The 72,089-nt window shown below is 32.0% G+C and overlaps 9 protein-coding genes across 11 annotated transcripts in view; 4 read left to right on the top strand and 5 right to left on the bottom strand.

Moving 5' to 3' along the window:
- LOC107638414 (uncharacterized) overlaps positions 1 to 5,511 on the bottom strand; it is an 8,768-nt gene extending 3,257 nt beyond the window's left edge. Inside the window, exons 1-10 of the mRNA XM_016341666.3 lie at positions 4,877 to 5,511; positions 4,028 to 4,553; positions 3,599 to 3,859; positions 3,241 to 3,332; positions 2,570 to 2,779; positions 2,086 to 2,484; positions 902 to 1,080; positions 727 to 820; positions 566 to 622; positions 71 to 211 (exon numbers count right to left, since the gene is read on the bottom strand). Of these exons, the coding sequence (XP_016197152.1) occupies positions 71 to 211; positions 566 to 622; positions 727 to 820; positions 902 to 1,080; positions 2,086 to 2,484; positions 2,570 to 2,779; positions 3,241 to 3,332; positions 3,599 to 3,859; positions 4,028 to 4,553; positions 4,877 to 5,377 (2,460 nt within the window). The 5' untranslated portion in view covers positions 5,378 to 5,511. The remainder of the gene's footprint in view (positions 1 to 70; positions 212 to 565; positions 623 to 726; positions 821 to 901; positions 1,081 to 2,085; positions 2,485 to 2,569; positions 2,780 to 3,240; positions 3,333 to 3,598; positions 3,860 to 4,027; positions 4,554 to 4,876) is intronic.
- Positions 5,512 to 7,219: 1,708 nt separating this feature from the next.
- On the bottom strand, positions 7,220 to 8,050 carry LOC107637505 (pectinesterase inhibitor 3). Its single transcript, XM_016340913.3, has one exon. The coding sequence runs from the start codon at positions 8,003 to 8,005 to the stop codon at positions 7,412 to 7,414; it is 594 nt and encodes a 197-aa protein (XP_016196399.1). The 5' UTR covers positions 8,006 to 8,050; the 3' UTR covers positions 7,220 to 7,411.
- A 5,838-nt stretch (positions 8,051 to 13,888) lies between these two features.
- Positions 13,889 to 14,800, bottom strand: LOC107638416 (uncharacterized). Its single transcript, XM_016341669.3, has one exon. The coding sequence runs from the start codon at positions 14,568 to 14,570 to the stop codon at positions 14,076 to 14,078; it is 495 nt and encodes a 164-aa protein (XP_016197155.1). The 5' UTR covers positions 14,571 to 14,800; the 3' UTR covers positions 13,889 to 14,075.
- Positions 14,801 to 26,516: 11,716 nt separating this feature from the next.
- On the top strand, positions 26,517 to 30,071 carry LOC107635839 (putative flavin-containing monooxygenase 1). 2 transcript variants are annotated; one of them, XM_088483319.1, is made up of 4 exons: positions 26,517 to 27,006; positions 27,392 to 27,632; positions 28,839 to 29,008; positions 29,081 to 30,071. In XM_088483319.1, exons 1-4 carry the CDS (start codon positions 26,572 to 26,574, stop codon positions 29,780 to 29,782), a joined length of 1,548 nt encoding a protein of 515 aa, XP_088339445.1. In that variant the 5' UTR covers positions 26,517 to 26,571; the 3' UTR covers positions 29,783 to 30,071. The 2 variants fall into 2 exon arrangements, with proteins under 2 accessions (XP_088339445.1, XP_016194887.1); XM_016339401.3 differs by having other exon boundaries at positions 26,518 to 27,006; positions 28,830 to 29,008.
- Positions 29,996 to 30,961, bottom strand: LOC107638417 (peroxiredoxin Q, chloroplastic). Its single transcript, XM_016341670.3, has 2 exons — positions 30,652 to 30,961; positions 29,996 to 30,578 (listed from the first exon to the last, which is right to left on the bottom strand). Exons 1-2 carry the CDS (start codon positions 30,847 to 30,849, stop codon positions 30,135 to 30,137), a joined length of 642 nt encoding a protein of 213 aa, XP_016197156.1. The 5' UTR covers positions 30,850 to 30,961; the 3' UTR covers positions 29,996 to 30,134.
- Positions 30,962 to 31,977: 1,016 nt separating this feature from the next.
- LOC107638419 (uncharacterized) lies at positions 31,978 to 33,411 on the top strand. The gene is made up of 2 exons (XM_016341672.3): positions 31,978 to 32,208; positions 32,414 to 33,411. Exons 1-2 carry the CDS (start codon positions 32,081 to 32,083, stop codon positions 32,538 to 32,540), a joined length of 255 nt encoding a protein of 84 aa, XP_016197158.1. The 5' UTR covers positions 31,978 to 32,080; the 3' UTR covers positions 32,541 to 33,411.
- A 6,855-nt stretch (positions 33,412 to 40,266) lies between these two features.
- Positions 40,267 to 41,046, bottom strand: LOC107638418 (auxin-responsive protein SAUR76). The gene has a single exon (XM_088483318.1). It carries the CDS (start codon positions 40,971 to 40,973, stop codon positions 40,593 to 40,595), a length of 381 nt encoding a protein of 126 aa, XP_088339444.1. The 5' UTR covers positions 40,974 to 41,046; the 3' UTR covers positions 40,267 to 40,592.
- Positions 41,047 to 46,140: 5,094 nt separating this feature from the next.
- Positions 46,141 to 47,853, top strand: LOC148566423 (uncharacterized). The gene has a single exon (XM_088485695.1). It carries the CDS (start codon positions 46,141 to 46,143, stop codon positions 47,851 to 47,853), a length of 1,713 nt encoding a protein of 570 aa, XP_088341821.1.
- An 18,742-nt stretch (positions 47,854 to 66,595) lies between these two features.
- Positions 66,596 to 72,089, top strand: part of LOC107638420 (alpha/beta-Hydrolases superfamily protein) — a 10,732-nt gene continuing 5,238 nt past the window's right edge. The window contains exons 1-6 of one of the 2 annotated variants that reach the window (XM_016341673.3): positions 66,596 to 67,563; positions 67,800 to 68,076; positions 68,238 to 68,423; positions 68,566 to 68,718; positions 68,888 to 69,352; positions 69,986 to 72,089. The exon at positions 69,986 to 72,089 is cut by the window's right edge and continues 257 nt beyond it. In XM_016341673.3, coding sequence (XP_016197159.1) covers positions 66,788 to 67,563; positions 67,800 to 68,076; positions 68,238 to 68,423; positions 68,566 to 68,718; positions 68,888 to 69,352; positions 69,986 to 72,089 — 3,961 coding nt within the window. In that variant the 5' untranslated portion in view covers positions 66,596 to 66,787. The remainder of the gene's footprint in view (positions 67,564 to 67,799; positions 68,077 to 68,237; positions 68,424 to 68,565; positions 68,719 to 68,887; positions 69,353 to 69,985) is intronic. The other variant, XM_021120269.2, reaches the window with a different exon arrangement.

Below are 72,089 nucleotides of genomic sequence, written 5' to 3'. Positions count from 1 at the left end.
TTATCAGATGTATCATTACAAAAATAACTCAAGGTAACAAAGAAAGAAGCAAAAGCACATTTTTTAATACCTCAGACTTTGAAGCATGAATTATTAAGAAGTAAAGGCAATCAAGCCTGTAACGTTTGGCAGAAAAATGGCATGAATGAAGAATTTCAACCATCAGCTCAAAAAGTTCCTTCAACTTTGAAGAAACAAAACTATCTGAGCTCTGTCAAGAAAAACAAATCAGAATGTTTAAGCCAAAATAGTAAACACTGTCAAAGAAAATATATTCACAACATGAAATATAGTTCAGCAGTAAAAACACCAATTAAAGGTAGTTTGTAGTGATCCAAGAAAGAAAACATATAGTGGTGAAAGATTTAGAATAACTCCAACTTAACGATTGGACAGGTAACCAATCTTTCAACAATATTATGCATCCCCATCAAATAACAGCACAAATTGAAGCATTGTAGCTACAGCTCATACAGCATCAATACTTTTTCAGGAATATGCTTTAACCACATCAACCCAGACTTTTGGTTAACCAGAAAACCAAGTCAAATGTTGTATAGACTACCTTGAGAATGATTGAAAGTGCTTTGTATGCCTTCTTCTGCATGACACCTTCGGCATCCTGCAATTAATTAAAACTATAATACTTCTAACTTCAAATGTGAAAGGGGGTTGGGGGAACTACTATAATAGAACTAAGTTAAATACACTTTTACTTGGTCAGACCTTTAAGGCTGGCTTTATTACATCATATAATGCATCAATCCCTTCAGCCGTTAAACCAGGCAACAGGGAAACTGCAAAATCAACGTACTGTGCCCTGGGATAGAAAGAAATATGTTACAACTTTACGAAGTAAATCCATATATACACAATTCACGAAATAGATGACTGTGGATACTTGATAACTAATGAAGAAATTTCTTTTGACGCTTCATCAATCTGCATAGAACTGAAATTCTGGGAATTGTCTACTCTGCCAGCATCTTTAAGGCGTTTTCCCATCTCTCTCATTCTGCGGATGAGTAAATTCCCCACAACCGTGTTATCTGCTATGGAAGCAATATCACCAATAGTACGCTGCAAATGGACCAAAACCATCTCTATAAACTTGTTGCACCAGCCAAATGTAACAAATAAATTATCCATTCAATTCAAAGACAATGAAGAATCTAAAGACAAGTCCAGTTAGCATAATCACTAAATGGATACAGCATACCATGAAATATTGATATACCAAACAAATTGTCTATAGAAAGACTAAACAATTAAATAACAGTATGCAAAAAACATGCTTCATTTTCACACTGGTGGAGGGAGATCCTTTGCCACTGACATAAGATGGGTTTGGTAAAGTTTTTGCTTTGAAGTTGCTTATTTTTCTTGTTTTTTCAAATATGGCTTTTCAAAAGTTGCAGCAAATATATTTGGTAAAACAAAATAGAAGTATTCTTCAATAAGTACAAGCTATAATAATAGTGCTTGGTAAAATTGCTTTAAAATTTAAAATGACTTTAATAGACACAAATATAATAAAAAGTTAGAATGTGTCCAGATATTCATTAACGGATAAGGTTATATTGGACTTTTTAATTTTGAAAGGAACAAGCAAGCTTTGAAAAATATTTTCATAGATGCTTTCAAAAGCACCCTAATTTTTTTAAATTGATAGCACAAGCACATGAACTTGCTGTTTTTACTAAACATACAGTGTTAACTAATGCTTTTGAATAGTCCAAATATTTCTCCAATAAACATACAGTCTCTATCACTCCTATCAAAGTGATTGTACAGAAAAACATAAATGCCGCAACCAAGTTACACAAATAAGGATTCCCTATAAGCATTACATGGCAAACAAAGTATCGGAATATTCTAGAACAAATAAATTATGATAATGATGAATATCACATGTAGCGAACAAAGTAGAGGGAACTATCACAGACCCACCACATAAACAGAATGTCTAACATCTAATTATAAATTATCTTCTATGTTGCGATACACTAGTCATTTAGGGATGCATAATTACTGCACCACTGCTGAACACTAAAGAGACAATTTCCAATTTACAAAGTTTAGTACCTGCAAACAACCACCGTCATCTTTTGAGGGCTTCAGGAATACATCTGCCAGAGCAACTAGTAAGTGCTTTGCAGATGACTTCAGCACGTTCAAATTGTCCTTGGCAACCTGTTGAGAATAACAGACAAGACCTTGTTTGTCCATATCTTGCCCATCAAAATCTGTGTTATTTGCTTCCTCAGCATTCTTATTTTGCTGAATCAGAAGCTGCAAGCTATTGCATATTATTCCACGAACGTCAGGTTCCTCTTTTATCTCTCTGCATAAATGTCCTTGTAGATTCACGAAACATTCAGCAGTGTCCACAGGATAGTTACAAAATGAAGGCAGCAAGGACCACAAAGAGTAAGCAAGAGCATCTGCATTCCTTGATGAAACATTGAAACCTTGCTTCTCAAGCTGCAAAACAGAGAAAGTAAGTAACGAAAATCTCTGCAGGAGGCTAATACTGCAACTCATAAATAAATAATAAATTGTTTCCCACCTTTCGAGCCTTCTCCCTTATACGTTCAATCATAGGTAAGATTTCATCTTTAAAATAATTTAAACGGGCACCAATAATATACTGTTTCAGGATTGGAAACAGCCAGATATTTGCATCTGACAAGTCCTCAGCTTCCAAATTCAGAGGTATAAAGGACAACAATCGTTCAGGTCCCATTGCAGCAAGAGCTGATCCAAAGCATTCATGCAGCTACAAGATGTAGAATGTACTATACATAAGTAATCAGTTGCCCAAAGAAAACTATAACATAAAAAATAGTTCCAGAATCTTGTCAACAACATACTAATGGGCAAATAGGCTAAGAAAGAAACTGAGTCAAAGGGTTTGCTCCCAATTCTCGAAAAATCATAATAAATATAAAAATCAACAGAAGTTTGCAGCACAGAGCAGCTATTCTGTTATTTGCTAAGCACGAATTCAGCAGCATTGACAGCACCAAATGTCCCTATCAAAACTAATTACCTTTGCAAATCGAAGATTTGTAACCTAGAAATAAAATGGTTGCTAAAACCAACCCAGTCACTTTAAAGTTTCAAACCTTCAATATTATAATAGAATACAAAATATGTACAACTTTTTCCTAGTCAACTCTAATGGAAAACCATTCAAACTAAGACAAAACAGAATGTTTCAATAGGAATATAACAGACCTGTTTCTTAAAGGGAAAATCTTCATCATGTAGCTTTTGCACATCTACTAGGTTTTTGAGTATTCCTCTCATAAAATAAGGAGAACTGTTTCCTGTATTGATGATAGCAAATTCCCGAATATAAGTAATTTGCAGTATATACATTTTAAATAACAAGATTACAAAAACCGACTCAAAAACAGAGGTGAAACAAATATAGGCAAATTAAACACGCCATCCATGATTTAGACAAATTAAACCATAAGCATAATTCTTATATTAGAAAGAATACTAGCTGGCCTCTCTTAGTCTAATCACCACCAAGCAAAAGGTTATCAGTGCAAAAAAGAAGAGTGAAATCTGACAGCAAACAAAGTACCTAATTTATTAAACATAGCTGAAACAACTTGTAATACTCTGTCCCGGACAGCAATATAGTGGTAATCAAGTAAGCTCTCAATAGTTGCACAGCATTTTTCAATAATGGTTGGTCCTGACTTCCTCGGTTCTCTGTCATTACTGCAAGAGATCTGATCCACTCCCTGCATAATCAACCTTGCATCAATACAAGAGTTAATCATGCTCTTAAAGGCATCAGTGGCTGCATATATTGCCTCTTCATGTTCAGATGCCAAAATATCTGCATATTCAAAGGAAAAAACAATACTTGAGGAAGTACCTTTGGAAACAGGTAAGCACATTTGAACACACATGCGTGCACAAACCATGAACATGTGCACATAGAGAGCATTAAGAAGCGCAACATAATTAAATCATTCAAAAAGGAAAAGGGGGTATGATATCTTACCTTTGAGAGCATTAAAGACAAGAGGGAGCTTAACCACACATATATCCCTGTTGCGCAAATAAATTTTATTCATTCCAGTAGCAAGCAAGCGAGCAGTAGATGTAAATGTCATTCCATCTCCGGAAGTCTCATTTGATGAGATAGAATGAGCCAACGAGCATAACAACTCAAGTAATGGGTCGGGCGGAACTTCTGATGTTGGGTAGAGACAAAGAAAACTCAAGCCATCTGTTATGCGCCTTGTGACTAGAGGTTGATGCAAATCCAAGAGTTTTTTGTAGTGCTGGAGAATGGTGGTCTTGTCATTCAGTGACAAGAAGGGAAGACTTTCTTTCAAGGCATCAAGAATATACAGAACCTGCTGGGCTCCAACAGTTCCTTCGCTGGCATTAGCATCTGCTCCACCAGCCAGCAGAATAGACCTTTGCAGAAGTTTTCTGACTCCCTCACTTGCGGAGGCCAAGAGAGAAGAATTTTGGAAGTTCAGCAAAACGTCACGAAGACACAAATGAGATTGCCTTCTAACCTGTTAAAAGATTTAGTTAGCACACACAAGATTCGAATATGCACCGTAGTTTAGCAAGCATTCAGTATCCTTATAATCAAGAACAGAGGCAGAAATCTTAAAGCGGAACAGAAGCTATATGCAAGACCCAACCATAGGTAATGTACCATTCTTATTAGAACAGGATCAACTAAGTATAAAAGTTGTAAGAACTTGGGGACATAGCACACAACAATATCCTCATCACTGTGAAAGCTTTATCATGGTATCCCTATCGCCCCCATATCCATTGATTTTCACAAACTGCAAATTCGGATTTTGTTTTTACAGAGAAGCTAATATACCTTAGGTTGTGAATCAGTAAGGAACCTCAACAACTCATTGAACAACCGAGACACATCCGACCAATCCACACTGTCCCTTCTAATCAACAAATGTGAAAGGCACTTTAATCCTGAAACCATGACAATTTCTGATGCCACCAACGACCGAAGAACTCGCTCCACCAGGCCCGACAAGAATTCCCTCTGCTTCTTCAGCACCGCAGCGGGCACTCTCGGAATGAGGAGGGATATAACGGTGAGGAGGGCACCGATGACGTGGCTGGGAGGATCGGGTTCCACTGATATGCGGTCCAGGGAGGAGCATGCAGCGCCAAAATAAGCGACAGGGGAGGAGGGGAGTTTTTGGTCCTTGAGCTCCTGAGACATGGCACCGACTACGGCGCAGAGATGCAAGTGGCTTTCCTTGGTGGAGCCGGATAAGCGAGAGAGGATTGAGTCGCAGAAATCATCGTTCGAACCTTCCCCGAAGATGGATGGTGCGTCCATCTCGAAGTCGTCCATGGAGGATGATGTAATCGGATTAATCACCGGAAAGTGCAGTAAAACCCTAGCTCCGGCAGCAGCAGAGGTTTAAGCACTCAACGAGAGATGCAAGTAAAGTGAGAGGTTAATAAATTAGAACCCCTTTTGGGCCGTACAACTTATTGCTATCCGTTATTGTTTTTTGCTCCTTCTTCTTAATGGCGGCTAACTAACGGTACGTTATGGATTCGCGGGAAACATTGGGCCTTTCGGCCCAGTCCAACAAAAATCCACAATGAAATGTTCAATTTTTTATTAACCTTCGGACCACAGACCTAAAAACGCTCCATATATATGTCCAAAAAAAAAAACGCTCTATATATATATATATATGATCTTGCAATACCAAACAACAAAAAAACTGATCTCCATCGATCATGTGAACTGGTGGTAGATACTAGATATCTTGATTTCGATTTAGAGAGAACAAAATTGATCCATAGTATATTTGGTTGAGAATATAAATTGGGTGAAAATTTTCAAAAGTAAATTTAATATAAAAAGTTTCATATGAGATGCATTTATACAAATTTTCATGGTGTATCTTGAAAATATTTGTTTTGATTTGTTTCAGAAAAACTTAATTTATCAAATACAAATAATCGATAATACAGAAAATTTTACATGAATGGTATATTGGAATTAATTTCATATATATCACAATGTTATTTGTTTATTCAATTATATCTTCCAAGTTGTGCATATCCTTCCGGATTACAAGGTAGCAGGTACTGGTATAAACTTATAATATAGTAGCAAAAACACATGTTCCAACTTGGGGCGGCACAGCACACATAAGAAGCTACTTGAATATTTCTTATGATATTTATTAGTCAACACTCAATAGGAGTCATCACGAGTCATGTGACTGAATTTATGCTTCTCATTTGATTTAATTTTTTGATACAGGCCTTTCCACAGGTTATTAATTTTAAGCAGATCAGCTAGAAAAAGACAAAATCCCAATAAAATATATTACTATGAAAACTACTGATCGAATTTATTTAAGCTAAGATTAGTACACTATGCGTGTAATATGAGCAATTAGTCACTACTGTAAAGTTATAGTATATATCAACTAATTCGTAAAAAAACTTGCAACACATATGCTTATTAGCCTCTAAAAAACTTAAGCAAAAGTGTTATTCTTTTAAATCTCCGAAAGATATATGTAATAATAGATGGTTAGCTTTTTTAAAAAGGAAAAGTACGTAGTAAATAAAATGTAACTAGATGATTGGGTTTTTGAAAGAGAGTGTGGCTTAATTAATTATACTGATAAATAAAAATATTATTTGTATACTAAAATTAATTATTATATATTTATATATAAATATATATTATTTAATTTAATTTTAATATATATTTTATACTAATAATTATTTTTAATAATTAATTTTAATATACATTTAATATTATTACTAATAAATTATTACTTTCCCTTAAAAAAATCCAATCATCTATCTTTATATTTTATTAATTTTCCTTTCAAAACCCCAACCATCTATTGTTATATATTTTACTATTGTTTCCTTTAAAAGTCTAACCATTTCTCGTTATATTTTACTACTTTTTCCTTCAAAAAGCCTAACCATCCATGCATCATTACAATACATGAATATATCACACACAAACACAACTTTCAAAACCTAAATTGATATATATTACATGAATTTTCAGGGACCAAATTATTGGTTGCCAAACCATACATACTATTAATTTGTCGATTTAAAAGCAATTAAGTTAAACGAAAAAATTAATAATACTGATAATTAATAATATAATTCTTGCGAAACGTTGATATATGTATAGAGAATGAAATACGGAAGTAAATTTACACTATATTATATAGGAAAAACCATCATTACAAAGTATAATTAACGGGAATAAGAAAAAAAAAAAAAGCTTAGACCTTGATTAGTAGAAAAACTTTTACGCACTAATCAATCGCAGTAGCTAATGGTCACAAGGATTGTACATGCATGCATGCGAAAAAAGAAATGTTGATGATCATCAGTTTCCTCCACCAACGCCATTATCATCACCACCGATTCGGGTGATGAGGTAAAGCGCGTTGCTGGTGAGCATTCCTACGCTGTTCACTCTCTGCTTCACGTCCAACCCAACCTTGCCGTCGCGGCCGCCAAATCCGCTGATGCAAGAGTAACAGTTGGTCAAGGAGGTGCTAGTCCATGTCCGCGCGTTACTCAGGTGCCACTGGAACGACGCCGTTCCCACCCGCATGTTCTTCAACTCGGTCAGCGTCCGAGTCAACTCATCCACGGAGTCGGCGATCTGAAGCACGCAGTCCTTGAGAGCGGCTCGGTCGGTGGAAGGCGGCGCCTGTTGCTGCATCTGAGACTGAAGAGTGGTAACATATGTGGAGAGTGAGCGAGAGCGAGCCAGGCTAACCCTAACAGCGGCTTGAGCCAGATCCATGGGGGTGGCGGAACCAGTGGCGTATGGAGATAGGGTTTTGATGCAGAGCGCGGGGTACCTTGCGTGGCTGCACGATGAACGGAGCAGATCTTGCGCCGTCGCCGAGAACGACGACACAAACAAGATGAGCACGAGGATAGATTGGTAATTTCCGTTATGTGTTTGCATATTCTTTCTTAGTGTTTGGTGTGTTGCGACGTTAATTGGAAGTGTGGATGGTGCTACATATATGCATGCAAAGGGCCTTTTATATAGCGCTACTACTAGGTACTTAAGTAGTAATTAATAATTAATTAATTAATTAATTAAAATTAGGATGCCGCTAGGGAGACAATGGATTATTTGTACAATGTGTACAATGGGCTATTAAGTTACAAAATGAACATCCCTCGTATTATCTAGAATAATCATCCGAGTACTAACAATAATAAACATCTTTCCAAAAGTTTAAACTGATTTTGGAGTTCACTAAGATTCAAACTCTTGACCTTTCGGATCTAGCACTCTAATACCATGCATGATACCACTCGTCCCAAAAGCTTCAACTGATGGAAAAAAATAACACTAATGATTATATCTCTAATACTCTCTAAATCTCCATTGTGCACATTATATAAATATTCCATTGGCTCCTCATATTTTCCCTTAAAATTATTTTATCATAAACACTGCTATTTGTATCGTATGCTTTCCAAACGAACTTAGTTTTCATATTCTTCCAGTTAACGATAAACCTTCACCGACATAAGTTACAAATGTGACAGTAAATACTATTATTAAGAAAGCGTGCTCTTTAATCTTTTTACTTATTGTCTTTCATTTTGTTGAAAAGGAAAAGGGTCTAGTATATATTAATTTTGAGTGCAATAATAATAAAGAAATTAAATAAATGCACTTGTGCCGGCTAGTGGCCAGACCCGTGGGGAGCGGAGAACACCGTGGTTCTTCGATTTTGATGCACCCATTATTCTTTACTACCAAGGAACACTAATGTATGTTAGGTATGCAACATGCAATATTATTTTATTCCAAATTAAAAAATCTCGAAAAATATTAATTTCAAAAATATGTTTGCTCTGGAGGTGAACATAGTTTGACACATAGCAACGAAGTTTTTCAATGGAAAAACTACCAAAAGTATCCATAAAGTTTATGAACGTTGACGAAAATATCCATAAACTAAAAAAATTAACATTGTACCCATGAAAGATGGATTTCGTACGACAAAAATATCAAAACCTTAATTTTTTATTAATTTTTTAATAAAATTCTCAAACTACTCCATTCTAATCCCATTCTATCATCACTCCCTCTCTTTCTCACTTCTTTCTCTCTCCTCACTTCTCCTCCTCTCAAAAACTCTCACAAAGTCACATAACTCTCCTCCTACTTCTTCACTGCCGTCTGCCACCCACCTACCTATCACCGCCAATCTCCTCCCCTCTCATTGCTTCCCCTCTCACTCTTAAGGTGACTATAACACCTTCATCGCGCGCCTGTGACCCAACCTAAGGAGAATGGCACCATGCCGCGCCTGTTCTAGCTAAGGAGAACGTTGTCGTGGCGCGCCTAACCCAGCCAAGGAGAACACTGTCGTCGCACACCTAAGAAGAGAAAGTGTTCGTGGTGGTGCTGCATGCAAAAAGAGAATTTAGTAAATTTATGACTAAACCAGTTGAGGTCCGATCTTCTACCACCACCACCACCATTGATTTTGGCCTGGTCTGTTGTAGGAGTAGTTTTGGACTCTATGGCAAGGATTTTAAAGGTGCAGGTTGGGTTATGGAAGGTTGAAAAAGTGAGTTGAGGTTGAGGATGAGGGTGGAGTAGTTTGAAAATTTTATTAAAAATTCAACAAAAAATTAGGGTTTGGATACTTTTGTCGTACGGAACTCATTTTTCATGGACATCATTAATTTCCTTAGTTTATGGGTACTTTTGTCAGCGTTCGTAAATTTTATAGATACTTTTGGTAGTTTTCCTTTTTCAATAAACAAGGTTATGAATAAAACCTTTAAAGTTGGAGAATTATTTAGTTCACAAGAAGCTATATAAGTATCATTATCATCAGTAATTAAAGCTTACTTTGCTATTTGAAAAAAAAAAAAAAGGAAATAATACAAACTTTGTATCGCTTAATACAGGGAATTGCCGACACTAAAATCTAAAGTTGCACACTTGCATAAGTCAATTAGCGACATGGAGGAACTATATGATGCATGAAAAATGGTGAAAGAAATAATAAATTGTAGGTCAAAGCTAAGCATCATTAATTAGAGTGCGCAATCCCCAATAAACGGCTACTTGGTAGTTACCAATTTGCATGCAAGATGTAGATGTAAGACAATCGTTTTAATTTGCACAAATCATAGATAGTAGTACTTTATTTATTTATAGTTTTCAAATCTAAGCTAAATCAAAGGGATTTAATTAAGGGATTTATTCACTCAAGTGCCGAATTTTTTTAGAAAAACTATAGATAAATAATTTCTAAATAACTGTAATAAATATAAAATATAGTTTAAAAATACTTTTTTTTTTGTTATCCACAGTATTTTCCAACTCAACAGGTTAATAACTAATCCATCATGAATTTGAGTTCCTTTTAAGGGTCTATCGTAAGCTAATGGATTACTACATGCACAAAGCGAAATTCAAACCCCTCAACACTTGCTTAAGCGGACGAGTGAGTTAACAATACTTGTCAACTTGTTTTTGACTAAATTCTTGTTAGTTACATAATATAATTATTTTTTTATAGTTAGTTCTTAATTACACGCAATTAAGTAACTAATAATACAAAAACGAATCACATGTACTCAATCTTGAGCTTTGATTGAAAGATCTTGCAAGTTGCAACCAAGATTTAATTACAGAATTAGTTAAGAGAGTTCCTTTGATAGGAAAGAATAATAAAAAGACCAAGACCTACCCAAGTCTAGAATATTAGAGAGGGAAGAGATTATATTTTTAAAAATGTTTGGAAAGACAAAAGTACTATATCTTTTAAAATTTCTCTTTCTTTTGGCCTTAATTAAATTGCAATTACGTATTTTTTTAAAAAATTATCTATTATTTAATTTAAAAAAATAATAAAAATCAAATAACTTCTTAAAAAAGTAGATATTTAAATTAAAAAATTGAAAATTTAAAAGACCAATTGCATTTCTCTTAAAACACTTAATAAATAGGAATGTATGATGTATCTCGATTTTTTTTTTTTGGTCTTGATGTAACTCGAATTTTTAGGATTATAATAACGAGGACCTCACCGGCCCAATTCCGTTAAGCACTTAACACCCACTAAGTATTTCCTCTTGTTTTTTTTTTTCATACTTTTTCCCTTTTGCTTTTAGGATCAAAATTCGTATGCCTTGTTTTTCTGGGCTTCTCGGGTCACCAATTTGCGTATGAAACTTTTGTTCTAGTCTAATCAGCAGATTATTCATTTGTTCTCTACAGAATTAAAGGACTAATATAGTCATTTAAATCGAACTTTATTAGACCATGCATTCCAACTTTTCATACCTAATTGAACTGAGATTAGACAGAGTCAGTTGTCGCTAATTGCACGCAACTAATAGCTGTTGTGCCAACAATATAATAGATAGGGAAGTGCTAGGTAAACAATGAAAATTTTGAACATGAATAATTACTAATTAAATAAAAATATACTACATCCTAATTTAATGTTACTAATTAAATTTATTATTTTAATCTTATTAATTTACATTGTTTACACATTATTCAAAAATCTTGTTGGTTACTTATATTTTTTCTAATAGATATGACTAGTTATTTTTTTTATTGGAATAATGATTAATGATTAATAATATAATAAGATTGTTGGTAAATGGCTTTCAACGTAAAGAAGAGTTAACCAGTGACTAATTAATTAAGTATCCTTAAAAAAGGATGAAAAGCTAAGAAAGATAATCATTTGACTAGCCTACATCATGATATATCTGATCATCATTATCCTAATTAAGCTTTTATTTATTTATTTTTTTTATTTGGGTGTAAAACTCCAATACAGTTGTAAATAAGGATTAAGAAGTTCCTTAGCTTCTTAGCATTAACTCTGACCATGTATTCTCGGTCTAAAACCAACATTGTTAATTTGTTACTCCAATTGAAAATGAAATTAATTTTGATGTACTGCGTAATTGCACGACTGTACTGTATTTTTTATATTATGAGTATATTAAAATTAAATTCATTAAAAATATAGCTGCCGGTTAAAAAAATTGTGTATTATTAATATCAATCTCTATGATTTCCGATAGCGAAATATACTTGATCGTTATTGCTTCATTTCCAAGCTGATCAGTCTTGTCATACACCTGATCCCCCACCATCCATTTGCAATCATTCTCGATAGGATTTAAAGAATATTCTCATAATGTGCGATAATACATAAGACTAAATCAAAAAGCTAGTGGATCCAATTATCCAAATATTAATATATGCTTTCTTTTGTTTCTTTTTTTTCCCCTATATATATATATATATATATATATATATATATGGCAGACAAGAAATAAGAGAGTAGTTACCTCATCCATTCATATATCATTGATCTCAGCGCTCGGCGTTAAGCACCAATAATTCAATTGGAATTCTATCACTAATAATAAATTTCGTAAATTGAGAGATTCCAAATATGTTCCAACAATGTGTCTTATATGTATAAGTTTTCATTAAGAGGGTTTAGTAATAGGAGAAAATTGTGTGGATATCAAAACTTGCGTAATATATAACCGTATAAGTGTATAACAGTTTTGTCCATCCAAATTTGAATGCTGATTGCTGACGAGCCACTAGTTCCGTGGGGGCTAGTGGCTACCGTTCGAGTTAATTAACTCTGTGGCTTCACTTCACTATCATCATAATAAGTATTCATAACATAAATTTGTCTTAATAAATATAACTGTGTAGGTATATATGGACAACATAATAACCCATCTCTCTTTGCTTACCTATTAAATTATATATTTATTAGTACTCATGTTATTTGGTTCACATATAATGGCAAAGGTAGGTAGACCAGGTATACTGAAATTATTATCTATAAAATAAAATATATGTAGTAACAAACAAATCATCTTTAAATTAATACGTGATTTTCCAACAAACACAATTTGATATAATAAGCTGATGGATCACAATAAAACAATGACTTTTGTAAATAATATGAACAATAAATTTTAAAATTGGCTCAATAAAATAAAAATATACTGCACATCTAAATTACTTATATAAATTTTAATATTAAAATAACCATCCACACACTTAATGAATTAAACATTCGATATATCAATATTCATTATTTATATTATTTAATAATTTCATTGTTTATCTATATTTTTTTTATAATCTCGAGCAGTTTGAGACTGACCATACGACAAACCTATTTGACAATTTATTAGGTCTCCCATTTTTTCTGTTTTTGTACTTATAAGCAGTTATTAACTTATTATTATATATAAATATCTGAGTAATTATTGTGCATATTGGCATATTCGGAAGGTGATTGAGAATATTACCCAATTTTTGTTGTTTTAATTTGTTTACCACAAAACGCAAAGCTGTGGGAATTCGATCCCAGTAATAAATTTAGAAGAATGCTAGGATAGTAAATTTTGTGATTTGTAACTATTAATTAATTATTATTAATATTTTTAATGGTATAAAATTTTATCTAATAATATAAAATTTTTTTTTTTATTTATTAAATATTGACCAAAATTTTAATAAAAGTATTGGCCCTAGACTTTCTCATAAACTTATTATACCCATTGGTTGGTTTTAGCATATACTACTCGATCTCCCACTTAATTGGTCCAAATGAAAAGTGATAATGATCCATTATTGCGCTCTTCCCAGCTCAAACATATATAAACCATTATATACTATTCGACAACGTAACTAAATATTTTTATTTTATTTCATCAATATGATTAACAATTTTGTTGCCTGATCTTCACTCTTTCCCCCAATAATATAAGAAACGAATAAGCAGCGAAGAGATAAAAAAGCCGTTCGCAAAAGTATGTATGCTTTATACACTGCGTTTAATTAATTAGAATTCCACAATAATTAAGAAGCAACCAAATCCACTGCTGCAACATATATACATATTATTAATCTCTCGCTGTTGATGGAGAGATCCTAATTAATAATCTAATTATTAACCCATACATACATCTCATTATTAATCTAAATGATTAATTCATCTCTAATTATTATTCTTCAACGGGAACTCTCCATCCCATAATCTAACAACGTTGCCGTTAATCGCCGTTAAATCCTGCCACGTGTACCAACCGTTCTGGTTCTCTCCAACTCTCAACTTCAACAACCGTTCCCAACTCTCCCACCACTCCGACTCGCAGCCGCCGTGCCACTCCGTTAATAACTCCTGGTGGCTCTCGCGTGCCACGTCATCATCGTCCTCGTAATACACGGTAAACTTCCCTTTTGTGGGTCCGTCAACGTCAACGTTGGCAAAAACAAGAGTCGGGACAGACGGCGGGTCATCACGATCATCATGAGGTGGGTGGTGAGGGACGGCGTGAAGGTCCGTGAGGTGAGGAGAGTTAGCGGAGACACGAATCTTCCAGAAGCTTAGAGCAGCGGTTATAACGGCAAGCCATGTCCATAAGTTGTTGATAGCAAAGTAATTCAAAGTTAGAGCTTCCAGATTACCAGAATCTTCCAATAGGCTCATCATCTTCAACACGGGACCTCGAAATGGAATCTTCTCTTAAGATGCTCACTTAGCTTTGGGATTCAATTATGCTACTTACTATATTTATAGACACAACAATAAGCTAAGAGTGTCATCATCTTCTCTATTTTATGTGTCCAACAAAATTAAACCTTAATTAAATAATATTAAACATTTGTGTTTAGTTTACCTTCCACGGATACACATATACATTTATAGTTTTTTTTTTTTCTTATTATTCAAGTAGTGTTAGGGGCAGTAACTTTTGTGTTTTGTAACCATCAATTGGCCATTAATAATCTTTTTAATGGTGTGAGATTACATCCAATGGTGGGAGATCACTCAATTTTTTTTTTTATGGTTAAGTGTTGGCCGCAAAGCACAAAAATTGCTGACTCCCTAGACTTTTTCATTAATTAATTCTTCGCATATGCATGTTTAAGAGAAATATTAGGGCCAATATATTTGTTATTTGTATACATCAATTAATCATTAATAATAATCATCTAATAATAAAAAATTATTTTTTTTTTGCTAGCCAGATTTTGATAAAAATATTGTCTTCTTAGACTTTTTTCATGTTTAATTACTATTTCTATGATAATTTGACCCTTCATCGTAACAACCATTATATATTAATTAAAGTAAAAAATATTAAAAAATTATTAGAATTTAATATTTTTAATTATTAATTAATTATTAATATTTAAAAATATAAAATAAAATATGTTATTAAATTATTAAATTAAAGAAATTAAATTAATAATTAAAAATAATAATAAAAAATAATAACTATGCATGCTATATGAAGAGATGATTATTTATTTGAGTTTCCAAATTTTCATATAAGTAACAATGTAATCACTATATATATTATCCTTAAGCTTTTTAAGTAAAAGTGTTAAGGCTTGATTTTATGATTATCATCGTGTAAAGATATATAATTTTGATCATTGGATGATAGATTGTAGGGCTTGATTTTATTTAAAGTAAAAGTGTTATTTTTATTTAAAGTGTTGCTAAATAAATAAGTTACACTTTTTAAATAAGAATCATCATGAGAAGATATTTTTGGCATCTTCATTAGAGTAGTTGCCTTTTAAGTATATATAAGGTTAGTGGGGTGTAAGTGACGACCACTACTGGACCGTCAAAGCACCGTCCATTATCTCTAACTCAGAACTCTCCTCCATTTAAACACATAGAATAATCCCGTCCAAAAATAAAGAACGAGTGATAGAATAATTGTTCTAACCTGCTCTGATAAAAAAAAAAAAATAGGATACACGGTTTGTTTTATTATGGCAACAACCAAAGGAAGAGAAATTAAAAGGTTTTCAAATGGATATATGTTGCGGTATATATGAATAATGTTTTACTTTAAAAAAAACAAAAAAACTTTATGCACTCAAGATCATGTATTAAGAAATAAAACACAATATTTAATCACCTTAATTAATTTAAGTGTATTAGTATTATTATGTATATATAATATTTTGATAAATATAAAGGTAGTAATATATAAATTTAAGATAGTTCGTTGTTCAATAATAATTTACTTATTGTCAGATTATTTTGATAAATCTGATATATTTTGAAAAAAATAAACGGGTGATATTGATCAGTTACATTATAACTTGATATTTTTTTTATAAGTCATAATTTAATTTTATCTATCTCAAACCCTTAATTCTAATTTTACGATAGACGAATTTAATGATTGTTATTATAAATTTTATGATAAAACAGTTATTAATATCATTTATTAATTCTATATTTATAAAAAGTATTTTTTATATTTTAACAAATGATATAGTCAAATAAATAATTTTATATATGGGATTTTTTATTTTAATAAATAAAATATTTATAATAATTATTGAAATAAATAATTTTAAAAATATTTACCGAAATAAATATATTTTTTTTATTTTGTTTACACTGTAAAAGAGATAATTTTTCATGTATCTCGTTTATAGTGTAAACGAGATACGTGCATGTTTATATCGTTTACATTGTAAACGAGATAAGGCCTGTCAACGCCTATAAGTATATGTCGTTCACAGCGTGTTTCTGGGTCCAATTTGACCTTGTCAACCACTTTCTCCTCTCTATTATCCATTTCTAACCATATTATCGACTGATACTACGATGGCGCACCAGGCGGGGAACGACGGAGACATTAACGAGACGTCGCATTACGCTGGGGCAGCTGACTTTGAGGTTAGTTTTGTTCTGTTTAATTCTGTGCAATCCCATATGAGTGCTAGCAACCTATACCCCACCCTTCCGACCTCCCTCACTTCTGTACCACCGAGGTTATGCTCAATATCAAACTCTTCAACTTCGACAACGTACTTACACATTAGATGCGCAACAGTATTGGATTCTCACATTCAGTATTGGATCCTCATACGACAATTGGGATAAACACACACAATTATGTATACGCTGTTACCGACCATTGTTGTGTTATTTTTGTGAGAAAAACGAGACAAACAAAGATATGAAATGTGTGTGGAGAATGCCAAAGGTTACACTTCTTTTATAGTAGCTGAAAATTTGTCTTCTTATATCTCGTTTACAGTGTAAACGAGATAAGAGAGGAGTATTTATTTTGGTAAATATTTTTAAAATTATTTATTTCAGTAATTATTGTAATTATTTTATTTATTAAAATAAAAAATCTTTTTTATATGTCTATAAATTATTCGCTAATATTTTATATTTATAAAACTTTTTATATTTTTTAAATATTTACGGAGCATTAAAATGTCCTTTTTAAATATCTATGTTTTTAATTTTTTTTTTTCAAAATATACCTCTTCCACTAAAGAAGAGACAACCTCTATTTCCTTTAAAACGAACTAGATATATCTCGGACGATTATCTTCACTAAAACGGGTGATTTCTTTCTTTTTGAATTTTTTTTTATCGTGTTCGTCAAAATATTTCGAATATATTTTAATTATTGACCTGATATTAAATAAGAAGCACAAATTCAGGAGGTTTGTTGAAATGGTCCAGCATATGAAATTATGGACTTTATTTTGGCTATGGTGTATATATATTACTAGAGGTCTCAATTTACTCCTTAAACCCTTGCTCCAAATTGTATGTCATCAAATAGTGGTTAATGAAGAAAATTTCATGTCCTATTTAGGCTGTAATATTGATGGTTTGATGAATTAGAAGGAATTAAGAAAAAGAGAAAAATAAATTATTCTCATTGTTGAAAAGAATAAAAATTTTTTTTAAAAATATCTGTTGAGTTATTACACTTTATATATTATGTACTTTTTATAAATTTTTATTAAAAAACATATAACAAATAAACCTACATCTATTGTGGATAAAAAAATAATTTAAATAACAGTAATTCAAATATATGACGTCCAAAATGAATATAACTATTATAACATTCAAAGTGTGATGAATATATATAACTATTATAACATTCACAGTTTCACACTTTGCTTGTAGCTTAGTCATATGGCTCCATTAATATATACGAGTAGACATCAGAAAACTTTAGAGGGACACATTTTTCTTTGGCCGTTATTAAATTTGCATGTAACACATGGTCATTTTTATATTTAATATAATAAATGTTTTAGTCTTGTGCTGGTAGAGTATATTCTTGGTTTTACATTGACCATTCAAAAGCTCTACAACAATCACCACACGATAAATAAATGTTCTACAACAAATTTGTACTCTCTATTGCAAGAATATGAAACACATACAGGCTATATAGCTAGTTAGATAGAGTTGACTAAGGTACAAATTTTCTTGGGTATTATTAGCCAATGGTGTTCTAATTGGAAAAGAAATAAACTCTACAAATAGATCTTTTTCTTTTTAAGATAAATTTATTTTGAAATAACTTATTGTGCTTAATTATTATTTAAAATAAATAGATAGACCAAATTACAAGTAAGAAATATAAATTTATTAAAAAATACTTATAATTAAAAGTTTTTTTTATTCATACACTATATATTTAGGAGTTACGTTTTAAGGTTTTTTTTTTTTGTCATGAGCAATTTTTTAAGGTTTTTTTTGGACAGGAAGCAATTTTTTTAAGTTAATAATACATAAATTAATTATGTTGGGCCGTTGGGCCTTTGCTATGTTCATTCTTCTGTTTTTTTTTTATTTATTTATTTGGTCTGAATTTCTTATATTTTTTATAACTTGATTAATATTTAATGTTTGAACCAATACAAGTTGACAAACATGAATAAGGGATTGTGTTCTTTAATTATCTCTTTCGGGTTCGTTACTCACCGAATGGAGTTAGTTTTTGACCTATTAAATTAAAAATATGAGGAGTGCTAGGGGCCAGTAAATTTTGTGAGTTGTAGCCATCAATTAACCATCAATAATATATTTAATGGTGTGAGATTTCATCTAATGATGGAGAATCACTCATTTTTTTTTTGCTGGCTAAGTGCTGGCCAGATTTTAATTAATAAATCTGCTAGCCCCAAGACTTTCCCTAAAAATATTATAAAAAAAAAAACCAACACAAATATTGAGAAATATATGTTTCAATTTCCTCTCCCCTTTTCTTATGGAATACAATCTTTGTATTTCATAGAGAATTCACTTTATTCATTTCAATAGTAGAAAGAAAAAAAAACGACAGATATATCGTGGAAAGATAATTAATCTACATCATATAATAAATAAGAATTTTTATAAAATTTAAAATATAAATAAATTGATTTCGCTAGGAACTAACTAAAAATATAGCTAATTAGAATCAATTAATTAAAAATAGGTATGTTATAAAAAAACAAAAATAATCTTTTATTACCCTAATTTTTTTAAATTTTAAAACTAAAAATACAAAGAATTGGTTTGAGTTAGTTTATATTATAGTTGGCTTCCTAAATTTTTTCTAAATCAATAAATCCATAAAAAACACAAGAATAATAAACAATATTATTTAAAATGCTCATAAGCTCCTACCAAAACATTTAAAAATGTTCATAAGTAATTTAAAGTAACTGGAAAAATAAGACCCATAAATAAATAATAATAATAATTAATAACTGAAGTACACCAAAAAAGATAATAATAACTGAGCATATATATATTTTTTTGTGCAATTCATCCGACCTATTTTTCAGAAATAACTTTAATATGCTTCTATTTTTAAGGTCAATCTACTGTGCGAGTGTGTAAGTATGTGAATCTGCATGCAGTCTGCAAAACAATTGTCAAATTAAATTGATGTTGCAACTAACCCTGTTGACACGGTTAGATGACTTATCAAATTTGATCTTTACTTAAAAAAAAAAAAAAAAAACCGTTGGAAGTTTGAATTCAATCTTGAGCACCGAAAAAAATATAATCTGGTGAATAGTAGAAAAGGATGAATATAAATTGCAATTTTTTGTTAATAAAGGATGAAAACAAAATCCAAAAGAAATAATAATATCGAAAAATGATGAAAACTTATGTACAGTTATTTTCATATGGGGAGTGCTAGGGGAACAATGAAAATTTTGAACAACATGAACAACCACCAATCAAATGAAAATACACTACACTCTAATTTAATGCTACTAATTAAATTTACTCTTTTAACCCTATTAATTCACATTGTTTACCCATTGTTCAAAAATTTTATTAGTTACCTATACTTTTCCTTTTCATCTATATATATATCAGTGATAAGAAAATAATTTTAGACAACAACTAACCACACCTCAGCTCCCCCTGCTATCTGCACGGTGAAATGTATAACATGCATGATGCATGCAAATTAAAATTTATGTACGTATATGTATGTAGCGGTCAATATGAATAGCTGGTAGCATTCAAATGATGAATTGGAAGTGCATCCATTATTTCTCTTCTACCAGTGAAGTTATAACTCCATTATTCCATTCAGATCAGTTCATACTTCACCCAGGATTGACGACACTGATGACATATACATATATAGTGTGACTCACAATATTCCAAGGAACACGTTTATTATTTGCCTTCACATCATGTAAACGAATTTTAGTAGATAATAAGCTACTAAATCAATTAGTCTTGAGAAATTCTAATTTGATGATTTATGTGAAATCATAAATTTACATTTTAATGTTAACAGTATTACACTAATTAAAATGTCATATAACAAAAGGTAAATGGTGAAAATTCAAGTACAGTCGACTTCACTAAAAGTTGATAGCTGAGAGCGGTTAGATGATTTAACTGATTTGACTAAATTTTTATATAACGGCTGTCAGCTATCAACTTCACGTGAAGTCGATTGCACATGAGTTTTCATCGAGGTAAATTATTATTGCGCCCATTATCTCTGACGAAGATAGATCAAGATTTTCAAACAAGATAAATGGATTTGTCTTGCAATTTGTTAGATAATATTACTGGGCTCAATATTTATTTTTTAGAATATGACATTAATCACCTATATAAATGTATAACACTAACCTTCTTTGCAAAGATGTTTAGTTTAAAGAAGTCAATTTATATGACTTAGTTTGAATAAAATAAGGACAAGGCATGATGAGTTATTTTATCAAATACAATAATAAAAAAAATAGATTACTACTAGTAAATAACATATATTTTAACTCTTCTATAATATAGACTTTACTCTCACATTCTAAAAAATAAATAAATATTACATATATACAAAAAATCAACTACTAAATAAGTAAATAAGCTACTATATATTTGCATATAATTATATATGGTATTTAATTATTTTCAAGGTATATTTTGACTTTTATTATGTATTTGTTTATAGGCTAAACCAAATTTTTAATTATTCTCAGAAAAAAGAGCCCACCTCTACTTGTCCAAGCAAGTCACACATTTTTTCTATTATCTTTGTCTTTTTTAAAAAATAGATTCTAAAAAAAAATAGATTCTAACAAACTCTTAAGATAAAAGAAACGGTTATTCATCAATAAGAGGTGGAACTACTTCAACAAATGTGGTTATCAGCTCTACTATAAGTACATTAGCACTCCTCAGGTATATTCATATTCTAATCTACTAAAAACATGTCTAAAATCCTTGCTAACTTAAACATCAAAATCTCTTGCAGATATCATCCCACCTCCTCAAGAGGAACTTGGACGGCGGTACTTCGGTGGGCTCAGAAGAAGTCTGGATCTGACCTTCAAGCCCAAAATCAATGTTCAGATAACTCTTGAAACAGTATTCTATATAAATGACGAATTTAATGATTGATTTTTTTATATACACATAGTATGATTAAAAAATAAACCAAAAATATATAGCTAATTTCATAATAATTGGGCAATTAATATGTCATAGGGACAAAATCACTCTTATGTGCATTTGTAAATGTAATTAAGGTATGGTGGAAGTTTCTTTAGCATTGCTAAAAAGAAAAATTTGTAGCAGCACGTGATTATTAGTTTCCACCAAACTTCCTCATTAGCCGACTTGGTTGGTTTTGTCTCCACAGAGCTACCAGCTGGGAACATGGACTATTCATTATTCATTAATATGTTCATTCAGTCATTCTATTCTTAGTAACTTAGTACAGTCACACTCACGATGGCGCTAATTAATTCCATTTCCATGGCTTCGTGTCTCAGTCACCATCAATTTGAAATGCACTACTCAATTATATGTTTGGATTATAAACTTTAAAGTATATGTATGGATAGGTTTAGGTAGGTTGTGCTATCTAAGAATTTTTTTCTACAAAGAAATCATGGATGGATAAAAAGTGGCGGCAATCAGTGTTAGCCCTCAAGATCGATCATTCACGCCATCATACTTTTACTTAGGGGTGTACATGCCCGGCCCGGTTTGAAGATTTGGTCCGGTCCTAAATACTTTAGAGGCTAATTTAATGTGATTTCATCGAATTTAGGGTTGGGTAAAGGTTTCAAAAATAGACCTGGTCATTATTTTAGATCGGTCTGGGCCATAATTTGGGTCACCCGAATTCAGTCCGGTGGCCAAGTCATCATACATAATTAATATTTTGTGTTATTAGTGATGGATGATGGTTATTCTTATGTGGAATTTAAATATTGTAAACCATAATATTTTGTGTTATTAGTCATTATAAGATTATAAGTTAATGTTTTATGTTTAAAATGCATAAGACTTTAGACTAATGCATAATATTGTGTTATTTGTATTGATTTAAATATTTGGTGCTATTAGACAATATTAGTATTGATTATGATTACGCTTTAATTTTAAATAATGGTTGATTCTTGTTTTATTTTTTTAAGTGAATTTTACTATGTGAATTGTGAAATAATGGTTGGAGATTAGGTGAGTATTACATGCTAAAAACCCAGTTTTTATCCAATTTTTACCCAATTTTCATCCGGCCCAAAGGTACATAGGTTTTATCGGATTAAGGTCTAAAAATTAGACCCGATCTATATTTCAAGCCAAATCTACTGATCTAGATTAAGTCAAATCCTGTGTGACCCGACCCATATACACCCATACTTTTACTCACCATACACTTTTCCATGCATGCAGCTAATTAATTAGTATAATCTCATTGAAAAGCACGTACGAAACTCAAATAACACATAATAATGATAATAAGGCCCAATATCTTTCATAAATAGTTTCAGCAAATTAAACCAAGTACGTAACATTATCACGGTGCATTAACAAGCTCTTCTAAACTCAAAAAATTGGTAAAATGAAAAAGTAGAAATCTAATCACTATTAAATCAAGATAGTTAATGACACTCACACATAATAAAAATTATATTATATAATCAATAGTGATAATTAAATTATTATATATTTTTTATTTTACTAATATTTTACTTTAAAATATCATTTTCTTTTTTTTACGAATGCCATAAACTATGTACCTATACGAGAAAATTTTGAGATACTTCTAGAACAATTTTATACTATTATTTTAATTTCATCAATTACTTTCTACATGAGTATTAATTATGAATTTATTTTTTAATTTATTATTATTTTTAATCATCAATTTAATTTATTTAGTTTAATAATTTAATAACATATTTTTAAATATTATTTACTAACTACTACTGACAAAATACAATAAATTATGTTAGTACTCTAGTATTTTTCTAAAAGAAAATTTATTCTAACACAAAGTAAGAATATTTATTTACCCTCGGAGCATACAATAAATTCTAATAATTGTTACTTGTTTACATAGTAGTTATAAGTTTTCTTGAATAAGACGTATGACACTTTTAAGCCGCCATTGAATCACAATATTTTCTACAGATACTTGTTCCAGATACGTTGCTTATATATGTTAGTCAATAGTCCATTTTTTTTTCTTAATTCGTTTAGAGTAGAGGTTTTCATTATAATATAAATAACTACTATATTTCAAAAAACCTAACTACAGTAATTGAAGGGTGGAGTGGACAAGCAAACAATCCATTATCTATTATAGAAGATGGACTAGAGCTAACTAGTATTTGTCGCATAACTAATTAAAGAATCAATACCATTTTAATAATTAAGACTTAAGAGCCGTGTAATAAAATCATCCAGCTTAGTTCCAAGTGAGTTTCTTTCGAACTTATTGCTTCACAGATTCCTGGATATTTCCTTACGAAATTTTCCAAAAATAATGCCAAAAATAAAAGCCATGTGTGTGCTACTAACTTTAACATGCATGAATGTGAGGATAGCTATATATATATATATATATATAATGATAAATAATAGAGGTACATAAATATATAATTCTTAACACTAATAACTTTTGATTATCTCATCTATTTTACATATTTCTTTGTCTTTTATTATTAGATATATAATTATATTTTTTATCTCTTTCTCTCGGTTTAAATTTTTGAAAAAATTGATTACACATGTTATAATATTAAAACTTTTATGACTTAAAAATCTAAAATTTAAACCTTATTAACCTTAAAAAAAATTATCAACATTGGCCAATAAAAAAGAAAGAAAGTCTATGCAAAAAATTCTCCAAGCACACTTTCGACAACTATATGTTATAATTTTTTGAATTTTTTATTAATCACTCCGTCATTTTTAGAGTTTAATATTTATATATTTTAATTATTTTTTTATTTAGGTTCTTTTAAATAAAAAATTTAGAAGAATGATAAGGCCAGCAATTTTAGTGTTTTGTAACCATCAATTGACTATCAATAGTGTTTTTAATAGTGTGAGATTACATCTAATGGTGGAAAATCACTCACTTTTATTTTGATGGTTAAGTGCTGGCCAGAAAATATAAAAATTGCTGGCTCCCTAGACTTTTCCAAAAATTTATTATCAAAATTCCTAACAAAATGGTGAAAATTAAAGCATCATCATCATGTTAATTCCCTTCTTATAATTTGAGTTAAAGCGTTAATATGATAAGATAAAATTAGGAAAGTTGTAATGTTATGGTTAATCATAAAGAAAAATATGCATATATATTATATATTATATATCTGTTTTGGCTGTGGAGTTGACTCCGTTACGTTGTATATATGTATAAATAATATATGTTTTATTTGGAGTTGACTTCAGCATTCGCCTTATGAAGTCCTAAAACTTGAACTCAGGTATCAACTTGGTCAACTAAAAGAAAACCACTTTCTTCTTCTTCCATGCATGGCCACTGTTTTAATTAGATATAGTCAATTAGCAATTGCTTATTATTTAGAATTAGCTTCACAACAATGTGTACATACATTGTTTGCATTGAAAGAATGTGACTTATACTATAGGTATAGGTAGCTAGTATAGCTAGAGAGAGAAACTGTAATCTGTGTACATACATTGCCAATAAATTACAGGAAAATTGTCAAAAAATATATGCCTTGCTTTTATTTAAGATTTAATCAAGAAGAATAATGTTATATATTACGCTACAGTATATGTAAAAGAATTTAGTAAAAGTTTATAATAAAATATTAGGTGGATTATTGCATTGTAACTAGTCATGACAAATAAAATTTGACATTTTGATGATAAAATAATAGAATGTAATTCATACAATATATATATAAGTACAAGTATTTAATAAATGATATACATGTTTGCGCAATTAAAGTGAAAAATAATATAATGAATGGAGGTTGAATTGGTTTGGTTCTACACTTGTACCAACTTTGATTCGTGTTTGGCGAAGCGGAGCTACCCTGCAGGTCGTGAAATAAACATTTTAATAATTTTTGTGGTCATTCATCAACCAATAAACTTTTAATTTTTTTAAATATACAAATACAAATTTAACCCTTAAATTTACATTCTACTAAATTTTAACATAAATTAAATCTTTTAAGTTATGTACCTATAAAATTCACAATTCAGCCATCATAAAATCTAAGACTCAATTTTTTTTATTAATTTTTATAATCTCTCAAATCTAAGGATGAAAATTAAAAAAATTAACATCTATAATAAAAAAACACACGCCACATTGGCACCACATTGTATTACAAAAAAATGATCCCGTCAATCAATGCATGCATATATATGCATGGGATGATAATGATGCATGAATTACAATGGAGAGTGCTAGGTAAACAATGACCATTTTAAACAACATAAACAATCACTAATCAAATAAAAATATACTACACCTTTAAATTAACCATCCATATACCTAGTGAAATAAATATTCGATATATCTATTATTTATATTATTTAATATTTTCATTATCTATCTATACTTTTTTCACTGCAAATACTCTCACCTAATTAGGTGAGGATTTAGACTCTGCTCCATCTCTTTCTTGTGTTAATTTCATTAACTAATTTTTTAAGAGTTAAAGATCATTAATCATGAAAAATTTGCACTGAAATATAATTAATGAATTAAGAGAGCACCCGGTCCCAAGAAATTTCTGCAACATGCGGAATGAATTTCCTTAATTAAAGTCCACGTCACGTGCTGCTGAGACTGAGAGTGGTGGTGTCTCTATATAAAGAGATAGAGAATCCCATACACTCCCACATACAGAAATTAAAGTAATAATTAATTAGCAGCTTAGGTTGTTATATTATGGCTTTGTTCCATGATGATGATAAGGGTGAAAAGAAGGAAGCAATAATAATAAGATCGAAAATCGGAATAATAGGAGCTGGAGTGAGTGGGATAGCGGCGGCAAAACAGCTGCGGCAGCACAACCCCATTGTGTTTGAGGCCACTGACTCCATTGGCGGGGTTTGGAGGCATTGCTCCTTCAACTCCACTAAGCTCCAATCTCAGCGCCGTGATTACGAGTTCACGGACTACCCTTGGCCCAACAACAGAGACAACTCTGACTTCCCCACACACTTGGAGATTTTGGATTACCTTCACTCCTATGCTCACCACTTTGATATTCTCAAAACCATTTCCTTCAACTCTAAGGTGCTTCACATCCGCTTTCTTGGCTCTCATGCTCGCCCTCTCTGGCATCTTGCTGTACAGAACACCCTCTCAAACACCATTCAGGTAGCTCTGCGTACATGCATCTCATATATATTATTGAATCAACCATTTTCAGAAGTCCATAAAAAATTTTAAACTACACTAACAAACTAAGTTTTGAATTTTAAACTTTTTTACCGTGGAAACTCAAGTGCAGTCAACTTCACGTGAAGTTTATAACTGTGAGAGCTGATAGCTGATTTAACTAAATTTTCATCTAACGACTCTCTCAGTTATCAATTTCACGCGAAGTCGACTGCACACATGAGTTTTCGCCCTTTTTTATGGGCTTCTAAAAATGGTTGATTCAATAATTTTAAACTTTTTCATGGACTTCTAAAAATAGTTGATTCAATATATACATTATTATTCATCAAACTAGACCTAACAATATAATTGGTTCGTGCAGTGGTACGGGTTCGAGTTTGTGGTGATTTGCATAGGAAAGTATGGGGACGTAGCTCAGATTCCGGCGTTCCCACGGAGTAAAGGGCCAGAGACATTCAAGGGAAAGGTCCTTCACACGCTTGATTACTGCAAACTCAACCACCAAGAAGCCACTCAACTCTTCAAAGGCAAAAACGTTGCCGTTGTTGGTTTCAAAAAGTCTGCCATTGATTTAGCCATGGAGTGCGCACTCGCTAACCAAGGTACCAATCCATGCATCTTCCCACTTGCAAGTTGCAACTATCAATTTTTCTTCTTCTGTTAACATTCCAAAACTCGTCACTTTGTTATCCATTTCAAATTTTTAACATACACGAGACTCTTTTATGATTTTGAAATCTTAATAACTTTCGCCCTTAAACGTAAAAATATGGAAAAGTAAAATAAACAATGACGATACTAAACAATATAATCAATGGTAATATAATCAATGAATATCATTAGCAATATCTATTAGCAAATTATCTATTATTAATATAAAAAAATATTAACTAAATCAACTAATATTTATGAGAAATGTTATTTGTACATTAAAATTAGTCATTAAAATCAGCTACCAATGTATTCGTGTATAAATACATGTGTGATTTAATTTATTTTCAATGTGTATTTATATTTCCATATGTATTTTATACTGATGGCTGACTTTAATAGCTGATTTTAATGTACACGTAACATAATTCAATATTTATTTATATATAAATATATACTTTTGTTTAACTTATTTTTAATATGTTTTTTATATTTTAATTTTTTACATATATTATATGAATGACGGTTGATTTTTTTTATATACATATAGAATAATTATATTAATATATCAAATCTATAATTTAACATAAAAGTTTTAATTAGTTTCTGTTAAAATAAATAATATAATTAAAATTTTTAGTTTATCTCTTATAATTTTATTGCCATCAATATGCATGATACAAAATAAGTTAGCATTCAATTAATCACACGATGAATTAGTGTGAAAACAATTTGTGTAATTCGTTTGAAGCTTGTCTTTCTAGATGTTTTAACTACTAATTTTCCAATTTTGGCTGTTGACAAAATTGCATTCACTGTTCATAAACCCATACCCTTTTATTTGGGTTCACTTTTAATTATTTATTGGTCAACGTTGTCGTTTTCGGTTCTTACAGTTTACAACTTTACATAGACACCAGTTACGACTCGCTTGAGACATTAGATTTTCCAAAAGACTGGATATATATGTGTAAAAATTCAGTGACAGTCGTTTTTATGTGAAGTTGATAGATGAAAGTCGTTAGATAAAATTTTAGTCGAATCAATTAAATGAACTAAATTTTCATCTAACAGGCTCTCAACTATCAAGTTTAGAGAAAATCGACTGCACCTAATTTATTACCTTAAACTAATGGTATAATTTGTAGGATGTGAAGGACAAAGGTGCACAATGGTTGTAAGAACGGCGCATTGGACAGTTCCTCATTATTGGGTTTGGGGTTTGCCACTCTCCATGTTCTACACAAATCGATCTTCTCAGTTCCTCCATGAAAGACCAAACCAAGGATTCCTCAAAACCCTTCTTACCCTCCTCCTCTCTCCAATGGTACGCTCTCACTTTCACACTAATCATTAACCAATAATATAAATAGTAATTAACCACGCACTTAATTAACAGAGGCGAGGAATGTCAAAGTTCATTGAGTCGTACTTGCTGTGGAAACTTCCTCTGGAAAAGTATGGATTGATACCGGATCACTCATTTGACGAAGATTATGCATCGTGCCAGATGGCCATCTTGCCTGAAAACTTCTTCTCTGAGGCTGAGAAAGGCAAGATCGCTTTCAAGAAAGCATCGTCCAAGTGGTGGTTCTGGGAGGGAGGAATCGAATTCGACGACAACACGAAGCTTGAGGCGGATGTGGTGGTTCTGGCAACCGGCTATGACGGAAAGCAGAAGCTCAACAGCATCATGGAGGAGCCATTTCGAAGCTTGTTGGATTACCCTTCTGCTTCTGGTGTTATGCCTTTGTACAGGGGAACCATCCATCCATTGATTCCCAACATGGCTTTTCTTGGCTATGTTGAGAGCGTCGCCAACCTTCACTCTTCTGAGATACGCTCCCTCTGGCTTTCTGCATTGCTGGATCAAAAGTTCATGCTGCCCACTGTTCCCGACATGCTTGCTCATACCCTTGAGGAGGTCGAGGTTATGAAGAGGACATCTAGGTTCTATAAGAGGCACTGCATCTCTACTTACAGCATCAACCACACCGATCAGATTTGCCATGATTTGGGCTGGACTTCTTGGAGGAAGAACAATTGGCTAGCCGAAGCTTTTTCCCATTATAGCAGTGAAGACTATCAGAACCAACATTGATTCTATAGATAGCCATAAGAAGGAATAAAAATAATTGCATGTCTACCCCACGAGAGACACCTCTTTTAGGGATGAGTCTTGCTAGCTACTTTATATATATAGCAGAGTCATGTTTTACAGTGTCAGATAATAATATATCCATGAATAAATTATAAATCCTTTAAAGTTATCGTAATGGTTGGTTTTATTTGATAAATGTATGTGAAGCTAGCATTGGGCGAATGATATGTACTTGTTAATCCAACAAGAACCTTGCTTAGATAGCAATGTGACATCCCAAGAGAATACAGTTTAGAATTGTTTTTGTGTCTCTACAGGATGATGGGAAAGAAATGAGGAAATAAGTAACTAACTAACCCTGAAGTAGTTTCAAGGTCTCATCAATGTGCTTTTCAGGTTGGAACTGGTTGTTGTAAACAAGTTGAACGACACCATTCTTGTCAAGAACATAGGTCTCTCTGCCAGGCAATGCTCCAAAGAAATCACCAGGTACTCCCCATTGTTTCCTGACTTTGTTACCCTCATCACTCAACAAAGTGAATGGAAGTCTGTACTTGGTGGCAAAAGCCTTGTGAGAGGAAGGATCGTCGCCGCTGATTCCAACAACCTCGGCTCCTGCTTTCTTGAACTTCTCGTAGGAGTCCCTGAAAGCACAAGCCTGCTTGGTGCAGCCAGGGGTCTCGTCTGCAGGGTAGAAATAGACAACCACAGGTTTGCCTTTGAATTTGGAGAGGCTCACGGTCTTTCCATCTTGATCTTTGAGCGTGAATGGTGGTGGCTTTGAACCTTTACTCACCTGTATGTCAGTCAGCAACAAATAAAGAAAGAGCAGGGAGAGTGGTAACAGCAAGTAAGAAGGTAGTAGGTACCTTGGCAAAAACGGAAGGAAGTAGAAGCGGAGAAGCAGCATTGGCATTGGGAGTGGAGAAAGATAGCTTGAGGCCACAGAATTGAGAAGCAGAGGATGTGGAAAGGAGTGGATAGTGAGAAGGGTATTTGGGAGATTGAGGGCGGAGGAAGGTGGGGAGGGAGTAGTGCTTTGGGGCAGTCAGGGAAGCCATGTTCATGTCTTGTGTTGTGTTGTGAAAGCTGAATCTAAGAAAGCGTAACAAAGAGATAAGGAAGGAAGCGTTAACGCCTCATTCTTACTGGCGTGGACCATTCCTCACCCCAACATGCATAAACCTTCCAATATCAAAATCCAAACACCAAACTCCACACAAAAACCAATTCCACTGGGTTTAACCAACAACAAATCATTTTCAACTATACTCTTATTAATTAGTGATTATTTAAATTTTATTTTTAAAAAATTATAAAATTAATAATTATTAATTACTATTATTTAAAATTAGTTAGTTAAAAATTATTTACCTATCTTTTCTTATATAATAATATAAGTAAAGATACTATGAGTCTAATATTATTTTTTAATATAGTTACCAAAAATCAACATTAAATAAAAAATATCTATAATATAAAAGAAGTTTTTTAAATAAGAACGTTTAAAATCTCTTTTTTTTTAAAGATGTTTTTTAATAATTAAAATTTAACCTATATAATCGATCAAATTGTGTTATTTTTGTTAAAATTAGATCAGACAAATTGGTTTGATTGAAAAATTGGTAAACCAAATTTTGAACGGATCTAAATTAATATTCTTTTTTTTTATAAAAAATGACTATAATACTCTTATTATAAAAAAATGACTAAAATACTCTTATTATATATATTAATTTTAAAAATTCTAAATCCTAATCTTTTGACAGCAAAGAAAAAAGAAGAGTTAGAATTTAAAATTCTCAAATATATATATATAAAATAAAAATATTCTAAGTTATTTTTTATAACAGAAATATTGTAATTTTTTTTATAAAAAATATTAATTTAAATCAATTTAAAATAAGATTTACCGATTTTTTTAATAAAATCGATTTGTTTAGTTTAATTTTAACAAAAATAATATAATTTAATCAATTAGATGTGTTCAATTTTAATTTTTAAAAAATATTTAAAAAAATATTTTAAATATCTTTATATATGAGTGACTTCCTAATATAAATTAATCACATTATATATATATATATATTATTTAATTTATTTTTAATATATATTTTATATTTTAATAATTAATTTTAGTATAACATACTTAAAAATAAGAGATTCTATATGGATTACTTTGAATACTAAAAAAAAAGAGAGAGAAATTTGGGAATAAAAAAATAAGAGAAGAGGTCTGAAACTGAAGGTGTCAACTCAAGTTGGGTAAGCGGCACACTAGAGGCGTCGTTTCCAGCTATGAACGGCGCTCCGAATGCTATCGTTAAGGGTTCCGCCCATCACAATTCGTCGTCTCCAACCATCAATTTGGATGCAAAAGCGCCACCGCCTGATTCCTCCCTTCTTTTGCTTACTAAATCTCCCAGGTATCTCTCTTTCCCCCTTCTTCGTTCTCTTTTTTTGCTTTCAATTTGGAAACTTTCTCCAAAGAAATGCAAAATGCTCAATATTCGTTTTCTTATCATTTGTTTTCAAAATGAGTCACTGATTCCCTGCTACTCTATCATCACAATTAGGTCTTAAAGGTTAGAGTTGGGCCACTTCAATTTAACAACATTTTTGTTGTTGCAGAGAAGGAGTGTCTTACTGGGCATGCTCAAAGCTTTGTGCAATTTGCTTTGTTGCTGGAGTTGTTTTTGGTTATACACTTAGAGGACGTGTTAAGCGTTGGGCTTCCGCACTTCTGAGAAAACTTTAGCTCACAAACATAAATGCTTTGCCCTATGGATGGATGACTCTCATTATAGATCGTGGTTTTCATTAGAATTTAGCTTCGCACAAACAATAGTTTTGCTAAAGAGTTCAGTGATACTGATTTATTATGCTTCATTTCAATTGAGTTAAAGTTGAAAATTGCTTCAACAAAAACAGCTTGTTTATTTCAAGTTCTTGTGCTCCTTATTTTTGGTTTATATGTCATGTCCCAACTGGATTATGTTTCCACTCAATGTGGACATCATCATTGCAAAGTTTTCTACCACTGTTCAGAGGTATTATGATCAACCTTAAGCTATGTTTTCTGTAAACTCACTTTTGGCAGCAGATGCTGGCGGCTGCATTAAGCATTTTCTAGACCTTATCAATTGGGCAGCCCCTCTAAGCTAACTTACAGTTGTTAGTTGTTATTACCAACCCCAGATACCAATGTTGCTGCAATTTACCCCCCTTTTTTTTTGTGTATAATCTTGTTTTCTGCTTTAATTAAGCGTTTTGTGTTCCTGGGTTATATAGTTCACTATTCTTCAGAGTTCAGGCTGCTTATTGCTTCTGTACCAACTCTTGTCATTCTTAGCTCAAACTGATTTATAGTGTTGCACCTTCCGCATTCATTATATTTCCTAAATAATCATGGAGAATGTATTGTGTATCAAGAGGGGAGAGCCCAACATCCAGAAGCAGTACTCATACTCATACTTGGATTCGATTTTCTAATTGGGAATTGGAACCCAAAAGCCTTCCTTTTAGTCTTAGCTGTATCCCATTAAGCTCTGCACTACTTTGTAGCTGCTACCATCCAAAACTATGTATATATTGTTGCTTAATGCAAAGTGGAAATAACCATGCATGAATCATCATCATTACTCGATTTTAGTATATATATTCTTTTCAACTATCTTCAATATGAAAACTATTATCTTGACGTGAGGTTTGAACGAAGTGTAGTCATCATGGGGAGGACATATATGTTTATGAAATCAATAGCTTATGATGGAAGGAAACGATTAACATGAATATTGTTTGTTGTGTGTGTGCTTTGGTGGAGAAAACTGAAAAACAGAGTCGAGTCTCGGACAAGAGCAGCTACCAACCAGCTAGCTTAGGCACTCTTATGTTCAAAGTGTTATTGGAAGAGATAGACCTCAATTTGAAGACGAGTTTGGTGCTGCCCTTGCTCCACACCTTCAAGAATCTCAAGTTTTTTGGGGATTTCTTATGTGAAAAATGTTCCAATTCCCTACTCTTTTTTTTTTGGTATTATTCCTATGAATTTAATTTTGATGCGTTTTTATACGTGTATTTAATCACATAATGTCACATCATCAAAAGTAATTACTATAGTCATTCAAAATAACAGATGTGATTGCATAATTGTATAAACTTTTTTATACTGGTGTATCAAAATTAAACTCCTATTCCAACTCCCTACTTATATAAACTATCTAACGTGGAAAATATGTTGGCTTATCCCAATGCAGCATTATGACTAGGGAAAGGGCCCATAAGCCCACTAAGCATCTCAATAGGCCTAGTTGTAAAATGACATACTTAGGCCCAAACTTTTGCACGGATTTTTTTTGTATTTCCAATATAATATTATAGTAGTATTTATTTATTTTGTTTGGATTAGATGGGAATAGGGATGGCTGGTTGCACATGGCATCGGGCAGGAACAAGACATTAATGGTGTGAAGAAAATGTGGAACACAAAATGGTTTATGGGTTGGGACGACATAGATCCCTTAAACCGGCCAGCAGACAACCAATTTAGTTATAGAATCCCAATCTATTCCTCAGATTTCATACTCTCACCAGTCACATCCTAGTAACACCAATCTATAAGACAGGGAGACACACCTTCAGACCATCATTTATTGAACACAAATTTAAATGGACTATCTAACAGTCTTCCTAATAATTAATATTATTTATAGGGCACTTGTTTAAAATAGAAATAGATAATACTTACCCATAATTATTATATGTTTATCCCCTTTTTTTTAGCAGCTGTGTAATATTAATGTTTTGATTGGATACAAGAAGTTGGTTAAACTTCCTAGCTCTATAAGCCTTTCTCTTGATGCATGGTGCAATCAACATTCAGTTCTATTCTTCATGAAATGATCATTCCATATTTTCCAATTCTCTCTGCTTCTGTATTCGAACAATGCCAACTTTAATTAGGGTAATGCTAGGTAGAAAAAAAAAACAGCCAGAACTTGCCTTATTTAACATTAATTAATTATCGCAACAATTAATGAATGCTAAATAAGGCAAGTTATGACTGTTTTTGGCTGATTTTCTTTAGTTACCAAACATTTTCGCTTTAATTATTAGATGCCTTTCTTCATCACCAAGCTACCTATACCTTTTGGTGTAACAAATATTTTAGTGTCTAGGGTTGACATCAAGGTTCTATATATATATATATATATATATATATGGATGCCAAATGCAAACATATTAATAAGACAAGTAGTATCTGTCAATGCAATCATTAGTTTAAGATCGACCTTAGAAAATGGTGTGAATTAACAAGCAATAATGTATGTCATTAGCTTGTCCATCCCTAAGTCTCTGCTAAAATTGCAACCAGCTTAGCTTGGCCACCTTTGAGAGTGACGTACGCATCACATGCATTATATATATTTTCTCAGAAAAACATATAATTCCCTTCATCACGTTTTAATTTAAGTATGGATTAATTTTAATTATAACACCACTATTTTACTGATGTAGGAGTCTATAGTTACCGATACAACATTGTCTAACATTTCATTTTCCAACAGAATTCATGCAATGATTGTATAGCTTGATGAGGAATTAGCACTATAGTGGAATCGGAAATTTTTTTCTTTCTAATAATTATAATGATAGTAATGTGATGAGAGCGAACTATTCGACAGAGATCCAACATGATAAAACCAAGAATCCTATTGCTCCTAATAATGAGAGTGAAGATCATCCACAAAACCTTACAAATAATCAATTATTGAGTCAAAAAGAAAATAAGCATAAGATGAACTGGTGTGGTACCTAATTTTTGGAGGTTTAGAGTCATATATACACAATATATAATTCATGGTATAGGAAAATCAGTTACATGATAACAGATTCAGTTGTATATCAGTATTTGCTACATAAGTTAACGTTATACACTCTGTTTTCTCCTTCTCTGTTCTCTTCTCTGTTCTCTAATATATAAGTGCATTAAAATCTTGAAAATAAAACATGTGGTATAGGATTGATGCATGGAGAGAAAGGCAGTTATAATGGACGTAGAAAATATGTGAAGGAGTGGAGTAAAGAATATAATTAAAAGTAGAGAGTGGGGAGGGGGGTGATTGTACCTAAAAAGATTGGGAGACAGAAATTCCAGCAGTAACATGGGCTAATCACTCGTGTGTAAGGCCCCTCCAAACCCCATGTGCTTACCCTTGGTTTTTGTCTCACAAGGGAAAAGACAGAAACACCCCTGCTCGAAAATAAAAACAAAACAAGTTGGTGTAGCGATTGGTAGGGAGCATGAGCGTTTCCACCAAAGCCCGCTAAATGCGGCCCCCCTTTCGTCCTTTTCCCCGCTCTCCACAAGTCACTGTCTCATCCCTCTCCTCCAAACACTAACTTCTTTTCTTCTTTATTTTACTGCAAAACAACCTCTCTCTGTTTCTATTATAGTAACTATGCCATGCATGAAAGATGAAACACAACAACATTGCTTATCTACCAATAACTTGGTTTCTAATTGCACAATGCAACCTTATTACTATATATTTTCGATGCATGCAACAACTCATGAGATAGATGATAGGCTACCATATCTACCGCTTAAAAATTTAGGTGATACTCCAATCAAGATTTTATAATTATCATCGTGTAAAGATATTTTATTTTAACCATTAGATAATAGATTTTTGGACTTAATTTTCATATGCTATAAAAATGTTACATTTATTTAAAGTGTGATCACAGTTCGTAAACCAAGATCAAAACAAAAAGATGTATGTTTTAATAACAAATGGATTACGCATTGTGTAACGCTAATTTTTTGCTGGCAAAGTATGGAAATGAAGATACCAAAATGAATCAATTGGGTAGATAGGGAGGGTTTGGTTCATTATTCGGAAGAATAAATTACCATTTATATTCATAAAAGATATAGACGCTGACGAATGTACTCATATAAAAATAAAACGACAATTATAACCACAGAAGATTGTTTTTGTGTGCTAAGAGTACCCAAACGTTGATTACATAATTAGTCCATTAGGATACTTTTGGCACACGAAAACCATCTTTTATAGTTATAATTGTCAGTATCTATATCTTTTATGGGTATAAATGGTAATTTATTCTTATCCTAAAATTATATCTACAAACCGGACATAGTCTTAGCTAGCTTGATGTCGCCAGCCACGTATGTGTTCAATCAGCAGTATCATGAATGTATGGCTTTAATAATAATAAGTTCATACTAATGAATCTAGTGATCGATCAACGCCTACTTGCATTGTACATACACAATGAAAGTACAGCAAAATTGAAGAGGAATGGACCTCTTGTTATTACTATTGCTGATTAGGAATGAGATATATCATCATCAAACCAGGTACGTTAGTGTCAAAACAAAATACATACATGTTGGCTAATGATGGGGAATTAAGAAATAATTAGATAAATTATATACAACTTGGGTCGTTGTTGGAATTTGCTTTATTTAATCCGCAACTTCTACCCTTAATCAGGTTCTAGATTCCAATTTCGAGCTTTAACTTTTAGTTTACCTCAGCTTCTTCATGGTTGACTAAGGAAAATTAAATGACCAATATAGTCGCCGCCTACCATATTATAATCATTGGTTCTGGTTCCATTATATTCAAAATCAGTTATTAATATATAATATACATTAAAATATATATATAAACTAATTTTAATAGGTGATCTTCGTTTGTAAATAATATTTTTATTTTTAGTTAGATGAATGCACAACTTTGTCCATTATAGGATAGCTCGGGATCACTCACTGCTACGCTTTTCTTATTTCTCTAATAAATTATTCTTTCTTTAATTATACTTTTATACACATAGAGAAGAGGGAAAAAAAAAGTATTTTAGTTCTAAAAACTATTTGTATGTTAACAAATCATTTTAGGGTATTTGATCCTTAAAACGCATAAGTACAATTCTTTTTTTCAATCTTATATTTTTTACATTTATAAAACAGTTTAATGATACCCGATTAATATGACTCTAAATTTTAGCTAACCATAATGATGTAGACAGTGTAAAGTATGCAACTTTTCAGAACATAAAGTCCAGACTCCAGAGGTAATAAATAAAAATGCAATGTATATATTCATGGAATTAGATAATCTTCTAGAAAAATGTATGATAGCGGGAACAACCCCTTCTTTTCTTTAATTTTTTATTTTCACAAAAACTATTGGATTATTTTGTATGACATATTCAACTTTACCCCACTTCAGGAAACATATCTTCACTCCATGCATTAAACTAATTTTCTCCGTCCATCGTCACTCTTTTATTTAATTTATATTTTATATGTTTGCTCTCTTTTCCCCTTTGAGTATTCTAGAGTGGTATATGAGGTGGGCGTGGTTACTTCTAAATTCAGATGACACGAAAGATAAATCACATATAATTGACAGGCTGCTCAACTCTTTTTATGTTCAAAGTCTAAGTCTCCATCCTTTAAAAAAAAGAAAAAATATATGGAACTAAGAGATGATCAGTTAAAAAGTAAACAATTTAACTAATTTATAATTATATTTAATTAATTTTATTTATTTTTAATTTATAATATTTGATATTAATTGCTTCTCACCCCAAATTAAAATTCTAAATGATACGTTAGAGAAATAGGGGTAAGAATCATGAAACTTCCAACAATTCTGATTCTTAGTATATAAAAAAATTTTATAAAATATATAAAAGAACATCCATTTAGTATGAAAAAAAAAACATTCTGATACTTAATAGAAGAAACATCCTAATGCCTAGCATAAATAACCTGTTCAACTCTTTTTATGTTCAAAGTCTAAGTCTCCATCCTTTAAAAAAAAAACAAAAGAACTCTGCCACCTAGTGTTGTATTTTGTAATTTGTAACGTGCATTCCCTCAAAACAAAAAGTATTGTTATTAATTAGAAAACCAATACAAAAAAGGACAAAGGTCTCATAGGGACCCCGCAAATTTTATATATAAAAAAAAAGGCTAAGCTATCTATCTCTTCTCTTTTTTATGTATGTTGTCTAACAACAAAAACATACTTAAATAATAAAATTGCATTGTATATCACATTATTTTCTGATTTCATTCAATTAAACTTAGTGTATAAAAGATCAATACGTAATTAATCAGTTAATATCACATGGCTCTTATACGATATGTGATATATATGTTTAAAGAGAGTTATTGTGAATATATATATATAGAATGGTTGTGGTGTGGAAGTAATTGAAGAAAACAAGGGCTCTTTATGGGGTGGCATAAATAATAATGGCAGCTAGGAAACGCGTAATTGATGCATACAGCTTTGTAGATACTCATGCGTGTACTAAACGACTTTCAATTCGTGTCATCCACTTAATCCTCCAAATATCTAATAAATTCCTCAATCAGCATAACTAAAACCCTCTACTCTTCTCCTTTTTATTTTATTCTTTTTTCTCTTTCCCACACTAACCAACAAAGTTTAATCAAGCCCTTAAACAATTGTCATCTCTCTACCTACCTAATCATTAGTATTCAAATTTTATATGCGTATCTTTGGCTCATAGCATACCCCCTATACTAAATTGTTTATCTATTTTCCTATATAATAAACATGTCCAGGATTGAATAATCAAGATTTGTTAGTAATCTCATCAACTTTTGGTTCTACTGGTGGTGGTGTATGTATGTGCATCCCTAAAAGAGGTTGACTCATTGCTGTCTCTGAATAATATGATCAACTTTTTTATTTTATTATTGTAGCTAACTCTTGTTACAGGCTTGCTATATTTAATTTAATTAATATATTCTCAGTATTGTATGTGGCTAACAACCAATTAAGCTTAATGTTATAATGAGAAAGGGAGCACGGTAAGAAATAGTACTAAGAAATTAGTTAAAACAAGTATAGAGAATTTGGACCTAACTAAATTTTGGTGTATGTGTATTTTAATAAGCACACAATACATGATACATTGTCTCCAAAATAACTGTACTAGATGTAACAAGTGAATGTAGCGTGTAAATGAAGCCCATATCCGGGACCAAATAATGTAAGAACGCAATCAATTTGAAGAGCGAGCCTGGATGCATGAATATATAATAATCATCCTTTCTAGGGAGCGGTAATTAATTAATTAAGTACCCACCGGCATATATATACATACATGTCAACCTCCATTTTCTTGAGTTAGGCCAGAATTTATTATGGGCTCTCCAATAATGTTGTTCTGTTTTGTTGTAATCAGACAATCCGATTGGGGAATCTCAGGATTTTTTTTTTTAACTCAAAACATATAATAATATTACTATCGGACAAAATAATGTCTTGGTTTTATAGCATGCATTCCCATACATTAATTTCTTGTACTATTCTACACATCAGATTGGGACAGTACCACCGACCACATACATACATAAAGAGGCATCAATTACTACTGTTGCTTAATTTGTTGAAATGAATAAGGAATGATGAAGAGTGACAAGATTGTTTAATTATTGAAAAGAAATGTACATGATTAAAAATTGATGAAAGTTGCATGTGGAGTTATTTACTAGTAATTATATAGAAAGTATATACTAATAAGAAAGAGTAATTTTAATTTGAATAGTAGGGTTATGTTTTTGTGCATGATGTTGGATGTTATCTAGCAGGGTGAAAACTCAGGTGCAGTCGACTTTACGTGAAGTTGATAACTGAGAGTTATTAGATGATTTGATTGATTTGACTAAATTTTTATCTAACAGCTCTTAACTATCAACTTCACGTGAAATTGACTGTAATTGAGTTTTCACCATCTAGCAGGCATAGAAGTCGACAAGTTCGTCGAGGGACTCGGGTTGGGGATCGGCATTTTCCAGCATCCACAGCAGATGCTCGAAGAGGACGACCTCGCAGGCAACGCGTGTCGCCACTTGCTGAGGATCGTGCTCCTCACGTGACCTCTCCACCAGTTCGCGGAACACTGGGTGCTCCACCACGTCCGACGACACGCGGTACAGCCTCCGTGACTTCCCAACGTACACCGGGTGGAGCTCTTCCCCCTCCACGTCGTCTGCCACCGCGCTGCTGTTGTGCCGGCTCTGCTTGCTGCTCCCGCCGCCGCTGCTGTTGCTGCCAAATGAGTTCCATTTCTTCAGCACTGACTTCAGCTTTGTAAGCTTCCCTCCTTTTGCCATTTCTTAAATAAGCTTTTGTTTTCAGTAGTGAATGTGAGAGAGAGAGAAGGATGCTACATGTACATGAAAGTGCGAGCGAAGGTTCGTATATAAGGATAAGGGGTAGGGGGGAATGAGTCGAGGGGTGTAATCGTAATTGCAGCAAATTAAGGGTTTGGTAAATGCAAATTAAATAAAATTGGCAAATATGCGATGGACATGAGAAAATATTATAAGATAAGGGTTTGCAACAAATGGAATGAAAAGAATAATACATGCAATTAATTTAATGATAAGATTTTGGCCCGGGAAAACTAAATAGCAAAAAACAAAACAAAAAATGAGTAATCAGCAAGCAGCATAGGGTCAATACTGGACCACCAAAATAAAACAGGAAAAATAAATGATCAAAAGGTCAAAACTGGAACAATAAATATTGAAATAAAGCAAAGGAGAAAATACAATAGAAAAAGTCTATGGCCAACGTTTTTATTAAAATTTAGTCAATACTTACTTAACAAATAAAAAGTGAATAATTCTATATCATTAGATATAATTTTATACTAAAAATATTATTAATAATTAATTAATGACTATAAATTACAAAAATTATTAGCTCCTAATACTTCTCAATACAGTATTATTAACCGATTTATTATAATAAGGATAAGGAAAAGTATAAGAAGCCAATAAAATATTTATACAATGTGTACAATGGAGGTTTAGGGAGTATTAGAGATATAATCATTAATGTTATCTTTCTCTATCAGTTAAAACTTTTGAAATGAGTGGTATTATAACATGGTATTAGAGCGTTAGATCCGAAAAGTCAAGAGTTCGATTTTTTTTTTTTTGTGTGACGATCAAACTCATCTTATTTAACTATATGAACCAACAAAGTATTGGTCCTAAAAATTCATTATGACTCTCTGCTAATGATTTTCTAACCGTCGATTTACATTTATATGCAAAAGAAAAATTGGGAAAAAGTGAATTGTAACAAATTTTCCATTTCAGCATTTTTCGAGTAACTAAATTTTTTAATCATAGATAAGTCTAACAATATTTTATAAATTAAATAATATATATCTCGAATTAATTTTTGTTAATGACGAATAAACCCATTTCATATTCTAAATTAACTCACAATCTATAGTTATGTGGCAGGTATATATAATTGTGAAAAATTGAATGATTTTCAAGAAACTCTAATAATAATTAAGACAGTAAAAAAAATAAGTCGGTGTTAGCTAGATTCAGTAAAACAAACTTATAGTTGAGATATTTATAAGGGAATTTGGGAACGAAGTCACTGGATCTTCTTCTTCCCCAGCTTCGTTATCAGGATGGTTTAATTTATCAGCTTATATTAAAAACTACAATCGTAATGCATGGATCAACTGAAGTTGGATTGAGATTGATATGCTGCAATTATTAGATCAAGTGTGTTTAATATCTTGGTGGGATTTTATCTAACATGAAGTTTTTCACTCATCTAAGTAATAGATGGTGTTAGAATATATCTATATAATTATTTTTTACCTGCGATAGGCCCACACACGTGCCATATGATGAAAACCTGTTTGAACTTTGAAGTAAACCTCAAAGACTACTGCTCCTTTAAAAATTATTCACTTTATATATAAAGTAAAACTTTCCTCTGACTACTAATCATTTATCTAAATGACATTTCGCCTCTTAATGAAACAAAAATGACATTGTGACTTCTAATAACTTATTTTATTGGACTTTTTTATTTTTATTTTTTTGTTGATCTTTCTATGAAATGTTAACGGATTTTATCCTATGTGTGACGATAATTGCTAACGTATCAAACATAGCATAGCAGCAAATGTAATTAACATCCCTAACACGCACACACCAAAACCCTAAGAATCTAATTCTAGTTTTGGTCTACATTCCATTATGTAGTAGCATTTTCAATTGCTTGAACTTTTTTTTTTTTTTTAATTCTGATCATTTGCCTTACACCTCTGTTTTTTGTATGAGTGTTTAATTTTTATTAAACACTTATAAGCACTACCCTTAATTTTCTTTTCATATTTGAAATTGTTCAATCTTTATTGATTATAATATAATGAGTTATTATTTAAAAACTTGTTCAATACTTTTTTATGTATTTCATTTTTTTTTATTTTATAACCGTCAATATATAAAAATATGAGTTACATAAAATTTATAAAAATATATTTAACTTAATATTTATAATTTAACACACATAATATTCATAATTTCACATATAAAACATCTATAATTGTATACATATAATTTTTATAATTAACAAATTTTACGTTAATATTATCCAATTTTAAGATATATATTTTTTGAATTATTTCACATGTACACTAATAGATTATTATTTTAAATTAGTTTAATATTCGTATGTATTTTACTTATTGATTTTAATTTGATCAATTAATAATTATATTTAATAATTTATTTCATAATTTTCTTTCATTTTCCATTTTTATTTTTTGTTTTATAATATATAATCTGTATGTAAACATATGAGTTGTATATATGATAGAAATTATTAAAGTATTTTTAATTTAACATCCATAATTTATAGGTATAACATCTATAATTTTAAACATATAATATTTATAATTCACGAATTGAAATTAGTTTGTTATTATTTATTACTTTATTTTACAAGTCATAAACTACTTTTTTTTTATGTTTTTGATTTTCGATAAATTGAGACTAATCGAATTTAAAATTTTGATTTGTTTTATAAAGTATGTTGTAGTAATTTAGAAATATTTTTTACTGTTAATGCATTACAAGGGACACGGAGATAGTGACGGTTTTTTTTGCTATTAGCTATAATGAGAAAAATTTTCGAAAATTGATTTCTATAAAAATTGAATTGATTTTCGATATAATTAAATAAAAAGAGATATTTAAAAAATTAGTTATATTAATTAATTAAAAAAATATTCACGTCCTCTTATAAATAAAATTATTATTAAGTATATATTTTTATTTATTATTTATTATTTTTAACAACCTAGCATTGCTAGTAAATAAATGACCCTATTACAAGATGTACAATAACGGCCATTATATATATAATGCACCAATCAATAGTAGGTAACATGCAACATAGTTTAATCATGATAAAATAGTTATTGGATAGGAAAAAAAAAGCGGGAAAATCTCATAGACCCTTTTTTAAGATTGCAAAAGTATTTTTATCGATTTGGTAAAATTTGTCGAATGTTTATGATTTTTAAAAGATTAGAAAAATATTTTGTATTTGATGAGTTTGGAAAACTCTAAATTAATATGTGTGATGACTAAACATTATTAAAATTAATTAATTGCAAAATTATTTGATCTGAATTTTTATTCAATACATTGATGATTATAATTTTGCTGCAGGTTTAATCATGGGCCGGAAATAAATGTATTGTGCTAAGCCCAATTTACACTCAGCCTTGGTTTTAATAACAAAAATAAATGTGGCTGTTTTAATGTTACTTGGGCCCAAATAATTTTCTGATCTAAGCCCAAGTGGGTTACATGCTTTCCACTTGCTTTATGCATGTTCCAAATTTTATCAGGAAAGCAAATGTTATTAATGGGCCAAGATCAAATATTGTTGCTACCAAGCCCAATGTTGATGAATGTTTCCATGCCTTATTCGAATCCATGAAGCAAATGAAATGCCTAAATGCTTCCAACGGATTCCACTTCATTATTTTGAAGGATTTCAAATTTAATTAATACATTGGAAACATAAGAAAAAGAGAGAAGATTGATTTGATAGCTATTATGACACTACACGCTACTCAACAAAGGGAAGTGGGAAACTTGAATTAACTTTTACATTCTCTCTCTTTGTTCATTGATTATTGTTCAAACCCATTGAATATTTTCTCTTTCTTCTCTCTCACAACTCTTTCTCTCTTCGGTCTTTACTCAGAAAATATTGGCAGCCATGGAAGCAAAAGTAAGCTACCGAGATGAAGAGAAAGCAAGCCTAAAGACCATCACAATGATGGCAAGAAAACATACTAAAATAAAAATGAGCTGTGGCTAAGATATTCACCAAATGTGGTTAGATTTGGTGAGGTTATCTTGAGTCTTTCATGCTCAAAATGGAAGAAGAAGATTCGGCCAGCTGGAGGAGATTCTTGAAGCATGGCTTGTCTTCGATTCTGCTCAACCACCACAGGAAGTAGCTAGAGTGGCGAAGTGATGGTTGAAGGCAGAGATTGAAGCAGATGAAGTCATCATCATCATGAAGCATCAAGGGCCAGAATTCCATCTTGGAGAGCAAGCCAAGGATGGAGAGCTCGGATTGATGAAGGGTGATGATCAAGAAAGGACTAGAGGTAATTGCATGTTGGTTAATGCATGGTTATCTCTTCTCTCTCTATGTGGCCGAACCGGTTTTGTTGAAGGAAGAAGAAGTTGGTTCAGTTTTGGCTTCAATAAGTGGAGGCTCCCCTCTTCTATATTAAGGGTGGACAGCCACTGTTTGAAGCAAGGAGAAAAATTGAGAGTGCAAGGCACAGAGTTCTCAGAGCTACCTGAGCTAACAGTTTTCTCTTCTCCTTCAATGTATTCTGTTTAATATTTTTCTGTTTAATTTTGTCATGTCTTGAGTCTCATGGTAAAAGGCAAACAGTGAGGTTTGTAATGAAAAAGCCATAGAGCGGAAAAAGGCAGAGAGTGCAAAATTAAAAGAAAAAGCCATAGATGTCTTAGAGTTCCTTTGTACATCTGTGTTGTGTTTCATGATTCTGTGGGAATCCCCTTGTAAGTTGGGTTAGCACTTTACAAGTTGTAATCTGTTTGATTATAGTGAAATTCCATCATTGTTGTGATGGAGACTGGATGTAGGCTGCACTGCACTTAGCAGCCGAACCAGGATATATCTTGGTGTAATTTTCTTCCTCTCCTACTCCATTTCTGTTTTCTATTGCACAGGAGCAAAAACCGAAAATGTCTCGTGCCAAGTGACGAGACAAAATGAAAATGTCTCGTGGCTAGGGACGAGCTAAAAACAGAAAAGTCTCCTCTGAATCCAGCAAGTGTTAGCAAGCAAAAAAGGGGCTAAGATTCAACCCCCCCCTTCTCTTAGCCACTGAAACCATCAATTGGTATCAGAGCTTGGTCTCAAAGAGATCAAGCTTTGCAGCTTGGAGTAAAGATCCTCATGGCAGAAAACAGTGGCGCAAATGTGGTGTCTTATAATCTAACTGAAGGACAATCAAGCAACAGACCCCCTCTTTTCAATGGGAAAAACTATACCTATTGGAAGGAGAGGATGAAGATATTCGTACAAGCAGTGGATTACAGACTTTGGAAGATTATCCTCGAAGGGCCTAAATTTCCAACTACCACAAGTGCAGAAGGAGTTGTTTCTATCAAACCAGAAGCAAGATGGACCGAGGAAGATAGGAAGAAGGTGGAGTTAAATGCCAAGGCAATAAATCTGCTCAATTGTGCTATCAGCTTTGAGGAGTACCGACGGGTATCAAGATGCACAACGGCAAAGGAAATCTGGGACAAATTGCAAATCACCCATGAAGGAACCACCATTGTCAAGAAGACTCGGGCAGATATGCTAAACAGAGAATATGAAACGTTTGCAATGAAGGAAGGAGAGTCCATTGATGAACTCTTTGAACGTTTCAATGCTATCATTGTTGGCTTAGATGCTCTGGGAATTACACATTCTGATTCTGTGCTAGTGAGAAGAGTGTTGAGATGTCTCACAAAAGAGTGGGAGACTAAAGCTTTAATTATTTCTGAGAGTAGTAGCCTAGACTCCATAACACTTGATGATTTGAGAGGAAATCTTCTTGCTTTTGAAAATACCTATTTGAAAAAAGATACAAAAAAGAAAGGAATTGCATTTTCTTCTGTGACTAACCCCCTGGATGATGAATCCAGTGATAACTCTTCTGAAAATGAGTTTGTTTTATTTGCAAAAAAATTCAGGAAAATGGCTAAGCTCAGAGGCAAAGGCAGCAGCACAAGGAAAGTGAAGAAAGACCTCAGCAAGGTAACTTGCTACAATTGCAAGGAAATGGGGCATTTCAAATCTGATTGTCCCAAGCTGAAGAAGGAGGAAAAGCCAAAAAGAGGAAAGAAGAAAGGACTGATGGCCACATGGGAAGACTTGGAGAATGATTCTGATGATGATGATGAAGAAACCGAGACCAAGTCACAAACATGTCTCATGGCAGACCACATAGATCAGGTAGTCTTTCATAACCCTAACACTGAAGATCTCCATCTTATGATAGACCACCTTTCTGAAAAAATAAGATGTTTTCTGCTGGAAAATCAAGAACTTGAACAGCAAATTACCATTCTTAAGGCCGAAAACAGTTTTCTAAAAGAAAAAGTGAGAGAGGCCGAAACTGCTTGTGATCTTGTTGAAGAAAATAAGCAGTTAAGAGCCCAAGTTAGGAGCTGTGAAAGTAACCATTGTGTTCTTGCATATGTGGACTGTTTTAAACAAAATGAAGAGTTGCTTAAAAAGGTTAAAAGACTTGAGGAAGACTTAGCCAAATTTACACAAAGTTCTGAAAGTTTAAATCACATCTTGGCTAGTCAAAAACCTCTTTATGATAAGGCTGGGTTGGGGTTTCATAAATCTGAAAATTCACATTTTGAAAATATTGCTTCATCTTCTAATGACATAAGATTTCAAGATCCCACCTACTTTAACAAAAAGGCAACTCCAAGATTTTGTAGACTATGCAATCGGAATGGACACTTTCCCATTCAATGCTTTTTCGGTGAAAGAATGGTTGGTAACAAGGTTTATAAAATTGTTTTTGATTACAATGGCTTAGGACATAGAAGATGGTTTAACGTAAAAGGATCCAAAAAGATTTGGATACCTAAGGTTACTTAAGCATTGTTTTGTAGGTGTGCCTAGCATCCCAAAGGAAAGAAAATGTGTGGTATATGGACAGCGGATGCTCTAGGCATATGACCGGAAAGGCAACCTTCTTCATAAAGCTTGATGACTATGATGGAGGACTTGTCACTTTCGGTGATGATGCAAAAGGAAAAATTGTGGCTGTTGGGAAAGTTGGTAAAAACTTTTCTTCTTGTATAAATGATGTTCTCCTTGTACATGGCTTGAAACATAATTTGCTTAGTGTTAGTCAACTTTGTGATTTGGGTTTTGAAGTTATTTTTAAGAAATCTGTTTGTTTAGTTGTGTGTGAAAAAAACTGGGAATGTTCTTTTTGAAGCTAAAAGATGCAACAATGTGTATGGATTAACTCTTGAGGATTTAAAGGAACAAAATGTAACATGCTTCACATCTTTTGAATCTGAAAAATGGCTTTGGCATAGAAAGTTGGGACATGCTAGCATGTATCAAATCTCTAAGCTAGTTAAAAGAAATTTGGTTAGAGGGATTCCAAACATCAAGTTTGATAAGGATCTTACTTGTGACGCTTGTCAATTGGGCAAACAAGTAAAATCCTCTTTTAAATCAAAAGATGGAATATCAACCAAACGGCCATTGGAAATGTTACATATTGATCTTTTTGGTCCTACTAGAACTCAAAGTTTAGGAGGTAAACATTATGGTCTTGTGGTGGTAGATGATTACTCTAGATTTGGTTGGGTACTTTTCCTTGCTCATAAGAATGATGCCTTTTATGCTTTTTCCACCCTTTGTAAGAAAATTCAAAATGAAAAGGATTTGAAAATTGCCCATTTAAGAAGTGATCATGGAAGAGAATTTGAAAATCAAGATTTTGAAAAATTCTGTAATGACTTAGGGATCTCTCACAATTTTTCATGTCCTAGAACCCCCCAACAAAATGGAGTGGTTGAAAGAAGGAATAGAAGCCTTCAAGAAATGACTAGGGCTATGTTGTGTGAGAGTGAAATTCCTAAATTCTTATGGGCTGAAGCTGTGAACACAGCATGTTATATTTTGAATAGAACAATCATTAGAAAAGGGTTAAAGAAAACACCTTATGAGCTATGGAAAGGAACCCCTCCAAATCTTAAGTATTTTCATGTTTTTGGATGCAAATGTTTTGTGCTTAATAATAAAGAAAACCTTGGAAAGTTTGATCCAAAATCCTATGAAGGAATGTTTGTTGGATATTCCACCACAAGCAAGGCCTATAGAGTTTATCTCAAGGAGCATAGGACAATAGAGGAATCCATACATGTTACCTTTTGTGATTCTAACTTAATTCCCAGTATTGTGAAGGATATTGATTCAGATTGTGAAGAGGCTGGAACAAGTAAAGAAAATCCCAAATCTGTTCAAATTGAAGAATCTGTCAGCCCGGTTTTGTCTCGTCAGATTGTAGGAGAAACTTCCAATTTATCTCCTGAGCAGACACGAGAAACTGAAACAGTGAGACCATCAGAAGTTCATCAAAGTTCAACACCTGGCCGAAAACCTAGAGAATGGAAGTCTATGAGGGGTTATCCTCATGACTTCATCATTGGTGATCCCTCTCATGGTGTAACAACAAGATCCTCTACCAAAAGGCAAACCGAACCAAGCAACTTTGCTCTCTTGTCACAAATGGAGCCCAACAATGTCAAACAAGCTCTTGAAGATCCATCATGGGTCAAGGCTATGCAAGAGGAGCTGGCTCAATTCGACAAGAATGAGGTTTGGACACTAGTACCTCATCCGGATGGTAAGAAAGTTACTGGTACTAAGTGGGTATTTAAAAATAAACTTGGTGAGGATGGACAAGTTGTTCGTAACAAGGCTAGATTAGTGGCCCAAGGTTACGATCAAGAAGAGGGTATAGATTTTGATGAGTCTTTTGCTCCGGTAGCTAGAATGGAAGCAATTCGGTTGCTTCTTGCCTATGCCGCCCATAAAGGTTTCAAAATGTTTCAAATGGATGTTAAGTGTGCTTTCCTTAATGGCTTTATTGATAGAGAAGTGTATGTGGCACAACCCCCCGGTTTTGAACATAAAGAGTTTCCAAATCATGTTCTTAAATTATCTAAGGCTCTTTATGGGCTTAGACAAGCTCCAAGAGCTTGGTATGAAAGGCTTAGTGCCTTCTTGTTGGAAAATCAATTTCAAAGGGGTACCACCGACACTACTTTATTTATTAAAGCATCTAATGATGACATACTTCTTGTTCAAGTTTATGTTGATGACATTGTATTTGGATCGGCCAACATTTCCTTGTGTGAAGAGTTTGGAAAACTCATGACTAGTGAGTTTGAAATGAGTTTAATGGGAGAGCTTACCTTCTTTCTTGGCCTCCAAATTAAACAAACTCCTAGTGGTACTTTTATTTACCAAGGAAAGTATGCAAAAGAACTTATCAAAAAGTTTGGCCTAGAAAATTCCAAAGCAATGAGTACACCAATGCATCCCAACACAAAACTTGAAAAGGATGATGATGGTCAAGATGTGGATGAAACAAGGTATAGAGGAATGATAGGTTCACTCATGTACCTTACCTCCTCTAGACCAGATATTGTTCAAAGTGTGGGTGTATGTTCAAGATTTCAATCTCACCCAAAAGAATCCCATCTTACGGCTGTTAAACGCATCATTAGATACATTAAGGGAACTTGTGATTATGGCTTGTGGTATCCTAAATCTGATGAATTTTGTGCAGTAGGGTTTTGTGATGCAGATTATGCGGGAGATAGAGTGGATAGAAGAAGCACGTCAGGCATGTGTTGCTTCCTTGGAAGCTCTCTCAACATGTGGTCAAGCAAGAAACAAGCCACAGTGGCTTTATCCACCGCTGAAGCAGAATATATTTCCGCATCTGCATGTTGCACTCAATTAATTTGGTTAAAAACACAATTGGAAGATTACAAATTAAAAATCAATAGTATACCCCTATTTTGTGATAATATGAGTGCAATAAATATTTCAAAAAATCCTGTTTTGCACTCAAGAACTAAGCACATTGAGATAAAATATCATTTTATTAGGGAACATGTGCAAAAGGGTACTATTGATATTCAATTTGTAAAATCAGAAGACCAAATTGCTGATATTTTTACAAAACCCCTCTGTGAAGACAGATTCTGCACCTTGAGAAAAAGATTGGGAATGTTTGATTTAAGTTTTATTGAAAATTTGTGAATATTTGATTCTGTTCAGTTTTGTCTCGTAGGTTTGGACGAGATAAAAAACGCAAGCTTGATGGAGGAGCTCTGTTCAGGGGGAGGCAACACAAATTTAAATTCTTCTGGGCCCCACCTAATAAATTCTGACCCCACCATGGCAGTTTAGTTAGTTATTCCTTCCTTGAAAAAATAAAATCACAAAATTTTTTAGATTGTCTTTTCAAATCTAGTTGGAAGATACATGTTGTCAAATCATATCTTCTCCTTCCAACTAAATCCCTTGATTCAAGGAAAAACTCCCTCTTTATCACTTTTTGAAACTCCCATTTGGATAATAACCGTGCCATTATGGTCATTAACCTCCCATCATCTCTCTCCAATCCTCATTTATTGCACCTCTAACCTCCTTCCATCCTCCTCTCATTCGGCCATCACCCCTTCATATTCAACCCCTCATTCATCCACCATGAAAAAGAAAACCGCTGTTAGGCGAAGTAGCCGAACCCCCATTCCAAAAAACCCACCTTTCTCATCACCTCCAACCCATACACATATCCATCTCCATTCTACCTCATCCTCTTCTCAGTCACCACCCTCCAAGAAAACCGAAACCATGCGCCGAAAGGTTATTGCTCAGAAAACCTCAGGGAGAGGCAAGACAGGGAAGAACAAGCAACCAAGTGTTGAAGAAGATGAAGAAACATCACATACTACTCCACCTCCATCACCACCAAAAAGATCTACCTCTCATGCGAAATGCTCTCACAAGAAACAGAAAACCTTTACTCTGCATGACACAAGCGAACCTCCCAATCTGGAATCTCTAGAGTTCAAAAACAAATTCCACAAAACTCATTCACATTTTGATCCTTCCCGCTTCCACTCATGTGCCTTCTATGAATTTCACAAAGACGTTCTTCTGCAGCGCAATCTCTGCCCCTCTTACTTGGTGAACCTTCCAAATCTTGCCACCAAAGGAATGAACTTTTCGTCTTTGTTTGATGCTCTGAAATGGACTCCTCTGACTCACATTCAGAAATTGGTATACCCGGGGCTGGTCCGGGAATTTTATGCAAACATGCGCCTGATTGGTGGGTCAATCCACTCTTATGTCAAGCGTGTTTACATAACCCTCACTCCTCAAACCATTGGTGCTGCCCTTGGGTATGAAGATGAGGGACCAAAGGTTTATATGGTTGATAAATGGGATGATCAAGTGGGAGTTACTCAACAAACTGTAATGCAACACATCTGTGCCAACCTGTCCGGGCTTGATGGATTAATCCCAACTCACAAATCCCTCGGCCCAGAGAACTCTCTGTTACACCGTATCATCACTCATATCATCACTCCTCAAAGTGGTTCTCATCATAGAGTAACAGTTTCTGACTCTATCATCCTTTTTGCTCTTATTACTTCCACTCCAATTTCATTTGCTTATATTATGACACGTCATATGTGGGAAGCAGTAAGAAGCACAAAAAAGGCTAATCTTCCTTATGGCATGTTTCTTACATGTATATTTGAATATTTTAAGGTTGATTTGTCTAATGAATCTGTTGAGAACAAAGTGTCACAGATTAAAGGAGGAGGAGTTTCGAACAAGAAAAGCAAGAAATCTGTTGCCTCCGAACCCTCTCTAAGCGATTTGGAAAGCCACCCTGAACCCTCAAAGGTGTCGGCATCCATCAGGGAGACTCTCAGTGAATTCCGCAATATGTCCAAATTAATGCTTAAGTCAAGCAAGGCTGCCCGGAAACTGGCGTATGCAAATGAGAAAGCCTGGAGGAAGTGCTATGAAAGGGTCGGTTTCATGATTCAAACCTTTGATGATGAAATGGGAACAGGAGATTCTGAAGATGATTCTGGTTCTGAGTTCAATGTTTCTGATGATTAGTGACTATTCCTCTACTTTTATTTGATATTGGCAACAATAGGCTCAATCCTTCTTTTGTTTTTTGTAAAGGCATGACTTGATACTCCCTGCCGTATGATACTCTGAACAATTACTGCTTTGTTATAAATATTATGTATTGCTCATGTCTCTTGTTGCAGGTTTTTATGCCCCTTGATGCCAAAAGGGGGAGGAAATTTAGATTCCAAAATTGAAATTGGAATAAAACAGGGGCTGGAAAAACAGGGGACAAGGGTTGAAATTTTCAAATTGAAAATTCATGACTATCCTTGTTCAAAGAATGCATTTGTTCTATTATGATCCTTGATATATGAACTGCATTTGATGTTTGATTTATGGTGATGCCTGGCTAATGGTTCATATTTGACAAACTTGTTGGTTTGAAAATTTATTTTTGGCAGTTCCTTTAAACTGTGTTATCTAACATCTGCCATGCTTTGATGTGCTATTATGTGTTTCAAAAATATTTTCCTTATTTTGAATGACATTGCTCTGATATCTGGACTGGAAAATATTTGGAAATTTTCTGAACAACACTGGTTTGTGTTCTGTTGATATGTGTAAGTTTGAGCAGAAAATCAAATTATTGATAACAAATGAGTTTTGATTATCATCCAACTCTGCTCATAAATCAAGCATTTAGCATCATGTAATAAATATGCTAAATAACATTGTTATTTGAAGCTTGATTAAAATTGTTACAGGTTAATGCTTCCCTTGGTAAAAACAGCATATATTAAGGGGGAGCAATGTGACAATTTGAAAGGGGGAGAAATACAAATTTAAAGGGAGTACTCTTACTCAATTTTAAATTTCTTTCCATTTCAATTTTAATATTGTTTGTCATCAAGGGGGAGATTGATGAGTTTGGAAAACTCTAAATTAATATGTGTGATGACTAAACATTATTAAAATTAATTAATTGCAAAATTATTTGATCTGAATTTTTATTCAATACATTGATGATTATAATTTTGCTGCAGGTTTAATCATGGGCCGGAAATAAATGTATTGTGCTAAGCCCAATTTACACTCAGCCTTGGTTTTAATAACAAAAATAAATGTGGCTGTTTTAATGTTACTTGGGCCCAAATAATTTTCTGATCTAAGCCCAAGTGGGTTACATGCTTTCCACTTGCTTTATGCATGTTCCAAATTTTATCAGGAAAGCAAATGTTATTAATGGGCCAAGATCAAATATTGTTGCTACCAAGCCCAATGTTGATGAATGTTTCCATGCCTTATTCGAATCCATGAAGCAAATGAAATGCCTAAATGCTTCCAACGGATTCCACTTCATTATTTTGAAGGATTTCAAATTTAATTAATACATTGGAAACATAAGAAAAAGAGAGAAGATTGATTTGATAGCTATTATGACACTACACGCTACTCAACAAAGGGAAGTGGGAAACTTGAATTAACTTTTACATTCTCTCTCTTTGTTCATTGATTATTGTTCAAACCCATTGAATATTTTCTCTTTCTTCTCTCTCACAACTCTTTCTCTCTTCGGTCTTTACTCAGAAAATATTGGCAGCCATGGAAGCAAAAGTAAGCTACCGAGATGAAGAGAAAGCAAGCCTAAAGACCATCACAATGATGGCAAGAAAACATACTAAAATAAAAATGAGCTGTGGCTAAGATATTCACCAAATGTGGTTAGATTTGGTGAGGTTATCTTGAGTCTTTCATGCTCAAAATGGAAGAAGAAGATTCGGCCAGCTGGAGGAGATTCTTGAAGCATGGCTTGTCTTCGATTCTGCTCAACCACCACAGGAAGTAGCTAGAGTGGCGAAGTGATGGTTGAAGGCAGAGATTGAAGCAGATGAAGTCATCATCATCATGAAGCATCAAGGGCCAGAATTCCATCTTGGAGAGCAAGCCAAGGATGGAGAGCTCGGATTGATGAAGGGTGATGATCAAGAAAGGACTAGAGGTAATTGCATGTTGGTTAATGCATGGTTATCTCTTCTCTCTCTATGTGGCCGAACCGGTTTTGTTGAAGGAAGAAGAAGTTGGTTCAGTTTTGGCTTCAATAAGTGGAGGCTCCCCTCTTCTATATTAAGGGTGGACAGCCACTGTTTGAAGCAAGGAGAAAAATTGAGAGTGCAAGGCACAGAGTTCTCAGAGCTACCTGAGCTAACAGTTTTCTCTTCTCCTTCAATGTATTCTGTTTAATATTTTTCTGTTTAATTTTGTCATGTCTTGAGTCTCATGGTAAAAGGCAAACAGTGAGGTTTGTAATGAAAAAGCCATAGAGCGGAAAAAGGCAGAGAGTGCAAAATTAAAAGAAAAAGCCATAGATGTCTTAGAGTTCCTTTGTACATCTGTGTTGTGTTTCATGATTCTGTGGGAATCCCCTTGTAAGTTGGGTTAGCACTTTACAAGTTGTAATCTGTTTGATTATAGTGAAATTCCATCATTGTTGTGATGGAGACTGGATGTAGGCTGCACTGCACTTAGCAGCCGAACCAGGATATATCTTGGTGTAATTTTCTTCCTCTCCTACTCCATTTCTGTTTTCTATTGCACAGGAGCAAAAACCGAAAATGTCTCGTGCCAAGTGACGAGACAAAATGAAAATGTCTCGTGGCTAGGGACGAGCTAAAAACAGAAAAGTCTCCTCTGAATCCAGCAAGTGTTAGCAAGCAAAAAAGGGGCTAAGATTCAACCCCCCTTCTCTTAGCCACTGAAACCATCAGTATTTAATATTTATTTTATTAGAGCTGATAATTTTATATCTTTATCAGGTGAAATATCGAAGCTATATATTATCAAAAACATAATATATATTGTTAACAAAACTATCTATAGAGTATTAAAAATATATCGAAGATGCTAAAAAGAAAGTATTCAACATAAAAGCAATATAACTTTATATGATAGCATTTTAAAAAATTTTATTATTGCTTAGATAATTTTATTAGCAGCAAAGTTATTTTTTATAGGTGAGTTACTTTATATATTAGTACTTGATTATATATTTATTATCAAGTATTTTTTTTTCCTTTGAATAATATAGTATATCCTTGGAACGGAGTTCAATTTATTGTTTTACACTTTGTCTTTTATTAATTATCAGTGACACTGAACTTCCAACAAGAAATAGTCTAGTATCCATTTTATTGTTTCTCATCTGGCACCGAAAGCGACAGACATGTGCAAGTGTTGCAAGGGTCTCTAACCTATTAATTTACTTTCTAATTAATAATTCTAGTTGTTAATTATTATATTAGTTACTTAATTGGTTTCACTCTGTATTAAATTATTAATAATACTTCCATGCACACAACCACGTTATACGTTTTCTTCTTGATTGCTCTCTTTGTATTTGTTTTAAATTTTATAATTGATACCAAGTACCAACCAAGCGGTTCTTATTAATACCTTCGTTAAATTAGCATCAATAATAACAAAAGGAAACTAATATTTTATAGGTCAGATTTTTTTTAACTTTAAAATGTGTTACCCATCCAATTATATATATGGATCGGATGATTGTGATTATCTTTAATAAGGTAATTTAAAAGAAGAAAAGTTACTTTAAATATAATTTGAGGAGACATCTTAGCAGCTAAATTTATTGTATGTTTATTTAATTTTCTTTTCTCTCATTTTATCATCTCATTTACTTTTTATTTTAATTTACTCGAATGAAGGTTGATTTTTTTTTCTATTTTTTCACCTTTTATTTTTAGACTCGTTAATCGGAATAATAACCTCTCTTCTAAATTCATCGCACTATATAAAAATGTATAAAAAATAGGATTGAGTTTTCATCAAACTCTGTTGTGCAAGTTCAAGAGGAGAAGGTGAAGAAATTAGAGAAAAAAAAAAATTAAACTTCATTCATGGTAAAACAAGATGAGAAGCAAATGAGATAATAGAATGAGAGAAAAAAAAATAAATTAAAAAAGATAGACATATGAAAATGCTTAATTACAGAAATTATTAGTTTTACAAGGTGTTTATATACAAATTACATATAGAAAAAAGAATGAGTAAAATGAATGAATAACTAACTTAACTACTTAACTAATTTCTAACTAATTTTGTCAGCTAGTATTCCTAATTTCTGTTAATAAACATACAATAAATTCAACTCCAAAAAAGGTTTAGACCGAGAGAATTTTGAATTATCACTTAAAAAAGATATTTCTTCAAATACTGCATACACAAGAAAGATGATTAATATGAATACATACATGGCCTAAAGCAGAAGAAATTAAACTCTGAAAAGAATAAGGAAAATTTCAAATGTAGCATCCTTTTGTGCCACAACCATCGAACTATATCTAAAATATAAGATGTTCATTCCATAAGAGATTGTTATTCTGTATACCAAACCAATAATGCCAGAAAATTCCAGGTAACCCACAATTAATGGTGCTCCAACTGTGTGGTGTTGAAAATTTAGTCTCTAATTTACTATTTAGTAATTCACTACCTTCAAATGAAAAAGTTATGCACGTCATATTCATATGCCCATACGAGTGACAATTTTTTCTTCAATGCTGGATGGCGGCGGAAACGTATTAATAAAAATAAAGAAATAAATTTATATTTTAAATTATTTACTAAAGTAATTAGTTCTGAGTTATTTAAGAAAAAATTAGTAGAAGCTGACAATGACACGCGGCATTCGGGTAGCGGAGGCATGTGAGAAACACATGGGCTCAAGCATATACATATATATATGGTTGAACAACCGTCTTAGATATATAAAATGATCAATTAATGAAGCCATGTCACCCCTACATATAGCCATGTGAATCTCGTACATTTTGCCATTGCTCTCTCTATGTATCTCTTCTCTGTACTATGAATGTCAAGCAAAATTTATAACCATAGATACACTTTTTTATTATTTAATGCAAGTATATCTGATTTTGGATCTTCATGCTTGAAAAAACATACAGCAATATAATCCTTAGGGGAAATGGGAAAAAAATTCTGTCAGGTGGAAATCATACATACTAGCTTGATTATGTACATAAATTCTCTCCATTATTATTATCATTGATCCCATTTATGTTTGAGAAACAAATAATGTAGGAATCGGACATTTCTAAACCTCCATTGTACACATTATACAAATATTTTATTGGTTCTTTATACTTTTTCTATTATAAAAATCTATTTTAATTTTTAGATTGAAATTAATCCAATAGTCGTTAATTCATGATAATTATTTTTTAACCTCACACTTGCCTCATTATTATTTATAAAGCTAGCTGATAAGATCATTATACATCAGTTACAAATTATAATTCGGTCATAAATATTATAGATTGGTTGTCCCATAAATAGTATCATGGGGGACCAATAACATATATAATATTAAAAAATTATGCAAAAAATTATATAATGTAAAATGCATTACAAAAATATACTGATAGAGAATATATTTTAAAGTACAAAAAATATATATATACTTTTTATTAACGAAGTGGTCGATTCCTCATTTCATAAAATTCATCGATAATAGAATTTATGTCAAATTTTTCTGCAATTTTCTTTTCAATATAATTAAAAGACAATTAGCAAGAAATTTATCTTTTATTTTGTTTCTGAATTATTCTTCACAATATTCATAGCTGAAAAAGAACTCTCAGTTGTAGTAGTTGAAACAGAAAAAATTAATACCAAATGAATCAAGAAGGATACTCACAAGAAGAAAAAAATCTACTTTATGGGAATTGAAAATTTTTATTTAATTAAAAAATATTAGTAATAATATCTTTTCATATTTTTTTAATATTGTTACTTACTTTTTAGATATTAGAAATCATTAATATTTAGGTTAGATTGGATTTTTATTTATATTAGACTAAATACTAAATAAAATAAAAAAATAAATCGTACTTAATAATTTATTACTATTAATCTTTTTTTAAAAAAGCTGGGGTCGAGGCCTTCACTCGCCCCCCGTAAGTCCGTCCCTGGTTGTCAATAACTGACCTTCAAACGAATACCAAAACGTCAAGTATGTTATTACTCTTCGCTTAAAATATCATTATTAAGGTAGCGTTTGGTGGAGAGACAGAGACGGAAAGACTGAGACTGAGAGACACAGACTAAGAGACAGAGATTGAAATAAATCTCAGTATTCTGTTTGGTGCAAAATGGGAGACAGAAATTGAAACAAGAATGAAACTCTAATTTAATTTGCACAAAGGGTAAAATTGGAATTAATTAATTGAAATGAAAGTATTTTAGGTATAAAATGTTATTAAAGTTTCAGTCTCCATCTCTAAAAATTTCAGTCCCCTATGTCCCTACTTTTTGGAGGTACTGGAATACTAAAATTTTAGAGACAGAGACAGAAATTTTAGTACCAGTCTCTAAACTAACAAATACGATACTGAGTCTCAGTCTCTCAATCTCTGTCTCAGTACCTCAAAACAAACGCTACCTTAGAGACACAACGATTACTTTTCATTTTTAGATATGAAAAAAATGACAAGAAGATTTTTCTATTCATTGCAATTTGCAAAGATTATTATTCATTTACAGATTTAAATATCGTAATATTTTTGCAGGTATTTCAATATTATAACTCATCATCCCAACAGAAAATTTAAAGACATTCACCGACAAACGAGTTATACACCGACCAACCTCCACAAAAACACTAGCAAACAAATTACACGTTATAATATTGGAAATAAGTAGAGTTATCAATAAAAAGAATGAAACAGCTCGCATTATCAATCCAACTTTGCATTGGATTTATTTCATGTCGTAATACAAATTCAAATATAACAAGAATGTATATCAGAAGAAAGATATTGATTTTGCATGTTTGTTAAATTGTATCGATCTATCGCCGAACAGAATTTTGTCGTCTTATGACTCGGTTACAGGTGATGATTAATAGAGAAAATTGTAATCCGCGCACGTTCAACAATATAGTTATTGTGTATCAGAGAAAGCACAACAACATCATTATTATCTTAAATATAATTAGAGTTGTTTTATTTGAAATGGAATTATTAGGAGTTGGACTACTCTTAAGGGGAACAATTTGGTTTTTGGTCAGAATCAATGAACAGAAGTCGATCGACCAAATAAATAATAATGCAATTTAACTTGATTGTATAATTATTGGAGACAAAATTGTTTATTGAATGGATTAAATCTGCTAATGAATCCTAAATTCTGTATTCATAGAAAGGGACAAGATAGCGGGATTGAAGAAATGAAGAGAAAAAGAAAATAATATATGGATGATGATCTCATTGTAATGAGAGAAGCATGTGTATGTAGTGTGTAGTGTGTGTTATATGCTATGATGTCCGGACACTGATACGGATATGGGACACACACGACACGAGATACACGGACACGCAAATTTTAAAATCTTACATATAACATGGGGACACACATATATATAAAATATAAAGTATTTTTAGATAAATTGTAATGATATTTTGATATTTTATTAATATTAAAATATAAATTAAAATTTTTAATTATTTTTAATGTCTTATTTTAATTATATCAAGTATTTAAAATATTTTTTGTTTTAATAAATAATAATATATACTATATCTAAATTTATTTTAAAAATATATGTTAAGAATAAGACTGGACATGCGAACACGTGATGGTATTTAGGTGTGTTACGGTTGGACACAGCAGACACGCGTGTCGGACGAGTGTCGATAAGTGTCGTGTCCGAAATGTATTCAATACACAGACACAATAACTCAGAGAAGTGTTATATGGGATCATGTACTGTTGGGTCATCAGCAGCCAATTTTTCCCATGTGATTGATGTAATAATCACCAATGATATTAATCATCATAATATTATAAATGAATATACATACTATAGTATGGGCTTTGAAGGCGATAAAGGGTGACAAATTTGGATGGCTTCATATATATACTATATTAATTTTCATGTGTATGTTGCTGCGTGCTGATCAACAGTCAGCTTTGCCACGCCATAATGACTATACACATTAAAAATTAATATAAACACAGATTTAAAGGAATTTTCGAAATATATTAATGTTAGGTAAACAAAAAAATAGTCAGAATTTGCCTTATTTAGCATTAATTAATTGTCGCAACAATTAATGAATGCTAAATAAAGTAAGTTATGACTGTTTTTGGCTGATTTTCTTGGAGGCCACTCAGATAAACACGCCTAAAACGTCTTTTTTTAAAGATGTCTTTATGTTGTGTTTTAATTCGTTTTGGTATAATTTATTCGGTGTTCCTCATCACATATTATTAAATTTCTCAAAAGATTTTCTTTCCAAAAACAATAAAAAACATTTAATTTGGACTAAAACAAAAAAGGTAGTAGATTAACTATTAGATTTTTTTTTAAAAGATTATTTACATAAAAAAATATATCACATTCATCAAAATATATATATATATATATAAGCTCTTAAAAAATTTTATAAATAAAAAAATAATTAATTTTTATTCGTATAATATATAAAATAATTACTATATTATTATTATATTATAGATTAAAATTTACTAATTTAAATTTTGTTTTTATTTTTAATATAAGCATTAAAAATAAATAATTTTTTTATAACAAGATATATTGTAATAAAATATATATAATATTAATTAGTTTTTAAAAAATTCTGAAAAGATGGTTTTTTCTAATAAAGTGTTATTAAAAAATTAACATTATAAAAACTAATTTCAACCAATATGATATAATATGATATAATAGGTTATTAAATATATTTAATACAAAATACATTTAATATAAATTTTTATTGAGTTTAAATTTTAAATAATTTTTAATTAAATTTCGAATATTTTTATTTTAAAGAGTTAGAATATTTTAACATCATTTTTTTCGTATCTTTTTAATTGAGTCTTTGATTTTTTAAATTATAAACCTTATTTATAATTAAGAGTAATGTTTTAACACCACCAATTAGTCACACATATAAAAATACAAGAACAATTCTATTGTCATAATTATAATCTAACTTTATAAGCAATACAATACAATGAAACTATATATAAGTAATATAACTAAATTTTATCTACATCTATAGTCACATTTCATAAATAATATAATTAAATTATATTTATGTTTATAATTAAAATATGAATAAAAATACAAAAAAGTATCAGGATGGTTAATTTTTTTCATTCATAATTTTTTATTATTTTTGTTGTGAAAAATTTAATTATTTTAATAATTAATTATTTTTTAAAAAAAGATAATTGAATAACACAAAAAAGTCTTATTAAGAGTAATTTATTTATATATGATTAAAAAATAATTGAATAATTATATACGATAAAAAATTAATATTATTAAAAAATAAAAATAAAATTTGTTTTAAAATTAAAAATAAAGTTTATTTAAAAATAAAATTAAAAATCATGGTTTTTTTCTTTTTTCCAAAATTTATCTACGAGTAATTCTATAAATATTTTATGATGAATAAAAATATTAAACTCATACTAAAATTTATTCTAATAAAATTTATTTTTATTCTACTAAACGTTAAATAAATTATTGAAAAGAATTTTGTTTCCTCCATTAGAGAAGAATGATAAACTTCCATACTTCTATTATGTTATGGCAATAATTTGGCCTGTTATTTTTTAATGTACATAATAATAATAATAATAAAACAAGTATATCACAGTAAAAAAGAAAGCACGTCATCAAATAATTTATCATCCGAATTATATATGAATCAAATTGATAATATGAGAGCTAACACTACAAAAATCGACAACAAAGTTAGAGACTTACAAAACCTTTCTTAAGATCATAGAAAAAAAACATTTATATTTATGTGATATACAAAGCAATTATCATATTATTATTATTATTATTATTATTATTATTATTATTATTATTATTATATTTTATATATATATATATATATATATGAGCAAAAAAAGTCCAACGGTATGTTTTAAAGTAAAATTTTTTTTAATATTTGATTAAATGTTTTTGTATTTAGTACTTTTTTTTTGCACTTCCTCTTAGTTAAAAATATAATCATTATAATTTTTTTAGTTATTATTGCTAGAGGTGTTTACAGATGGGATATGGCTGAAATTTCGATCCAATCCGCACTAAACTCATTAGATCAAATTCGATATTCGCACTTTTTATGTTTGGATCAGATATCAAATATATCCATAAAATAAAAAATATAAAAAAAATTTATTTTTATAAAAAAAAGTCAATAATTTTTTTTGTTTACTTTTTTAAACATATTTACTTCTATCTGATTAGAGTGTGGATCCGATTCGATCCAATCCGATCATCTTACAGATCAGATCATATTCTCAAATTACAGATCAGATACGGATAAATACTGTGAATTTATATGGATATGATCTAATCTATGAATACCCCTAACTATTACTATAGGTTCATTGTTGCAAAAGAATGTTTCTTTTATTATAAACTATTATTAGATTTTAATTACCATTAAAACAACTAAATGGTCAACTTAATTACCATTATTATATCCATAGTTGTAAAAACCGAACTGGATCGGTTGGTTCGACCAAAAAATTAGTGAACCGGACTAGAACTGGATTATAGTCCAGTTCGGTTTACTATTTGGACTGGTCTAACCAAACTGGTCTGTTTGAAAAAATTTTTAAAATGTCTCCACAAGGTCTCGAACCAAGAACCTTGGAGCAAAAGTAACCTCTACTTGCCACTTAGCCATTGCACTTCTAAGTACTATATTTGACAAATACTAATTATATAGTATACATAAATATCTAATTTAATTTAATTTTTGTTTTTTCTATTTTTAAAATTAATTATATTTTTATTATATACCATTATTAATATAAATATAAATTTCACTAAAAATTTATTAATTTACTTGATCTATTTTATTGCTAGTATTGTGATTAAGGTTATTTGTTTTGATGTTAGTGTTAAAATCTATTGATATTATAGTTAGATGATAGGCTTTGTGAATTAATTATTTTTTTATTGTGTCAAAATAAGATGCTATTGTAGTATTAAAATTTTATGGTTTTTTTTATATTAGTTATTTTTAGAAGTTGAGACTTGATTCTTCATAAAATGTTAGTGAAGATATGCATTTCAAATTTTAATTTTAAGTTTTTAACTATTTTATATTTACGTGATACCAGTTTTATCGGTTCAACCAGTGATTTATCAGTTGAACCAATAAACCAGTGAACCAATAGCTTGATCGGTTCGATCACTGGTTCAGTTCTAACAATTATATTTCAATCTAATTTCAAAAATTTCGATTTACTCAATTTAATAGTTATGACTCACAATTGGTTCCTAATCAAGTAATAACAAATTATGTCTCCCAATTGGTTCCTAATCAGTTCTAACAATTATGTCTCCCAACTTAATAGTTATGACTCACATTGGTTCCTAATCTTATTTTTGTCACTGTCTCACAAAATCGTTAACGACATGCTGAAATGGACTAACGACTGCTACATTATACATTCTAGTGACTATTTGATGTGACAATTGAAATTTTTTTACCTTATTTTTTATTTTCAACTAAACACTTAAAACCCTAATATGAGTTACGGATACCTAAGTTAATAAATCAAACTAAGTAAATCGAAACTTTAAAAATCAGATTAAAGCTCGAATATAACTTCAAAACAGAACTTTAACTTATGTAGTGATTAATTTAAATGAAAATCAAATAAATCAAAATTCAACATAATTTTTATAAATATTTTTAAATTCGAAATTTCTATACCAAAATTAACTAGGATTTTTCTTTAAATTAAAAATTTAATGAAATAGTGACTTTAATTATCTTAACCAATGTCCTAATTAATTGCTTTTATGTCTTAAAAAAACCGTATATGAGAAAAAAATAATTAATTTGTCTACTTTAATAAATAGTTATTTTACTAAAATGAGAAACTATTTTTTTAAAATTTTTAAGAACTAATTAATATTATATATATTTTGTTACATTACATTTAATTATAAAAATTTTATTTATTTCTAATACTTATATTAAAAATAAAAAAAAATTAAATTAGTGAATCTTAATCTATAATATAATAATAATATAGTAATTATTTTATATATTGTACGAATATAAATTAATTATTTTTTTTATTTATAAAAATTTTTAAACGCTTGAGCTTGTTTTATATATATATATATATATATTTATGAATGTGATATATTTTTTTATGTAAATAATCTTTTAAAAAAAATCTAATAGTTAATCTATTACCTTTTTTGTTTTAGTCCAAATTAAATGTTTTTTATTGTTTTTGGAAAGAAAATCTTTTGAAAAATTTAATAATATGTGATGAGGAACACCGAATAAATTATACCAAAACCAATTAAAACACAACATAAAAAAATCTTTAAAAAAAGACGTTTTAGGCGTGTTTATCTGAGTGGCCTCCGATTTTCTTTGGTTACCAAACATTTTCATAAAGATAGAGTGAGTATTTAGTTAAAAAAATTACAAAAATGAATCATTTAACGGGCTCAATTTAATTAAGCATGATTTAAAAAAGTTAGGCACTGAAATAAATGAACTATTTATTCTGTTTAAATTTGTTCTCGTCCTTTTTCCTTCTCTTAATGTGTCAAGAGTTTTTTTAACTATCAAATACAAATATCTCATGTTCTAATCAAAATCTCTTAAGTTTCCATCTAATAACCTATTATCAAGGGCAAAAAATTGACCCAAAGTTCATAGTATAGTCCAAAATTGATTTTTTTTTAATTTCATAATTAAAAATTATCTAGTAAAAAAAATAAAAATAAAAATATATTAAAAAAAGTCTATTTCTATAAAAGATTAATAAAACAACTTTTTTTTTCTAATAATATCTGTTTTCACTCTTTTAAATATATTTACTTCTAAAATATTATTAAAATAAATTTTGTTAAATAATAAAAATAAAATAATGCATATATAAATAATAATTATTAATTAAAATGAAACATCAATATAATTTATTTATTTATTATTTGGTATAAATCTACGGATATGTGAATCAAATCCACGAATATATATGTGATATTCGTAACCCAACTCAATTAAAGTGTGGATTATCACGTGGAATGGATCATATTTGCAAATATCGAATCAGATACTGACAAATATCGTAGATTTATGGATATAATTGGATCGTCTCTATTTTTTAAAACAATTAAAGAAGTAAAGTATAATCTCTTACCTTTAATTTTATAAGTGGGACCAAGTACAAATACGAGAGAGAGTAATTGAGGGTTAAAGATTACACTTTACACTCTCAATTTTCCCTATTTTTTTCACATGCAAAGCTAGTTTCCTTTGTTGTACATCAACATTGCATGAAGATTAATTTTTTTTGTTTTTGGGACATGGAGATTAAATTTCTTTAAACAAAAAATATCTTTTGTTTTTGGACAAGAAACTATAAATGACTTGGTAACACACACATACATATAAAGACAAGAGAAAGGCCTCTATGATTTTGGATAAACAAGGATTATAAAATTTAGTGGAGGCCCTTTTTTCCTTTTTGGTGTAATTTGTAGGTGAAAGTATCCTACAAAGTGTGGAAGACGCAAGGGGTCCAATATAAATGGGCCTTTGGGCCTATAAATGAGGACCCTCCCTAGTCCCTACAAAACTCTAGAACTTGGGAGGAGACGAGAGATGATGAATTGAGTGAGAGCAATGTATATATAGTTGATGGTAACATGCGGTGATGAGTTTAGCCATGTAAGAGACGATTAAATTAAATTTGGACCGTAATCTTGTTGAATGTTGAGGGAGGAACCATAAGCTAAGCCATATAATTAATTACAAGAGGAACCTCCCTCCATCAAAGCCATATTCAACCTACCATGACCCTCACTTCTTCTTCTTCTTCTTCCTCCAATTTCACCTTCGACTTCAACCCTCATCTTTCTTCTAAACCTTTTCGGCCACGGGAGTTTCGCGTTTTCAGGCGCCCAAGGCTGAAGCATAAGCATAAGCACAAGCGCATGGCCATGCCCACACTACTCGCCTGCTCTATGCCACCAGAATCTTCACCCTCCCCCTTCGAGAATCTCTTCCAGAGCTTAATCACGCACTACCCTTCCGTCAACTCCCTTGATTTCATCACTCCCGCCCTCGGTTTTGCCTCCGGCGCCGCACTCTACATCTCCCGCATTAATTCCCCCAAGAAACCGCTGCCCGCTCCCGATATTGGCGAGTGGATCCTCTTCTCCAGCCCCACGCCTTTCAACCGCTTCGTTCTTCTGCGCTGCCCTACGGTGTCCTTTGAGGCCGACGCCAGCCAGAAGCTCGTCACGGAGGAGAGGCGTTACGTCACCATCAACAGCGGCAGGATCGAGGTCAGGGATTCGGAGTGTGACGAGAAGGCGGAGTGCTTGAGCTTCCAGAGAGTGTGCGTGAGTACAGAGGATGGAGGTGTTGTTTCGTTGGATTGGCCTTCCAATTTGGAGTTGGAAGAGGAGCGTGGTTTGGATTCTACTCTGCTGCTTGTTCCTGGAACTACAGAAGGAAGCAATGAGAGGAACATAAGGAGGTTTGTGGTTGAATCTCTCAAGAGAGGCTTCTTTCCTGTTGTCATGAATCCCAGAGGATGCGCCCGTTCACCCCTCACCACTCCCCGGTATCGTTTTTTTTCCCTTCTTCATTGATGCTTATGCTATGTATTTATTGCATTTGCATCAATCAATAATCCACTCATGTACAAGTAGTTAGGGATTCAGAATCAACCAAAGGGTTATGATATGTACTATTCTTTCCCTGTGTAATATATTGGAATGGCCGAATGGGAGTACCTTATATTAATGGTTAAGATAGGTGAACATGGTAGGGACTTCTTAACTACTTTATGTTATGTAGGTTATTTACGGCTGCTGACAGTGATGATATCTGCATAGCTATAAACTATATCAACAAGGCAAGGCCTTGGACAACCTTGATGGGTGTTGGCTGGGGATATGGTGCAAACATGCTGACAAAATACCTGGCAGAGGTTGGGGAGAGAACACCGCTCACGGCAGTCACGTGTATAGACAATCCTTTTGATTTGGATGAAGCTACAAGGACATCACCTTACCATAATATTTCCGATCAGAAACTCACCAGTGGACTCATAGATATTCTACAAACCAATAAGGTAAACTAGTTACTTTCATTCTTTACTTAACCTGCATTGAGATAACCCATGCAATCTGATTTCACATATGCATTTGTATTCTATTATATGTCACATATCTCTTAACAGCATTTATTATGATTTCTCTGGAAATCATTCTATACAAACATATCAATCTATAGGCACTGTTTCAAGGCAAAACAAAAGATTTTGATGTGGAAAAGGCTCTGTTGGCAAAATCTGTACGTGACTTTGATGAAGCAATATCTATGGTATCTTATGGGTTTGGAGCAATACAAGACTTTTATTCAAAATGCAGCTCACGGAATGTGATTAGGGATATCAAAATTCCTGTTCTCTTCATACAGGTAAACATGCATTACTTTTTATGCCAACATCTCCATTATGTTCTATATGCATTACTTTCATGTGATTTGTTATTTGCCAAGTGCTAACTTCCCTATGCATGCATGCAAATCCACAAGACTTACCATTATGTAATTTTATCAGAGTGATAATGGGATGATTCCAGCTTTCTCAGTTCCACGCAATCTGATTGCAGAAAATCCATACACAAGCCTGCTCCTATGTTCTTGTTCACCATCTAGTGTTATTGATACTGACAGGTCTGCTATGTCATGGTGCCAGCTTCTAACAATCGAGGTAAACCTCTCTTGCTATCTAATTATGCATGACCATGTTGTCTTATTTATTTATTTATTTATTTTATTTATTTAAATATATTTATTATTCCTCAAGTTTGGAATTCTTCTAGCCGTGTCTTTTCTATTCTATTGTTTTGAGTGTTATTTTATGTGTGTTATATTTGTAGTGGCTCACAGCTGTGGAGCTTGGACTCTTAAAGGGACGTCATCCTCTTCTGACAGATATAGATGTTACCGTAAATCCTTCTAAGGGACTGGCTGTTGTAGAGGAAATAAGACCGGATAAGAATGATAAAGCGAGGAAATTGTTGGATCTTACTCGATCGGATGCATTTAATGGATATTTGGTTGATCCTACTCAAGATTTTCTCGAAGAAAGTAATACTGATGCCAACCTCAATGTCAGGCCCAAACAGGATTTACAAAGTAATCTTTACCATGAAGATATGAGATTGCAAGTAAAAAATGGTGCTTTACAGGAGACAAGCTCCACTGATGCCAAACTAATTCAAGAAGGGAATGTCGGCTCTATAGATGGTGAAAATGGTCAAGTTCTACAGACAGCACAAGTGGTAATAAATATGCTTGATGTTACCATGCCTGGTACTCTAACAGAAGAGCAGAAGAAAAAGGTAAAGTTTAATGTGTTATCTGCGAGGTGCCATTTCTTTGTTTGTCGGGTTTATTTATGTTCTATCACACCATTGTTTCTTCACCTTCCCCCGTATTGGTAAATGTATACACAAATATCCCTCCTGCGGTTGAAGCTTTTCCTTTAATCATATCAAAGATTCATATCATTCTGAATTGAATTGTAATTCTTCATGTTTATTTTTTGATAACAGTTTCTGATCATTTGACTATTTATTTTATATAAATTTTCAAAATTGGCTATTATTCATTCTTTGCTCTTATGGACTTGGTTAATTGGATGTTAAAGTTTCAATCAATTACCAAAAACTTTTGGACTATTGGTCTACGAGAATATGATTATGTTATTTTGTCCCCCTCCCTCCCCCTTTTTTTTTTATGTTTATGTGGCTTCATGATGTTTCATGTTGTTTAGAGGATAAAAATCTCACTTTTATACTAGTGTATGCTTTGCTAGAAATAGTGTCTAACTTATGGCCTTTAAAAACAGGTGTGGCATCGGTTGGTTTTCTACATCGATTTGTATACAATGATATATTTACTTGTATGCTTGCGTAAATTTTAGCTTGGCTTTAAAGTTTTGTATTGCGGTGACGTTTGTTACTAATTTGAAGGTATTAACTGCTGTGGGTCAAGGAGAGACACTCATGAAAGCTTTGCAAGATGCTGTGCCAGAAGATGTTCGTGGGAAGTTAACAGATTCTGTGACTGCAATTATGCATGCACGTGGGTCTGAATTGAAGTTTGATAAGATTCTTCATATTCCTCAGTCCCGCGAAGCATTATCAGGTAAAAAGAACCAAGAAAAATCCAGAGTATCATCAGGTACTGAAGGTGTGTTAGCTGATCAGTCCTCATCGAATCAGATGAAAAAGACTAGTGGTTCTGTTGGTGGCTCTGACAATGTATCAGACGGCACGGGCAAGCCTGCTGGAAAAACAGAAACAGAAGTTCTTCCCTTGGAGAAATCATCAAATTCAGGAAATTTAACCCAATCTCAAGAATCCGGCAATGAAGTTGGTTCTTCTAGTACTTCTAGGGCGGAAACTAGTGAGTCTAGAGACAATAATGGCACCGAAGAGGAGTTAAAAGAAAAAAACACTGATATTGATCATGGTGAGAAGGGATCTGAAACAGGTGCAAAACCATACACTCCGAACCAACCTGCTGAGGTAGTTCGCATTGAAGCAGAAGCTGGTGCTGAACAGAAAAACCCAAACAGTGAAATGGCTAGAACAGACATGAAGGAAGAGAGTAATGTTCAGAAGGTTGAGCAAAAAAGTCAGGATCTCTCAAATGATCAAAGTAAAATGACATTAACAGATGCAAAAGATCTGTCTTCGCCTCCTAGGCCCTCTGAGCACCAAACAACAGAAGGGGAAGGTGATCAAAGTAAAATGACGTTAACAGATGCAAAAGATCTGACTTCGCCTCCTATGCCCTCTGAGCACCAAACAACAGAAGGGGAAGGTAATGATAGTGAGAAGAAAGACAACAAAAATACACAGCATATTTCACATCAAACTAACTCAACTAGATCTGATTCTAGTTCTGCTGCCTTTAGTGTTTCTCAAGCATTGGATGCCTTAACCGGGATGGATGATTCCACCCAAGTGGCTATCAATAGTGTGTTTGGTGTAATAGAAAACATGCTATCTCAGCTTGAGCAGAGCTCAAACAACAAAGGTGAAGACAAGAATGGAAAAGACTTTGAACGGGAGTTAGGAGAAAAGAAGCATTCTGATGATCAAAGCATGGATTCCAAGACATCTGGTGGTTCTTCTGGCAAAAATCACAACAATGCCGTGTGCTTGGAGAGTTATTCTTGTGATAAAGGGGAACAACTAACTAATACCCTCAACACAACTAACAGGAGCGGAGTCTTCAATTCTGAAAATTGTGACTCTGAAAACCATATAGTTCATAAAGGAACTAATATGAATAGTCAATTGATTGACCAAAGATTTCTCTCTCATAAATGGGATGGACAACAACCAGTAAATAGAATGCCACTCTTATATGGGGACTCTCCCTATAATGAATACCTCCGTAAATGTCTTGTTTCAAAGATTCCTTCCAAATCACTTGATTTAGACACCACAACTGCATTGTTTCTTGACTACTTCCCAGCAGAAGGTCAATGGAAGCTCTTTGATCAACCACAAAACATAGAAAATGCTGCTAATTACCCTGCAACTAGCGAGGAGGCTGTATTAAAGATGAAGGCCCACTCATCTGCAAAATCTTCTGATGCACAGGAGTATATTGAACCATCATACGTAATATTAGATACTGACAAAAAACAAGAACCTATCGAAGAGTTCGTGTCATCAGACACTATGAATGAGGTGATTGATACAAGTGAGCAGTCAGAGGAATTGATCCAATTTGTGAAAAAGAGAGTATTAGATGCTTTGAAGATAGAAGTTGGTCGCAAGCTGAATGCATCAGAAATGAATGAAATGAAATTGATACTTGAAGTAGATCTCGAACATGTGGCGAATGAGATATCACTTGCTGTTGCACATAGTAAGGTGCAATTATGTACAGAAGGTCAATTTCATATTGTACAGGGTGATGCAGAGAAAATTGGAACTCTTGATGGGGAGCATATCATTGGTGTAATTTCATCCTCTGTTCAGGAAACGGGTTACCTGAGACTAGTGATGCCTGTTGGTGTTATTGTAGGGTCCATCTTAGCTGCCTTGAGAGAATATT

Source organism: Arachis ipaensis, chromosome B4, assembly GCF_059453495.1.
Source record: "Arachis ipaensis isolate K30076 ecotype BB chromosome B4, ASM5945349v1, whole genome shotgun sequence".
Lineage (NCBI taxonomy): Eukaryota > Viridiplantae > Streptophyta > Magnoliopsida > Fabales > Fabaceae > Arachis > Arachis ipaensis.
The sequence above is the reverse complement of the archived record's forward strand: the minus strand, read 5'-3'. Positions and strand labels throughout refer to the sequence as shown.

Excerpts from the sequence above, each read along its gene's own strand:
- LOC148566423 (XM_088485695.1), top strand. The coding sequence starts at position 46,141 with ATGGCAGAAAACAGTGGCGCAAATGTGGTGTCTTATAATCTAACTGAA.
- LOC107638416 (XM_016341669.3), bottom strand. The coding sequence starts at position 14,570 with ATGATGAGCCTATTGGAAGATTCTGGTAATCTGGAAGCTCTAACTTTG.
- LOC107638419 (XM_016341672.3), top strand. The coding sequence starts at position 32,081 with ATGAACGGCGCTCCGAATGCTATCGTTAAGGGTTCCGCCCATCACAAT. Across the intron at positions 32,209-32,413 it reads TTGCTTACTAAATCTCCCAG|AGAAGGAGTGTCTTACTGGG; the intron begins GTATCTCTCTTT and ends TTGTTGTTGCAG.
- LOC107638417 (XM_016341670.3), bottom strand. The coding sequence starts at position 30,849 with ATGAACATGGCTTCCCTGACTGCCCCAAAGCACTACTCCCTCCCCACC. Across the intron at positions 30,579-30,651 it reads TTCCTTCCGTTTTTGCCAAG|GTGAGTAAAGGTTCAAAGCC; the intron begins GTACCTACTACC and ends ACTGACATACAG.
- LOC107635839 (XM_016339401.3), top strand. The coding sequence starts at position 26,572 with ATGGCTTTGTTCCATGATGATGATAAGGGTGAAAAGAAGGAAGCAATA. Across the intron at positions 27,007-27,391 it reads CCCTCTCAAACACCATTCAG|TGGTACGGGTTCGAGTTTGT; the intron begins GTAGCTCTGCGT and ends TGGTTCGTGCAG. Across the intron at positions 27,633-28,829 it reads GTGCGCACTCGCTAACCAAG|GATGTGAAGGACAAAGGTGC; the intron begins GTACCAATCCAT and ends TATAATTTGTAG.
- LOC107637505 (XM_016340913.3), bottom strand. The coding sequence starts at position 8,005 with ATGCAAACACATAACGGAAATTACCAATCTATCCTCGTGCTCATCTTG.
- LOC107638418 (XM_088483318.1), bottom strand. The coding sequence starts at position 40,973 with ATGGCAAAAGGAGGGAAGCTTACAAAGCTGAAGTCAGTGCTGAAGAAA.